Here is a 61617-nt window from a genome sequence, read left to right on the forward strand (position 1 = left end):
GGCACTACTGTATCAAAAGACCATTTTAATGCTACGAGTATTAAAACGATATGTTTTATATAAAGGTGCACGGACCACACTAAGAATGGTCTGAATAAAACACTCAGAGAATAGGGATTGCTGTTGGTGAAACAGTTGGAAAGTAAAAGCACCCGATGATAACGTGACAAAAGGATCTAGAAAAAGTAAAAAAAAACTTTAAAGTTCAACTTAACAACAATAAGGAAGAGTCTCAGATCACCGCCAGAATTAAACATTCCAAAAACAGTCAGAAAAAGTTGAAATGCTGAAAACGAGCTACAGTAAAATAAGATAATAAAAATATAAATCTACGAATGACTAACAAAGACATCTAGATGAATCAGTGGTGTACTGCAGAGGTAGCAAAGTCCCCCCGGTGATCTCTTGTCTCGCGAAAGGCCCCGAAATTCTCCTCACCTATTAAACACCTATTATCGGTTTGGCTCTCGAGGCCTCAGAGCTTCGGGAGTCGTCAAAGGTTGACTCCATAGATTCATCACGGCTCCCTCTGTTTTTTTTTTTATCGCCACCGACCCGCTGTATTCACGCATGAAAATGGAATAAAATATATTTTCTCTCCAAACGGACGGTAGCGGACACCTCCAAAGCACCTGGGTGAGGGTCAAGGCAAGCGCTGAGTTTCTTAGTACCGGCTGCAGTACTACTCTGTGTAAAGAGGGTTGGAGAAGAGACTTCAAACGCAGGCGTCTCTACCACGTCCAGCCGCTGGCTCTAATGATCAATTCCATGAGAGTTCCTTCAAAACACACGTCCTCCTCCTCCCGCTTTGCACACACAGAGCCAGCCAACGGCAAACGAGTAGAGATCTTGTCCACGCTCCACGTCAACACCTAAAGTCTGAGAAACTGAAGGAGGCCATTCCACCGCCACTGGATTCCAGTGAAGGTTGTTTTTTTTTTGTTTTTTTTTTTTATGTAGGTTCTCTCCGTTTTCATTCGATTTTCTCAGGGGGAACCACCTCCATCAGCAGCTGAAGATTGAGCGTTATGGGACCTGCAAGAAGGTAAAGTTATCTGTTGAGCAAGATCCCCATGAGGTGACGTACCGATCCATGCGTGCCGACATCGCTATTAGTTCAAATAAAGGGTGAGATGATTGCAAGTTCACTAAAAGATGAAAATGGAATCAAAGGTCAACCATTTTAATGTGTTGAAAAATTTATTTTAAAGTTGCTTCACAAGATATTAGAAGGTACTTTGGAAATAACATTAATAATAATATAATATGTAATTATTATTATTATGTAATATATGTAATATTATTTGTAATTGTATGTGTTATGTGTGTATGGGAATCCTGTGACAATTACTGTTATTACTTGTTATTACTGGTAAATATGGTATTTTTTAAATAATGTGTAATATAGCAGTAGTGTGCATTTTTGTCTTAACTTACTTGTTTACACCTATTAATTACATTAGTGGTTGCATCTGTTTCTGTAAAGTAATTGTACTACTTCTACATACCCTATAGATAGATAGATAGACAGACAGACAGACAGACAGACAGACAGACAGACAGACAGACAGACAGACAGACAGACAGACAGACAGACAGACAGACTGACTGACTGACTGATAGATAGATAGATAGATAGATAGATAGATAGGTAGATAGATAGGTAGGTAGACTGATTGTTGTCATGTGGTCAATATTAGCTGTTCCCTACTTCAAGTTGTGCGGAAATAACTCTTTATTATCTATAAATACAACCTAATGAATAATTATAATAAATCGATAATATCAGCACTTACTCATGAGTCTGTTTACCCAGCTGATCTTGCGATGGACAAAGGGATAGTACAGGACGAGGCCGCTGCAGATGAATGAGATGCAGTACAGGTATTCCCACTCGGGCTTATCGATGATGGGAGCGAGCACCAGGTAACAGGAAACCAGAACCATCAGACCGGCAGCCACTATGGGAATCTAATGTGCAGAAACACGTTCCATGAGAGAAACAATATAGCTCATGCTCACTGTGAAGGCCTTCACAGTGACGTCAAAACTTTAAATGACTGTAACCTCAGAAGAAAGCTGGGACTCAGTGTAGCATTGGTTTATCAGTGTGTCTCCTAAAGGGTCTAAAGCCGGCTTTACACTGAATCCCAAAACGCATTAGACAGTGGGATCAACTGTCGGCTTGATGCGTGTCTCTATCTGTTATTGTCTATTTTGTGTTTTTCCACTTGCTTATGACAGGCATAGAAAAAAATATTTTATAGTGTTTAAAATTAGCTTTAAACTTTTCATTTAGTTTTTGTTCAAACTTTTTAATATACTTTAAACTTTAATTTAGAAAAGAACAGATTCATTGATGGTGAATATGGCAACTTCCGATGTTAATTTTGTACATGTATATATGAAGCGTGTACGCAACTTGCAGTTTAAAGTAGGTTCCAACAGTGGAAACTTTTCCGAAACCGAAACTTTTCACCAGGGTTGAAAAATATGGAGGCATCCCGCAGCCTCGATGGGATGCGGAAATCTCGCATCGCAGACGAGGCAGGGCTTATCACAGGGGGAGGGGGGCTTAGCACATAGGGGTGGGCCTTATCCGTGTGGGGGCGGGACTTAACACAGATTGGGTGGGGCTCATCACAGCGCGTAATCGGACTCACCACAGGCATTAATGGGCTTCCGGTTTGTTTTGAGTGTTCGGTGTAAATCAAGCTTTACCTTCACGGGTCTCGGGAGGTCTTTCCTGGTGAAGCGCATGACGATGAGCGCCAACACCGTCAAACCGTAGAACGACCACTGGGCGAAGCTGAAGTAGTTGATGAGCGTCTCGATGTCCGCCGGGATGGTGTAGATAACCGCCAGCATTCCCTGAAACAATGCGTAGAGGACGATATTTTAACATTAATTCACAAAAATGCATTCAAGTCCAGTTTATTCACAGCCGGTAATGGCAGCACGGTCTCAAAGGGGCTTCACAAGCTTCCTATTTCACATAGAAATCAACCGTGTCCCCTTAGTTTTATTCCTCACCCCGGCAAGGAAACACTCCCAGAGGAAATGGAAGGAACATTGAGAAGGGGTCAAACAAAAAAAAGCCTTCCAGGAGTGGCTGACCTATTTCATGTTGCTCAAATAATGTTATCCTTAAAGCGGCTTGAACATCAGCAACAGCCCCACTGCCGATATGTTTGACGGCATAGCAGCGCCGCCGTGCGTAAAAGCTTTTTCATGCATGAAAAAGAAAGGAATGTCAATCTTTGAAATGGCTAAAAGGGGGATTTTAACAGCTTTCAAGGGGGATATTGGACTACCACGCATACAGTACTATATAGGATATTGAACTAATGTAATCTTGCAGGATATTGAACTTCCACACATATTGTAAAAAAAAAAAAAATGTGTACATTGTGATTAGATGAGTTTCTACTACATCAGTGATAATCCCATTGATATTTCTAACTAGCTCTTTATGGAATATGCAGCATTAAAATGTGAAATCAGGAACTTGAACGGCCCTGTTAAACGGCCGGTGGGTGCACGGCTCAAAACTACGCCCCTACGTAAAATATGCACAACTCACATTAAAAATGAGTGCGGGGGACGGGGTGTATCTCTTCAGGCTGATGTAGGACAAGATCTTCACCATGTGACCCTCCCTGCCGGCCACGTAGGTCAGTCTGCGGGAGGAGGAGAAGCACGGAGGTGGTTTATTCATCAAGCGTCGGCCGGCCGCAGCCATGTAAAGTACTCGGCTCTCTCTCCCTCTCTCTCTCTCCGTTTCCCCGGCTCGAACCCAACCAGGAAATTACCCCCTAAATATTTAATCTCTTCCCTTCCATTTTTTTTTTTTTTTTTTTGCTGGATCCAGAAAGAGCTTACCTGCCGGCGGTGAAGCAGCTCCCGTTGGCAGAGCCGAACGTGGAGAAGACGACGAAGAGAGGGACTATCCAGGACAGAGGGTAGAGCACCCGGTCTCCAAAAGTCTGCGGAGGAGGAACAGACAAACCTTCCAGACGGGACTAAGGCAAAGGGAAATTAGGGAATGGACACTAAGCTTTGAGCGAGCCTCGGCGGAAACAAACGGGACATGGAAAGCCAGCGTCAGACAGACAGTTATAAACTTATTGTCGGCCCACTGATGGATCTCTTTTTCCCAAAAAAAAGACCTCCTCCGTCAGTTCCCATGTCCTGCTTGCTTGCCTCTTCAAGTTCTCCCCAAACTGAAAATGCGAGCGTGGTTACTGATGACGATGTCGTGTTAACCAGCGGCAAACAAAATCCAACTCTCCCCGACGCCGGGCTGGGCGACAGTTTGGGTCCAGGCTCCGATGAGGGTTTGGAGGCGAAGGGTTTTTTTTGTGACCCGCTCAGTCCGCGTTGCTGTCAAAAGGGCTGTCGTAGCTCAATCACAAAGGTGGTAAAATTGGTCAAAAAAAGGTAGGGAGTGTCGTGGAAAACCATTAGAATCGTTAAAATGTGAAAAAGGAAATAGCGGCGGTGGCCCAGTCATCGGTTGTTTTTGCTGTCGAGGAGTTTTGATGTCAAAATTAAATGTGTGGAATTATTCAAACGTCCAACACAGGGACAAAAGACTTTCAAAATGAGTCAATTTATTATAATACAACGGAAAATGTTGAAACTGGTCATGACTGAGGTACGTCTATATTTCAACTTTTAAGCTATTTAGGTTTATAATGATTAGACCGCCCCCTTCTCTCAAAATTCCCAAATTTTCCAAAACCAGACGGTAACCTACAACTTCCCCAATTCTCGATTCCCCTCTGGGACCCTTCACCACGGAGGAGATGAATAGAATCTACGTTCTACTATCTACGTTACGGGAAGGTTATAAAGCGGGACGGCCACTCCCTCTGACAGTTCTCGGCATTCTGGGATGGTTTTTGGTCAAGTGCGTTACCACGGCGACAGCCGGAGACTGCAGCAGCTCGGTGGTGGACATCACAGTGAAGTAGGAGACGTTGACCAGCACGTAGCACACGGACACCAGAGGAATCCCGATGAGAATGGCCATCGGCAGGTTCCTGGCGCAAGCAGACACCAAATGATGCGTTTTCAACCAAGGCGATGAGAGGAATTACCGAAGGCGCCTTGCAAAGTTACACTATAGTACAGTATAGTATTTTGGAATCACACATTCCTTCAGTTAATACTACGCTTCCATGTCTACCCAGCTGTTGCTGCTCTCCATCTCTTAGACATTTTTGTTGGTAGCAAGTTATAGATGTAGATATGGGCACATATGCTGCATTTTATAAAGCAACTTTTCAAAAACACATGGAGTAGTTGTCTAAAGTGCTTGGCAGTTTAACAGTGAATAGCTAACTTATTCCATGAACCGTGGTCTCACCGATAGGGGTCTTTGAGCTCCTCTGTGATGAAATTCAGTTGATTCCTGTAAGAACAAAGGACACTTTTATAGGTCTATGTCATGTGTCCCTTTTAACAGTAAATCACGGGGTTTGATTATAACCTATAAAACCGCATTTGTACACGGATATGCTCTGGAAAAGGTGTTACCAGCCGTCGTAAGCCCAGAGCCCGTTGTAGAAGGCGAGTCCGATGGCGCCAACGGAGGTCACTCCACCCTCGAAGGTGTTCGACAGATTCTCTGTGCGCCCTGGATGCGAGGAGCACGAAACAACCCAACAGAGGATACTTGACATGACATCCACAGGTCGATGAGAGCGCAGAGATTAAAAAACACGACCGCCGCTCCCGACGAGCGCGGATCCAATACCGACCTTTTGCCAACATAGCGATGCCAGCTCCCACTATGATAAGGATGATAATGAGTTTGGCGGCGGTGAAGAAGTTTTGGACGTTGCTCGCCAGCTTGACGCTGTAGCAGTTGACCAGAACGATCAACACTGAAAACATAGATGTCAAAGACACCAACAAAAGAATTAGAAATGTAATTTTAATGCACAGCATACAGCATATACACCTAGGTGATCTGAGAGTACAAGGTATCTGCACTGAGATACTGCACCGCTACTTTGCTGTGTGTTTATTCAGATGGCCTTGTTATTAATGATAATAATAATAATAATAGTAATAATAATAATTATAATAATAATAAAAAATATGATTATTATTATAAAATAATAATAATAATAATAATAATAATAATAATAATAATAATAATAATAATAATAATAATAAATTATAATAATAATATTATTATAACTTTATTTGTATAGCACAATTCAGGAGATGCAACACAAAGTGCTTCACAAAGAGTATAAAAATGCAAATAAATGGTAAAATACAACATGCAAAAAGTTAAACATTAAAAGTTAATAAACAGTATACGTTAAAACACACGCGTGCATCAAGCAAAATTGAAAAAAGAAAAATAATGTTAATAAATAAATAAATGCATAGACATTCAGAAACGTTCACTCCTTTTTTTCTGACTAAAGGTAATTAAAGGATTTAAACGTTTGTTTGGTGATGGTTTGAGCCGGCACTTATAGTAATTCATTAAGATTGCTGGTTTGATGTCTGCTGGTGCTGGGAGCCAGTTCCATCATTTTGGGGCACAGTTGCAGAAAGCTGCGTCAGCATGTGAGGACCTTTGAGGACGTTTTTAAGGAAGGAGAAAACAGGAGTCCATTTCTACTATTAACTCACGTATTGCTGCCGCGGCCAGACACTTGGTGACGATGAGGGGCGGAGTGCAGCCGGGGTAGAAGGGGGTGGAGGCGTACTCTGCGAAGCTGAGGGAGATGATGGCGAAGGACGAGGGCTTCAGCACCATGATGGTGGTCCAGGAGTACAGATAGGCCAGGACGGGTCCAAAGGCCTCCTTCAGGTACGCGTACTCGCCACCCGATTTGGTGATCATGGTGCCAAGCTCGGCGTAGCACAGGGCCCCTTTGGAACCGCAACACACACGCACGCACACACACACACACACACACACACACACACACACACACACACACACACACACACACACACACACACATACACACAGAGTAAAGCTTCTCGTTCACTTAAAATGGTTAGTAGGATAGTAATCACAATTGGTGCAAATAATAAAAATGTATGTCTTTTTCACTGATCGAATGAAGTTATGCTGATCATCATTGTGATATATTTGGCTATTTCTGTTCATAAATGTTGGCGCTTTTTGTAAATTTGGCTCCTTTTGATTTTTTTTCAGACTGTTTCATTTTATTATGCCACCTGTCTGCACAGAAATGCACCAATCTGCACCACGACAAATTCCTTGCATATTAAAATGTACTTTCTGGTTGTGATCGTGATGATCAGAGGCAGAAAATTCAAAGTTCAGAAAGTAAAAGTCCTGCCATATTTTTGCTCCAGCCCTATAATGGCCCTTATGAGAGCCATTCCACCTGGTTGACTCAAAATCCAGGAATGGAATTTTACTTTCTTTCCACCTATGATTCTCAATTAAGATTCTTATTTTTGATACAATTTTTTTATACTGTTCTTATACTGTATGTGTATTTGTATGCACATATACTTTGGATATTTGTGTGTTGGTGTTCTTTCTCTCACCCAGAGTGGACAGCACGCCGCAAGCCGCCCAAACAACCAGGCAGGGACCCACAGCACCGGTGTGCAGCAGCACGGCCTTGGGAGAAATGAAGATCCCCGAGCCGATCATCGTCCCCACGATAAGACAGATGCCACTCACCAGGTTTACCTACACACACAGACACACACACACACACACACACACACACAATAAGAATAAAAAAAGGTCAAGAAGGAAAACAATTGTAGAAAGATGCTCTGTAATGAACCCCAATCTCTGCCAATGAACTTTAATTAAACACTTTATTTCAGCAAACAGATCAATCAGATTATCAGATAAACAGGCTGGCAGGTCGCATCTGATTCCTACAAACTAAAAATAAATGAACAACCTCACCAAGAATCACCAGCCATAAACAGCATTGAAAATCTCTTCTGTGCAATCGAAGAGGAGAGAATAATCTTTATTGGTCACACAACACACCACACTACAACACACGCATATATATACACACACACACGCACATGCTTTTTTGGGTGGTGGCCGGTGAAATGTGGCCTCTACATTTCACCCATCCCGTCTTGTCCTTCCTCCTGGGGGCCAGCCAGGAGCAGTGAGCAGCATTCGTCGACGCGCCAGGGGACCTGGTACCAAGTGTCCATCGCTGGTCGGAACAATGGTGATGTGTGCATGTTTTTGGTGCGGGTCCTAACTGACGTTGGGTGGAGGAAACCCCATCGTAGTATCGTAGTATTATATAATTTGGGGAGGCCTTTACAATGTGAATGGTTTAATTACGGCCATCTAAGGAGTCCAGTGCCCAATCTCTGGGTTTCATTGTGGTCGCTGAATTTGTAAAACCCAACGAACACAATGATGCTCCATCAATGTCCTTTGATTAGCAAATATCCTTAATCAATGACTCAAAAACAATACTTTTAATACTATTAAAACATGTAAAAACAATGGAATGAAAAATATTAGACTGCTGCTGTCAAAGCAAGGAATTGATGGTTTGGAAATGATGCCATATGTTGTTCCGATTTTCACTTGATCTCATTAAAAGGAATATGTAACTTTTTTTTTTATTTTTCAAATAAGTAAATGAAAACAATAAGGTACAATCTTATCATATTCTAAATGGAAAGATCTGGAACTATTGCAGTAGATGAGTCAATAATCTGCAATGAATGCAAAGAGACACTCCATGTGTGGATGGTGTCGTACGCGAGTTCCCCTGTCTGTTGGCAGAGTTTCCAGTGTATTGAGTTTAAAGGAAATCCGATTGGATGAATGTACGTCAGTGTATGACAAACATAATGTTTACTGCATGTGAGGGTGATGATAAGAAGATTGGGGCAAGTTTATAGCTGGAGCTTGTGACGTAGTTGCATGCTGTGTTGGCCAAAATTAACAACAATAAAAAGAGCAATAAATGGTAATAAAACAGTGATTTAGCATTGTCAGGAAGATGACGATCTTTGTTATCTGCCTCTGGGATCTAGTCCTTGTTTCGAAGTCACTGAGTAACTCAGGTGCCTCCAAACAGGGCTACATATTAACAGAGCACATTCAGCACATTCTTCTTTCTCCTCTAGCTTTCATACACAGCCACAACACTTGCACCTTCCCATGAAGGAATGTGGCTTGTTTCAGTGGGCGACGAGCGTCCTCTGGATCCCCCGAAAAGTCAAGCGTGTTAATCTGGACGGCAATGCTAAGTGGACCTGCCCTGAGTTAATGCTGCTGACGGCTGTCCTGGTACGGCCTGATACCGGGCCCCAGCGCCGGGGTCATGGCTGTGGATCCCACGGTGTGAATATCTTACCCGGTTCTTTCTCAAGAGCCAGAGTCACTTCAAAAGGCCGGCAGAGAGAGGTACACACACACACACACACACACACACACACACACACGCACACACGCACGCACACACACACACAGGCAGACACGCAGAAACAGACACACACACTTTTATGTACATAGAGCGTCCACAGTTTTGCACGCCACACATAGAGGACTACACAAAAGCACACAGACACACATGCGTGATCAAGTGCTCAACCACTTACTCACATCTTTTTGGAGCACGGTGGCCTTCCTCTGCAGCTCTTTGACCATCTGGGAGGTGTAACTTATGGAGCCGTTGTGGGATTCCGTCCTCTGCCTCGTGGTGCTATTCTCCATGTGACCCTGACGGCATCTGAAGTGGAGCGGGTGTGTACACATGGGAATAATGATACACAAATGAAAGCACAAATTGATAGAAAATAAAAGCCCTCAGTATCATGTACAGCAACATGCTCAGTACCATGTACAGCAACATTCTCAGTACCATGCCCGGCAACATGCTCAGTACCATGTCCAGCAACATGTTCAGTAACCATGTCCAGCCACATGTTCAGTACCATGCCCGGCAACATGCTCAGTACCATGTCCAGCAACATGTTCAGTACCATGTCCAGCCACATGTTCAGTACCATGTCCAGAAACATGTTCAGTACCATGTCCAGCAACCTGTTCAGTACCATGTCCAGCAATATGTTCAGTGCCGTGTACAGCTAAACATGTCCCAAAACCTGTCCCATTTTCCACTTGTCTAACGGTTATTAAAGCCTCTTGCCTCTAACTACAATGTAAACCACCATAACTACAGTGTGAACTACTATAACTACAGTTTGAAATACCTTAACTTTTATTGCGAACTACCATAACTACAGTGTGAACTACCACAACTATTATTGCAAACTATCATAATTACAGTGTGAACTACCACAACTTTTATTCCAAACTTATATTGCAAACTACCATAACTACAGTGTGAAGTACGACAACAACAGTGTGAAATATCATAACTACAGTGTGAACTACCACAACTTTTATTGCAAACTACCATAACTTCAGTGTGAACTACTATAACTACAGTGTGAACTACCATAACTTTTATTGTAAACTACCATAACTACAATGTGAACTACTATAACTACAGTATGAAGTACATTCCCTTTTATTGTAAACTACCATAATTACATTGTGAACAACTATGACTTCAATGTGAATTTCCATAACTCCATTGTGTACTACTATAATTTCAGTGTGAACTACCATAGTTTTGGTGTGAAATACCATGCAAATGGAATAGTGGCGTCATGTGTTATACATTTTGCGACACTACTTTACAGTAAATGTATTGTTTAATTATTATTTATACTTATACTAATTCACCATGAACCTACATTGCTTCCACATTTTGTTATACAGCCACTAGACTGTCCTCTCACACAAATCATCACAATTAAAAGTGCAGGACCACTTTAGAAACAATACTTTAAAACGAATTTCTCACTCACCAGAGCAAGACCAAGATGTGACCAGTCAGTTATGCAGCAAAGACTATAACATCATTCTCTTCTATTGATGACATGACAAGCCAAAAGGAGAAGCAGTATGCAGTGGATATCCAGTACATAAAACTAGTTCATGAATAAAATGTAAAACATATTGAATACTTAAAAACCCCAGTTCAAGAAATGAATGGAAGAGGCTCACTAACTACATGCAATATAAACACTACCTTATTTACATTGTTGTTTGTTTCATGCATTTATAACAACAAATATTGACACTACCAATCGTATATAGTTTGACATACTGTCACTATACTCACAGGGAAGCACAAGAATCATCAGAACCACTGCTCCGTTATCCCTCAGCTATTTCCAAATGCAATGAGTGCTGTCTGACCCAAAGTGGGAAACCCCAAATGATACCAACCAAAGTGCAGGAGCCTTTTGTGATTCTGAACTGAGCAAACCAAGCCTCCCCTCTCCTGCTGAGGAGTCTGTGATTGGACAGAGTCTTGGAATAGAGGGAGGTGGTCATATGAATAACACACGTTAATACATGTCAGCTATGGAGTGAAGACTCCACCCATACAGGGGGATGTTGCTGGTTCACCTGGTAACGAAAGAACCAATTGGAACCGTACAAGGTGGGTCTTAATTTCAACATTATAGTACTATTTAAAAAAAAAAAGAAGGGTATATTGAACCAGCCAGTGAAGTGTGTTGGTGTATATACGTGTAAGTGAGTAGGCTATCTACTGTATATACTTTTTTTTAAATCAATCATTTTTGTATTTTATTATGTACACCACAGGACTGCCTGTTTATTTCAGTGCCATTAGAACTTAGAGCCAAAGGAAGAAAGCATGTGCGACGGTGCCAAAAAGTCGACAAATACACTTGGGTGTTGGATTTGTCAAATACTATTTTGCTATTATCTGTTGTGACAGTAATATTCGGAGGCTTTCGTCCTGACTCCAGTGAGGAGACCACTGTGATCACCGCTCATTCGAGAAGGGAACTTCTTTGTTTGCCCACCTTGCTTCACAATACCTCTTTGATAGAGACATTTGAGATGCGTGTGTGTGGGGGAGGGGGAGGGGAGTGAGAGAGAGAGAGAGAGAGAGAGAGAGATGTGGAGAAAGTGAGCCATTCCTGAGACTGAGGCTCTTGAGTGGATCAACAACGTCAAAGTTCTCTGAAATAAACTGTGGATTAAACATTTCTTGAAGCAATTCATAGCTTTTCCACTGGAGTCTCCTCTGACTTACTCTTAAAAAAACAAAACGAAACAAAAAAAAGTTCTTTCTCCATTGGATTTCATGGATCATCGGTTTTATCAAACGATGTCCACAAGAGGTCCACAAAATGATGACCAATGTGCTGAGTTCCGGATGGAAACAGATGCCAAATGACATAACGTAATCACAATAACATTACAAAACAGCCTTCACTGCGCTCGTCCACTCAGCCATAACAATATTAAAATCAGAACGCCTGAAAGTCAAGCGTGTGTTGTGGTTTGGATTAACGGGCTGATCCAGGCCTCTGCGCGCCCGAGCGTTTGGATAATCTGTCAGTCAGCTCAAAGAGAAGCCTTTCACAACTTCCGTGCGTCCCGTTTGGGAAAATGACACACAGTGACGGGACCGCCACAATAACAATTACAGTTTTGTTTTGTTTTTTGTTTTTTTAAGAATATTGGAATTCTCCCCTGTTCCAGGTTTCCAGTTCTCTCGTTGTTATACCCGTGCAATAAGTAGGTGAACACGCTGATTTCATGGGCGTCTCAAGATGATCCTGTATGTTTAAAGGCCTTACTAACAATCTTTTATAAAAATAGTAATTAACAATAATTAACAATTAAAACAATTAATAAATTGACATGTGATGTATGACACTGCTGGGCGGTATAACAAGGATAGCTGCAAGGCCAAAAGGATATCCAGTAGAAAAACAGTTGAAATATATTAATATGACCTTAGTGTAGCTTTAAAAGGGATAAATTATACTAATACCGCTTAAGAAAGTTAGATCTGTGGGGAGCATCATTATCACATTATCTTTATTGAACAACCGGAAACAAAAGTCCTTTGTTTTCCTGAATTGCTCTTTGAATATCATTTAGAATTTATTTGATTCAGAGTGTTGGTGATTTGATTCAAGGCACTCCGCTACCTGTATCTTATCACTACTGTGTGGCTGCTATTGTCCAAGGTGATCAAAAGAGACATTGCTGTCGTTTGGCGTGTCGTCGGGGGCCATTACAGGGCTTTATTGGATCATTCACTGCAGAGGCTAAAATACAAGTCAGAGATTCTCCCATGATGAGCGCTCTCCACATGCATTCCGTAACAGCAAAATTGATTAATTCGAAATAAGTTTGCTTCTTTGTACATAGAATGATTTTATTCCGTGATGATGACCATATAAACGACAATGAATGATAATAAAATGAAAATGTATCAAAATTAGTATAAATAGACTGGAAGAGTAGCTATCTGGCTCTTTTTCCCTTTAAGACTATCCCTTGATACCTTTATATGTATGTATATTTGTGTATATATATATATATATATATATATATATATATATATATATATATATATATATATATATATATATATATATATATAGTTATTCTATGTCTGTATATTTCTATATATCTGACAATCTTTTATTCTCAATTTTGCACCAAACCTCACCATGATAGTAGTATATGTAAATGTACCTGGCGGAATAAACTGATTGTGATTCTGAAAATACAATAATTCTGCACAATCGTTTGAGATTGAATTATGGCCTTCTCAACAAAGATACATTTGAACATTTAAACGAAATAAATAAAGGTAAAGTAATTATCAACCTCTTGCTTTGTAACTTTACCGTTTGCAGCAGCACCGCGCTCCGTCGCAGGTCTCGTGGCAGTTTGCAGGGAACCATGAGACAGGTCATCTGAAAGGCGTCTCACACAATTTCTAAACAGCAGCGGCACTTAGACGGCCCCGCCTGGTCTCAAGGTAATCTACTAACACAATCATGAGAACGTACTCACATAATGAACTCAGTAACCTAGAATAACAATAGCAGACCGATCCAAAGCCACGACGAAGCCGTTTGACCGAAACCCCCGATTCCAGAGTTGAAGCAGCGGTCTCCCTCTCCTGGTGTTGCATTTGTTCATGTGTCACTATTCTGTTAAAAAAAATAGACGAGCAGCATAATGGAACATTCAGGTTTATTAACACACAACAGTAAATAAACCAATGGAAAGGGTCAGTTTGAGAATATGTGGAAAGAACTGATCACGATATCCAAAGCATAATGTTAGATGTAACATTGGAAACTGCACTTCCACACCAGCCTGTACCTTTTTCTTTGGAAACAACGCTTCTTTAAAATAAAACTACCTCCAACGATGCCCTTTTATTTATTTATTTGTTTATTATTATTATTATTATTATTATTATTATTATTATTAGTAGTAGTAGTAGTAGTAGTAGTAGTAGTAGTAGTAGTAGTAGTAGTAGCATTAGTAGTAGAAGTGAAGAGGAGTTTGGATGGATGATCCTCAGGCCTCCAAATAATGGACAATCCACAAATAACTAATGCATAACTTGAACATTTCCCGCGCCTAAACAGACATCCACAACAACCTTTTTGGAGCAACCTTCCAGAAGATCTCAGACTCAGCGCTATTTTTAAATCCAGGATCAAAACATTTATATTTGCCACTGCCTTTCAGTGAACAATCAGCCTGATTAAAAGTGCACTTTGACCTTTCCTTTCTATGAGTTTGTCGTGTCTTTTTATATGTTGTTTATAGCTTTTTGTTTCGGTGCTTTCATTACTCTTTTATGTAATGCCTTTTATGTCTTATGTAAAGTACTTTGAATTGCCCTTGTGTGTGAAATGTGCTGTACGAATAATCTTGTCCTGCCATAATTGAAAACTTCACGGCATTATTAAACATTCAGAGTCTGAGAGGAGATTTTCACTTTTATTTGGTTCCTGCACATGTTAGAGTGGAAAAATAAGACAAGACAGTATTTTATTAATACATTTTGAAATGAGACGGCTGCAAATAGAGCCCTAAAGATGAATGCTGCTGATACAGTATATTAGGTATTCCTCATGATAAGTCTGGAACTTGCTTAAATTCTTAGGGCTATGAGTGACGATGAGTGACAACCCACGCACCTTTATGTGTGCTGTTCTACATCTTTTTTTGTTAAGTTGTTCAAATTATTGTCTATTTCACCACATTGACTTTTGGGCAATAATGCTGCAGCAAATGACATTGTTGTTATCCACAATGTCATCCAGATAGATAGATAGATACATAGATAGATAGTGTAGTATAATTTTAAGCTTATTTTTAAGGTAATCAATGAATAAGTAAACATGTCTTTGTGTTTGGTATGCCACAGATTAGAAGCAGGTGTGGAAGACAGGAAGGAGGCTCCTTCCATCATTAACCTATAGACAAGAAATGCAGAGGTACGGGGTATCAAATTAACCTCATGAAATACAGTATATGTTTGCATGAAGACAAGATATAATATATTTAGATATAATATGAATGAGATATAACGTATTTAGACATAACAGGAATAAGATATAACTTATTTAGACATAATATGAACAATGTATTCAGACAATATTAGTAAGAGTGAAAGCATGTCTCGACAGAGAGGCCTCTAAAAAAGCAAAAAATTCACTTTGAGTGATCTGTGCCCTCTCTCGGAGTCAGACTAGGCTTCTAAGAAATTATCTCGATATGGTGGTAAGCTCAGAAGATAGGAGGAAAACAGGAGGGAAAAACATTAGGGAGACAAGGAGGAGTCAAGGCTTTGGAAATAATATATTACTTTGAAAGCCAAAGAGTTTTCAGTGTACTCTGCAGACCTCAAAAAGACTGTTTTTTGGGTTTTTTTAAGTCTTATCTGTGTATTCAACTTTCCTGAAGTGCTGCTTATGTGAATAAGAACCTAAGAGTGAGGTTTTCTCCATAACAATAGATAGATTGATAGATAAATAGACAGACAGACAGACAGATAGACAGACAGACAGACAGACAGACAGACAGACAGACAGACAGACAGACAGACAGACAGACAGACAGACAGACAGACAGACAGACAGACAGACAGACAGATAGATAGATAGATAGACAGACAGACAGACAGACAGACAGACAGACAGACAGACAGACAGACAGACAGACAGACAGACAGATAGATAGATAGATAGATAGATAGATAGATAGATAGATAGATAGATAGATAGATAGATAGATAGATAGATAGATAGATAGACAGACAGACAGACAGACAGACAGACAGACAGATAGATAGATAGATAGATAGATAGACAGACAGACAGACAGACAGACAGACAGACAGACAGACAGACAGACAGACAGACAGACAGATAGACAGACAGATAGATAGATAGATAGATAGATAGATAGATAGACAGACAGACAGATAGACAGATAGATAGATAGATAGATAGATAGATAGATAGGAAATAAGTGAATTCTAAAAGGATGCGTTATTATTTTCCACTCTGGTTATTTCCTCAACACCTACTGCTTGGATGTGGGCACAGCGAGAAGACACCACATGGGTGTGGGTGGATTGGAAGTGAGACCTGCCAGAGTGACTCCAGTCAAGTACATACGTAATGAGCATACAGCCATAGGTGTAGTTGACCAGATGTCATGAGTGAAATTATAAGGATTTCATTTGGCATCCAACAGAAAGGAAGAGTAACTTTTTAGGGTTTGGAAGCGGGGCATAATGGGCCATCAGACAGATGCACTTAAAGGGATAATAAGAGATAATAGAGATAATAAAATAATAATATTACTTCAATTATTTTACAGCATAATTTTCTTTTTATTAATAATAATAATGAATATAATTAATATTTCTATATATGTATATAAATAATATATAATATCGTATTTCTATCTCATCTCATTTTAATTTGTAGCTCTTTCTTGACTGGGCGGTTTTTGCTGCTCTGACGCCTGTATTTCCCTTTAGGTTTAATTCAATTAAGTGTTATCTTATCTTAATAATAACAACAACGAAAACGACTTAAAAATGTGTATTTTTGATTAATTTATTATCTATTACTCTATTTGTTCTGATGTAATCCCAAATGTCAATACGTGTATGTATGTATTTACTGTATGTATGTATATTCTCAGGGCCGGCTCGTAGCATAAGCACTCTAAGCGGTTGGTTAATAAAAACAGTGTGTTTTTAATTTAAGATCATGAATTGATGCTCCTCAGGTTCCTGATTGAAATGTATTCTGTCCATCTGTCATCCGTCTCTTCTGTCCGTCCTCCACTCCAGTAGGTGGCACCGACACCCGATGGCAACCGCAGTACAACTCCATAAAAGAAGAATAATAAGGAAACGTAGCGGAAGGCTCGAGGCCACTTCGTGGTTTTGTTTTAAATTAAAACACAGTTTCAAGATGAACACGGCTCTAAAACACTGGAAAGAGGCGGCCACCATCATCCTGGCGGCCGGCTCCAGGCACAAAAGAGCGGGCCCGGGCAGCGCGCCCTGCAGGAGCAGCCCGGGTGGAGGTGACCCGGGTCCGGGGCTGACCCGCCACCTCCCGCCGGGCTCCGGCTTCGACTACGACGTGCTCATGCTCAAGCGGAGCAGCAAGAGCGGCTTCATGCCGAACGCCTACGTGTTCCCCGGCGGCGTGGTGCACCCGGCGGACTTCTCCGGCGAGTGGTTGGAGGTGTTCGCCGCCTTCCGAAACGATCCGGACCTCGGCCTGGGGAAGGTGCGGCAGCCGGCGGGCACCCGGCCGCCGATCTTCGCCACGGATCGACTCATGCTGGGGTCGCCCTTGCCGGGGGAGGTGGCGTTCCGGATCTGCGCCCTGAGGGAGACCTTCGAGGAGTCCGGGGTGCTGCTGGCCGTGGCCAAACCGGAGGAGCGGAGCTTAGTGGAGGCCATGGAGAAGAACCGGGGCACGATAAGTTCACCCCCGGGCCTGGCTTGTCAGGTGGAAGACCGGGGGGCCCTCGTCAGATGGAGAGCCCTGGTCAACCAGAACCCCGCCAACTTCATCAGGATGTGCAAAGAGCTGGACTTGCTGCCCAACATCTGGGCTCTGCACGAGTGGGGGAACTGGCTGACCCCCGTTGGGGTCGACGCGAAGAAGCGGAGGTACGACACCGCCTTCTTCCTCTGCTGCCTGCGGGAGGCCCCCCACACCCTGCAGGACAACCAGGAGATAGTGCACGTTAAGGTGGGGCCCGTCAAGGCTCAAATGAAGTGTGTGGGTGGGTGGGTGGATCAGGATGTGTGTGTGTGTGTGTGTGTGTGTGTGTGTGTGTGTGTGTGTGTGTGTGTGTGTGTGTGTGTGTGTGTGTGTGTGTGTGTCAGGGTGTGTCAGGGTGTGTGTGTGTGTGTGTGTGTGTGTGGGGGTGGGTGGGTCAGGGTGTGTGGGTGTGTGTGTGTGTGGGGGTCAGGGTGGGTGTGTGTGTGTGTGTGTGTGTGTGTGGGAGGGTCAGGGTGTGTGTGTGTGTGTGTGTGGGAGGGTCAGGGTGTGTGTGTGTCTGTGTGTGTGGGAGGGTCAGGGTGTGTGTGTGTGTGTGTGTGTGTGTGTGTGTGTGTGTGTGTGTGTGTGTGTGTGTGTGTGTGTGTGTGTGTGTGTGGGAGGGTCAGGGTGTCTGCGGCTCCTTAATACTAAGATACTAAAACATCTTAAAATATCCTGAAGTTAAGCTATGCACATATTGGGTTTTGTTTAAAAGGGAACACCAACCCATTTCAGCATTGATATGGCGAAAACGATACCCCCGAGTTGATATCTCCACCCCTTCCCCCTTGAGTCTCATAGATAGGAATGAAGAATCTCAATTCCATTCAAAATCTGAATTCATCCACCTTCCTCGTTTTCCGATTCAAATGGAACTTATAATAACAATTCATAGAGTCATCTAGTAGTTCATAACCTTCCCCATTTCGAAGGAATCCTTAACCTCTTACCTGTACACTTTATTTAATAAGGGAGACATTGTTTGTCCAAAGATTAGTCTTAAATTTAATTGAAAATGTTCTTAAACAGCATAAAATGTAACTCCGACATTGTTGATTGTTTGATAATACAGATACATTTATAGTTACGTTCCAATGTTGGATACTCGCCAGTCCAACAAAATCACATTTTAAATGTCATAATATAACAAGCAGCACTTATTCATCAGGGAATCACTAATCATTTGCGATTGGTTCTCAAATCACTGAAGTTGACCAGTTCAACATTAAAGTTAACTAGTGCATGCCCGTTCCAAATTCAAGACTTTCTTAGACGTTTTGATGGAACAGTTTAACAAAATGGAAGGACAACTCTCCAAGAAACAAAGAAGCACCAAATGTGGAAATATTGGCAAGTTAGAACTTAAAGAGGATCAGTCGGGTCCAGGTTTCTTCTGTCAATGGTTCAGGCCTGTTTTCCACAATGCAAGATGAAACTGCCCGTTAAAGGCTTACACCGGGGAAAGACCCACTTTGTCTACGTTCACACTGCAAGTCTTTTAGTGCTCAATTCGGATTTATTGCTCCGATCCGATTTTTTGTTTTGTTTTTATTTTTATTTTCTTTGGCTGTTCACATTACTTTTAAAACGTGGCCATTTTCAGATTCCAGTGTGAACGGGTCACGGTCCTGAAGCGACCGGCACGCGCAGAAGTAACAAAGACGTCGCACGCAGCACGCTGTCGTACGGAAGTAAACATGGCAGACAACCGCACCGCGGCCCAGTGGTTGTCGGGCGGCGTGGAGCCGTGAACCTCGGCTCAAGCTCGCGGGGGATATCTAAAAATCTAGAGAAGAGCGCGGTGCTTTTTTGTTTCGTTCAATAAGGACATTTACTAAAATAATATACAATTCATCTAAGATAGAAACACAATGTGTGCAAATTGGCCCCCCATCGCTCCCTCAGAGGACACGCACGCACGCAGCATTTTAGATCCGGTGCTAGTCATGAAACGCGGCGAGCGTGGGTGCCCCCTCGCTGGGTCGGTCTATTTATCTATCTATTATTTATTTTCCCTCCCCGCGCAGTATACACTGGTGGCGGGTGGCCGTGGAGCGGGCGGCGGTGGGGGTGTCCGGTGCGCCGCGCTCTGCTCACCATTCTCAGTCTGGGCAGAATCACAAGTTTATCCTCCATACACACTAGACTAAGTACTTTTTTTGTACATTTCGTGCACTGCGGCCATGATAATAAGGAGGTTGGGAAGCCCTGCTCCAGAGTGTCGTAGAAGTGGCATGAATTCCGATTTGACTGTTCGGACTGAGGTCGCATTGGAGAAAATCAGACCTGCATCCCATCTATGCCACATATGAAAGTGGCCCGAAATGGAAAGATCAGATTCCATGTGATTTGTGCTTTTCACGCTGTTATGAAAAAAAAAAAAAAAAAAAAATGATCGGAGTCACATATGAGCAAAAAAAATCTGATTTTGGCCACTTTTCCCTGCGGTGTGAATGTAGCCTTTGTGACTAATGCCATAGACACGCTACACAACTTTCATAGTGGTCAGATTTCTGTTCTGTACACACAGAGTGTACTGCACACTACACAACTTTCTGTCTTGTGATTGGGGAATCTTGAAGTCGTTTTGGTTTCACACTACATGACTGATCAGTGACCAGGGCTCACACATTACAAGATCTTTCACCAGGAGGAATCCCAGACAAGTCTGTCGGGTCTCCAAACTACGCTTTGTAAGAACGAAAAGTGGCACCGGTAATTACGCAACACCATACTCAGAACAATTTTTTTTTTTTTTTTATAATTAAGGTTCTTGATCACTGTAAAATAAAAAATAAAAGCAGGATTTAAATACCTCGAGAAACAAAAATGTAAAATAGGTATGTTGTGTGTTTCTGGCTGCTGCTCCGTGCACTCCAGTTTCTCCTTCCTGGCTGCCTCTCTCCCACTTTTTGGTGTATGCACTGTGTAGTACTTCTCAGCACGTGCATATAAATTCATTACAGACACACTGCTATTCCATCCAACCTCTAGGGCTCCCGTTGAGAGGTTTTTCTCTGCTCACCAGATCTGATTAATCCGGAAACACTGTAATAGATACTGAAAGTCAGTTAATCAAAGACTCCTATAAGACCTTTAGATTTATAATTCAAATATAGTGCACTCTTATCCTGCTCCTCCAGAAATCTGATCTTATCTACTTGATTTCCCCCTTCATCCATCTGTCTTTCAAAATGCTTTATTGCCATTGAGAAAACATATGTTGTTATTGCCACGGAAAAGAAAAAGTAGAACGTAAAATTTAAAACTGGAAATATGTGAATGTTGCAAAAATATATATCAAAATGTATAGTTAAGTTTATTTCTATAGCCATTAATCCCAGTACACTCTCAAATGGGCTTCACACACCACATTTCACATAGAAATCAACAGCATCCCCTGGTCAAGGGAAAAACAGAAAACCCCAGGGCCTTGAGGGGGAAAAAGAGAGAAATCTTGAGATGGGACAGAGGAGGAATCCCCCTTCTGGGACAACCAGGCATTTTAGGCATCTAACAATATCCATCTATCTAATGCCTCTTTTCCACTGCACAAAAAGCCTGCTAACATCTGGCTTTTCCCTTGAGTGGGAAAGGTAACACCCCGCATTCAGTCACGGGACAGATCTGCTCCAGCTCCGATCAGCAGTGATGGAAACGTGCCACCCGGGTAGACAAGCAAATTCTAGGCCCTTTACCTGCACCATGCGACGTGCGTTGAAGTTCCAGGCATTGGCACGTAAATAGGCCGGGATAAAAGTGTATCATTCGATCATTTCATCGCCGATTCAGAATCCAAATCAGAAGTTTTTGACTTTTTTCCCTTTTGTGTGGGTGGGTGTAGGGCCAGCGTGCTTCCTAGGGGGGACTCCCCTGGGCATCCCCGTGCCTCTATGTTACTTATTGAATGAAACAAAAAAAAAAAAGCACCGCCGAAGGACCGGGCCGATGCACGTACGCCGCGTATCGGGCGCTGCCGGTGCTCGGATGCGGGCACCAATACCCCATGCGGCTTCTACTGTTTTTTTCCCCTAATCACACTGGATCCATGATATGCCCCTTTTTTCCGGTGTGTTGGTGACGGATTTGTCGATTTTGACGCAATTTGGACATGCGACACGTGTAGTAATAATAAACTTTAAATAAACGACATTTTGTCAAACTGCGCTATTAAAGTGTGTGTGTGTGTGTGTGTGTGTGTGTGTGTGTGTGTGTGTGTGTGCACGCATAAGTGAAGATAAAATATAAACTCTCTCTTTCTGTATTTCAGTGGGCGACCCCCCCAGAGTTCCTCCACAGCTTTGAGTCACGGGAGCTGTGGATCGCACCGCCACAGTTCTATGACCTGAGCCGCATGTGTCGCCACCCATCCATGAGCAGCCTCCACCGCTTCGCCGTGCAGCGCGCCACTGAGGGCTGTGAGCACTGGCTTCCTGTGGTCATAGACAGCGGCCGCATGTCACTGCTGCCAGGTGCTGTTCACATCTCTATATATATATATATATGCAACTTGATATGCCTCCGTGGAACTTGTTTTATGTTTTTACTCACTGCAAGACATAAAATTGATTTTTTTTTTTTTTTTGAACATGTAAAAGAAAATAAAAAAACAAGAATAACCATTTACATGAGCCATACACGTAAACTGCAAACTCTCAATAAACAAATTCTCATGAATAAATATTACAAGTCCAAAAAGGAGTAGGAAGAAGTATACACTTATATGATCCTACCCCTTCTCCATAACTCAAACAATTAACAATTAATCATATATACATCTCATAAACAACTACCCCAATCATCACTTTATTACTTTTATTACATTACACTGTACACACTATAATAAGTTGGTTAGCACAAAGTAATAATTAGTATTTGATAATTAATTGATACCCTATATACCCATAAGACTAATTTACTCTGTTTCTTGTGTGTGAACAGTTGTATAATTATATATCTGACTATTTCTGTTTTGTATTTTTTTTTTTTTTTTTTTACCATTGGTATATATTTGAGAATTGTATTAATATTTTATATTTACCTCACTTTTTTATTTTGTTATTATTTTTATTCTCAACATTTTTGGACTTGTGCTTTTTTATAATGCTAATGGACTGCAGTGTAACGCACCCAACCTCACCAGAACAAATTCCTAGTATATGTTAATGTACGTGGCTGAATGAACGGTTTCTGATTCCGATTTCTGATCACCGTAAAGACCATATCCCTGTCTTCTATTTCACTGGCCAGTAGTATTCAAGCAAATTAAAATAAATGTTTTTCATAGCAGCTTGTACCGCTATGCACCATTTCAATTCCTGGAATCTGCACTATTAATATGAGGAATCTCAGTAATCTCACCAATGTATTTCTTATTTTAGTCATTTTTATGCTGTAATTTGACCTCCGTCAGCCAAACTTCTATTAATTTCTAAACCGTTATTGTGTTGGAGAACTGTAATGGTTGTGCCCATTTACCACCTCTCTGCATGTATTTTCAGGTGACAGGCAGTACCCAGAGGACGGTTCAGAGGAGCTCAAGGAGGATACAGCATATCTGCAGGATTCTTCGGGGAAAGAATCCGGACTCCATCGCTTCGTCATCCATGACCCGTACACCATGTCCGTGCAGGCCACCATCACTCCAAAGTACAAGCACCTGCTTCCTGTAGAAGGGCCCGTGATAAGAAACAGTCGTCTATGATTTACCCGACTTAAGACTATAAACTTATTGGAACTTTCAGCCGTCTGGAATCGAAAGCAATATTTGGGGCAAATGACTACTGCAATTTTAAACCGTACTGTCTTGGAAGCCATCCACCGTGAACTCCAGATGGTGCGTGGTATCCACCCTGCCAGCCATGCTGCCGCTGGATGGATTCACCGTCGTAAGGCAAAAGGGAATTCTATGTGACAGTAAAGCAACGTTTTCTTGCATGTGCCTTTTTTAACTGACGTGTAAACATGGGATATCGACAGTTATGTCTGTCTATATATATTTTTCCGATTTTGTCTGCAAATCAAAATTATTTATTTAAAAACGTGTGTGGCCAAAAATAAATATTATATAAGTGACACATAAAAAAGTTTTTTGCCTTAACCAGCCTGCCGAAGTATAAGTTATATAGTATAATACTAATAAGAGCCTTTTATACAGTTACAAAGCACTTTGCAATTAATTAAAGTATTGGACGGGAAAAAAAACTGGATCCCAGTGACTTGAAGGAGTTTTAATGAAAGTTTAACAGCTCTGAGTGGACAAACTTTCGAAATATCCTGAGTGACCTGCGTCTGTGAGAAAGTAAGTTGAACTCTCTTTGCTCCAGTGAATGACCTTTTTAACCCTGAAGAAGTCAAGCCCCCGACTGAGTTGAGCATGAACATTTGCAATCATCTGTGAGCGTACGTATATGAGAAATAAACCCCTAGACGAGTGGAGAGATGAAACATGTGGCGTCTAATTCCATCACGTCACCCAGGAATACTGTTTATCCCTTAGTGATATGATTAATTCCAACTATTCTTCAGTCCAGAGAAGCAAATTGGCACTTTTTTTTTTTTTTTTTTTTTTACCAAAGTTTTAGTGTTAAAAAAACCAAATCGAAATTTCTAAGATATTCCCTTGACTCCAAAAACCGGTTAATTTATGAATATATAATTTCAAGTTCAATTATTTGGCATTAAGGCAGTGTTTCCAGAAACAGCTTGAAAGACTCATTGTATGTAAGACTGTAAGGGGGGGGAACCACAGTGTCCATTTAATATTCACCAAATCTCAGAATGATCACTTTAGAAAATGATGTTTCCATTTTATTTGCCAAAAAAAAAGGAAACCAAAGCAACGGCCAAATTAACAAACACATACAATCAACTTAAAATAGCACCTTGCTGCCGGTGGATTTGTGTGTTGTGGATTATCATCATCCTTCGCAACGGGAGTGCAAATGTCAGCGGTGGGAGCTCGGTGGGGGAATCCAGCGCTTCGGGCGTCTTCCGCGCTCACAGCAGCGCGCCTGATGGCAAATTAATGACTCCGACGAAATCATCTCCGTCGGAGAGGTTGTATCCTGTGTCTGGCATTAGTGAGCATTAGTTCTTAACTAGATTCTTCCTTCATGCAGTTGCCGCCCTCCTCCTTTTCCACCGGGCGGCGTGTCCTGCAGAGTGCCCGGTTCAGTGTGTTTAGTGCCCGCGCCACTTCGTTCCACAAGATAAGAGTATTTCAGTTACGTAAGTGCATCACTCTGGATTAAAAAAATACACTGGATAAAAAAATAATGATCTCATGTGGAAAGCTTTTAAACAAATTGTTCCTCCTACTTGATGTTATCTTGGTATCTACTCATATGGTCAGGTATTACTATTTAAATTACGGTGGGAGAACCCACCACTGTAGTCTTGTTTCTTTGGGGTTTTTTTTAATAATACTAATCCTTCCCTATGGACTTTCTCTCCACCCTTCCAAACGTTGCTCCTCATAGAGCTGCACAATTAAGAAATGGTATTGTATACACTTTATTTTTTTCCAATAAACTCCTTAAACCTTATATCAAATGTACTATAGCAGTTTTATTGGCAATTTTTTTTTTTTGTAGTTTGAGATCTAGTAGGGAACTTTTATTTATTTTTTGTATGTTTGGCACGGCTTTCACAGGATAGCTTTTGGCTTGCCGTGCTTGTCTATTGTGCCGCCGGAAAGTCATTTTAGAGCTTTGTATTTATGTGTGGAATTGCGCGCTGCTATCCAGAGCCCTCGAAATGAATGTCATCAGTGGGGAACAAGGGCAAACAAAGCCGCGGAGATTGTTCACATTTTTTTTGGTAAAATAGCGCTCCGCCTCTTGAAATGGACTTGCTCCGCGCAACACCAAATTCCGAGGATGTGAGACCGCATTTTGGGACGGAGAATGAGGTGGCTTGAAAGCAATTATAAACGGCTTCTACGATGGATATGTTTATTTTTTAATACATCCGTCCATCGATCAAGACAATTGAAACAGGAGCTTTATCTGTTTGAAAGTCATTACCCTTTGTGTATGTGACATACACATGTAACAAAATTAAAATTTTGTGTATAAGATATTTTATATATATATATATATATATATATATATATATATATATATATATATATATATCATTAAAAGGTGACTTAAAAAAATGAAGAGGTCAAGTGTCCCAGTCTGGACGCTGCAGATCAGCCCGGTGGTCCACGTGGTAAAGTGTGCAGATGTTTCGTTTGCCGCTGCCGAGCTAAAACGCTTCAAAGCCGAAACCCGGGTGATCGGTGTGGGCCGTGATCCTCCACACACTCCACCACGCCGCATCTCCATCCGTCAGCGACTGGAGTGTTGGATCTTGAGGGGTGAGGGGTGCTTGGAATGACGCCGGCGCACCCTCCGCGCTGTTTGCGCCGGAGACCCTGTGGGGGGTTTCCATGGCGACCCACAGCCCTCGGATAACTATCTGAGTCGAGGGGAGATAACGATGTGGCGGCCTGTCTCAACACGTGCGTGTCCGCCCACGAGTTGCTTCGTTGCCAGTGGAATGACATCACAAGGAAAGCATTTGACCTCACTAGGCCGGAGCGCAAATGAGGTAGTCATTTCTACCTTCCCGTGCCCAGGTTTATTAGTTTGTTGCTAAGTGTTGCTAAGAAAGCAATGCCTTTGGGGGAAAATAATAATTTAAAAAAATCGTATCCTGTGGGGAAATTATTCTCAAAGTTGGAAAAGTAAACGCACGACTCTCTCTCTCTCTCTCTCTCTGTCCTTCCACAAGATTTAAAGTGCAGTGTTTCAGACGGCTCATTCTTTATTTAAATCATGTCTCTTTCTACCATTCATGTTTTATTAATTGCCTTTATATTTTTGGATATCTGGGATGCAGGTGGCCCTGAATCATGATGTAAATCTGTCATGGATTTGCATGACTCACGGGGCTTAACGTTTCTCCCGAAGCGACAACAGAAACAATGAAAAATAAATCAATGTCGGCGGAGCAGGGCGAGCTGAGACGGGAACATGTGGACGCTGCAGTGATTTCCTTCCGTCCGGTCCCCTTCCGCCGAACATTGCACGTGGGTTTGTGTTCTTCTGCTTTTTGGAGTCCCGCTTTTATTTCTTGAGACGAGTTTCCTACCTTAGGAGTTGAAAGAGGAAAATGTAGAGATGCATATGACGCCCGCGTGATCCTGATCTGATTCTGTGGATCAGGATCAAATAAAAAAAATTAAAAATGAAATCAATGAAGTGGAAAAAAGTGGAAACACATGACCATCAGAGGAAAGGTTTGTGGTATTTTCAACATGTGGCACCGATATTGCTGTCATAACGTGTGTAAACTTATGTAAAATATAATAATGCATAGGGTTTTTTTGTTTTGTTTTGTTAAAACTTTACATTTTTTACATACAATGTCTGTCAGCTGTAGAATGAATGACTCAAATTAAGAATAAACACAGAACATCATTGTATATGCGTATTAGTGTATAATCACCCCAAGTAATACCACTAAAGGCTCTTGCAAGTCTTAATAACATTAAGGAACTAAAGCAGCATTAGCTCTTGGCCACTGTCATCACCTACATTTGAAATACCGTCGCTCTTTTGGTCTCTAGTGGTGACTTCTAAGGCAATTAGGCAAATTATCCACAATCCCAAAGTAGTGCCAAGTGAGCTCCAGCGGATCAGGATAGTCAGTCTGTTTGATACCACCGCGTACTATTAGTATTAAAATAGCAGGTCTAAAAATAAAAGTCACATTTGTCTCCAAAGTAGGCTCAATGCACCATCAAGGCCCGCGCCATGGCCTTCATAACTTATGACATTAGGGTTAGGGTTTGCGTTATCTAACACAGCGTTTACTGCCCGTTCTACAGATGGCGCGTAGGTGTCTTCGTTTCATCATTTTATTAGAATAAATAGAATTAATTGTATGTACATTATCTGACACGGAATACAATATTTACAGACCTTCTATTCTCATTTTGCAGCGTAACACATTCGAGACCGTCCAGAACGAACCCCGGCAAATAAAGTAGGCTCGGCGTGAGGAAGATGGCGTGCGAACCTTCCGAAAAACAGTCTTTAGGGATCGCTCTCTCTCTCGCTCTCTCTCTCTCTCTCTCTACCAAGAGTTCGTCATAACGTGCATTCCTACCAAGACGTCGGCTGGGAACTGAACCGGTCGCTATCCGAAGGCTACGATCGCATTCAATCCGCACGAAGCTACGGCACGGCGCGGGTTTCGATGAAACCTCGCGTGACGCGTGAAATCTTCACGGGCTTTGGCTCCTTCCCGTGGACCCTCCCGACGGGAGACGCGGACTCGCCGCGCTGCGCCGCCGTCTCGGATGGAGGGGCAGCGGCTCTACCTAACGACAGCAGGCTACATTTACTCATGAGCTTTTTCATTAATCCATTTGGATTACAACACGGCTGCCTCTCAAAATACTTCGTTTAAATCCCCCCAGTCCCCCCCCCCTCCACATCAGGGGCAGTGCCCACACTGTTCTACGCTCAATCTAGTGCAACTCAATACATTCACAACAACTTCTCCCTTCTACCTCCCACAACGAGCACCTCTTAAAAAGCTCCCCCTCTCTCTCTCTCTCTCTCTCTCGCTGTCTTTCTCTCTTCCCGGGATGTTGGCCGGCTCCCATGTTCCCTTCTCCACGGGCGGCCTGGCTGGTGTCCTTATGACCGGGTTGTCCGGTCTGCGGATCAGGACATGTTGATAACCAGATACCCCAGGACCCCAGCAGCGACCACAATCACGCAGAACACAATGATGGCGCAGAAAGAAGCGAAGCTGGCGTCTCTTTCTCCCCCTTCGTCCTCTTTGGGCTCCTCCTCACAGATGGAGATGATGCCCACGGAGGAGTTCCCGACGCTCATGTTGGACTTGAGCTCGGCGCCCGCCTCCTGCTTGGCCTCCACCGCCCAGGGCGCCACCTGCACCTTCATCTCCATCTCCTCCATCATCTGGCCCACCTGGGTGATCTCGGTCTGCAGGTCCCTCAGGTCCACGGTGTCGATGTTGCCGTCCGCCTCATACTTCATGTTCTGGACGCTCATCGCCCGGGCGGCCACCGTGGTGGTGCTGCCGGTCATCCCCGTCTGGATGAGGTGCCTGGTCGGCACCTTGAGGGGAAAGTCCTGCCCTATCTCCAGGGACCTCTTCATGTCCACCTCCAGGATCTCCATGCTGCTGGAGAACAGCACCCATAGCCTCTCGTACTCGGCCCGGTCGTCCTTGCTGATGCTCTTGTCTTTGAGCAGGGCGGTCAGCTTGGTCCTGTTGGCCACGGCCAGCTCCTGGGCCTTCCTGCGGGTCTTCTTCAGCTCCTCGCGGAGGTTCTGGGAGTCCGAGGTGCTGCCCAGGGCGATGACCAGGTGTCTGTAGCAGGCGGTCACTTTGTTCAGGGCGTCCAGCATGGTTTTACACTCGTCCTTCCCCATCGCAGCGGTGATCTTGGCTCACTCCAGATACAGGGGGAACAATTAAAATATGAAGGAAAAGACGCACCAGGAAAAGGGTGGGGGGGGGGCGGCGGGGAAGGGGCGCAGCGTGGGTCCGCACAGTGTCGGAGCTGTCCTCCGCGGGGTTTTATTGTAGTTTCCACAGAGCCGCTCTGCAAATCCACTCAGCGAACCTCGTCACAAATTCCCTCTCTATCCATGTTCCGTGGCCGCGGGCGAGCGGCGATCGGCTTAGAAATTAATGCGTCCGTAAATGGCTTTGGGCTCCTCCGCCTCCACGCTCCACATCACATCACGCAGCCTCCACCACCGTCTGCCGGGGGACGGAGGGGCGGCGGGGCGGCGGGTGGGTGGGAGATCCGAGCATCAGAAAGGTCCAGCTACAGGTGTCCCGGCAGCGTCCGAGGAGAAGAGGAGACGATCATAATAAGAAATAGAAATGGACGTTAAATTAATATTAATATGATATATTGAGGATTGGTGGTGTTTTTTGTTTGTTTTTGTTTTTTTTTGTTTATTTTTTAAGTCGCCCGGGCGCACGCGGTTGTGACGGGCCTACCTGTGGGAACTCCGAGCTGCCGTTTAACGAACCCAAAATAACACAGGGACCTCCCGTCTCGCGTCGCTCGCCGAACGGAGCATTACGTCACGACGACGGAGCTCCTCGGCGTGCGAGAGCGCGAGCCGCCGTTTAAATAGCCATCAAAGCGCCGTCGGCGGGTCACGTGCGCGAAGCGGGGCCCAGCCATTGGGCGACGCGGAGCGGCGTCACGTGCGGGGCGGGGGGGGGGGGGCGTCTCCCTCCTGCGGGGGGTCTCCTCAGCCCCGACGGAGCCTTGACAGTACATAGAGAAATGGGAACAAAAAAGGGGAAGGAAATGTGCCGAGGCAGCCGAGGGGCGAGGAGACGCTCCATGACAAAGTCTAGGAGCTAGGAAACACTGGGAGAGACATTCTAGGAGGTCGGGGACATTTTATGAGAAGGTCTAGGAGCTAGGAAACACTGGGAGAGACGTTCTAGGAGGTCGGGGACATTTTATGAGTAGGTCTAGGAGCTAGGAAACACTGGGAGAGACGTTCTAGGAGGTCGGGGACATTTTATGAGAAGGTCTAGGAGCTAGGAAACACTGGGAGAGACGTTCTAGGAGGTCGGGGACATTTTATGAGAAGGTCTAGGAGCTAGGAAACACTGGGAGAGACATTCTAGGAGGTCGGGGACCTTTTATGAGAAGGTCTAGGAGCTAGGAAACACTGGGAGAGACGTTCTAGGAGGTCGGGGACTCTGTAGGAGACATTCTAGGAGCTAGGGGACATTTGATGAGAAGGTCTAGGAGCTAGGAAACACTGGGAGAGACATTCTAGGAGGTCGGGGACTCTGTAGGAGACATTCTAGGAGCTAGGGGACATTTGATGAGAAGGTCTAGGAGCTAGGAAACACTGGGAGAGACATTCTAGGAGGTCGGGGACTCTGTAGGAGACATTCTAGGAGCTAGGGGACATTTGATGAGAAGGTCTAGGAGCCAGGAAACACTGGGAGAGACATTCTAGGAGGTCGGGGACTCTGTAGGAGACATTCTAGGAGCTAGGGGACATTTGATGAGAAGGTCTAGGAGCTAGGAAACACTGGGAGAGACGTTCTAGGAGGTAGGGGACTCTGTAGGAGACATTCTAGGAGCTAGGGGACATTTGATGAGAAGGTCTAGGAGCTAGGAAACACTGGGAGAGACGTTCTAGGAGGTAGGGGACTCTGTAGGAGACATTCTAGGAGCTAGGAATAATTATATGAGAAAGTCGAGGCGCTAGGAGACACTGTAGGATACTTTCTAGGAGCTAGGGGACATCCTAGGAGAAAGTCTAGGAGCTAGGAGACTCTGTAGGAGACATTCAGGGGGAAGGAGACATTCTAGGAGACACTCAAGGAGTTAGGACACATTTAAGGAGTCAGTCTAAGAGTTAGCAGACAATCTAGGAGCTAGGACGATGTCTAGGAGTTAGGAGACAATGTAGGAATTCAAAGAGGCTGTAAGAGACCATCTAGGAGCTAGGAGACAGTCTTGGAGTGAGGAGACATTTTAGGGGCGAGGAGACATTCTATGAGAAAGTCTAGGAGCTAGGAGACAGTGTAGGACACATTCTGGGAGCTAGGAGACATCCTATGACAAAGTCTAGGAGCTAGGAGAGGCTGTAGGAGACATTCAGGGGGAAGGATACATTCTAGGAGACATTCAAGGAGTTAGGACACATTTAAGGAGTCAGTCTAAGAGTTAGGAGACAATCTAGGAGCTAGGAGGATGTCTAGGAGATAGGAGGCAATGTAGGAATTCAAAGATGCTGTAAGAGACCATCTAGGAGCTAGGAGACAGTCTAGCAACTTGGAGATGCTGTAGGAGACATTCTTGGAGCTAGGAGACATTCTATGAGAAAGTCTAGGAACTCAATGATACTGTAGGAGACATTCTAGAAGTTAGGAGACATTCTATGAGGAAAGTCTAGGAACTAGGAGACACTATAGGAGACATTCTAGGAGCTAGGAGACATTCTAGGAGACAATCTAGGAGCTAGGAGACATTCTTGGAGACACTCAAGGAGTCAGTCTAGGAGTTGGAAGACAATCTAGGACTTGCGAGACGCTGTAAGAGACCATCTAGGAGCTAGGAGTCTAGCAACTTGGAGACACTGTAGGAGACATTCTAGGAGAACATCTAGTAACTAGGAAACAGTCTAAGAGCTAGGAGAGACTCTAGGAGACAGTTTTGAGATGCTGTAGGAGACAACGTAGACGCTAGGAGAAACTAAGAGACAATAGGAGCTAGGAGACACTTCAGGAGTCAGACAGAGTAAGACAGTCTAGGAGCTAGGAGACACTAAGAGAAGATGTAATGATGTAGATGCTAGGTAACAGTCTAGCACTTGGAGACAGTGTAGGAGCTAGGAGACACTCCAGGAGTCAGTCTAGGAGTTTGGAGATACTGTAGGAGACAATCTAGGAGACACTAAGACAGTCTAGGAGCTAGGATACCCCAAAGAGACTATGTAGGAGCTGGGACACACTCTAGGAGGCACTCTAGGAGTTTGGAGATGCTGTAGGAGACAATCTAGGAGACACTAAGACAGTCTAGGAGCTAGGAGACACTTAAGAGACAATATAGGCGCTAGGAAACAGTCTAGGAGCTTGGAGACGGTGTAGGAGCTAGGAGACACTCCGGGAGTCGGTCTCTGAGTTTGGAGATGCTGTAGGAGACAATCCAGGAGACACTAAGAAAGTCTAGGCACTAGGAGACACTAGGAGGCTATGCAGGAGCTAGGAGACACTCTAGGAGACAAAAATAACTGGCGTGGGGGGAGGAGAGCGCGAACCCCAGCAGGAGATCTTTGCGTTAGCGTCAGTGCCGGCGTCTGCATTTACGTGCATGTTTGTGTTGACCCTGGGAGGTTTGGTGGGTTTCGATGTTATTTTTTTTTGTTGGTTATCTGTACGGAACACTTCATGCGCCAGGATGGTTCGGAGTTGACAGCGCGTGAGGCGTAAAATGCGTCGTATTGAAGAAGGGGGGAATAAAAGCGTGTGAAGTGAGAAGCTAGGAGGGGCGAGGCCATGCAGTTATTCCGCTGGCTGCACGGTGCCATGTTTACCTGTTGCCGCTGATCTTTTTGCATTATTGAAGCGGATGGAGCCTAATGATGCGGCGGCTGTGCCGTTGGACTAATGGTGCGAAGCACAGAGGACTCTACCGGCGTAGACCTACGACCAGGGAGCCTCTTTCCCTGCCCTGCACCGAATTTTTACTTACATACCGCGCTCTTAAATGAGTTCAACACCGATGTGTTTATGCCGAGTTTATGGCGCTGTGTCCCTGAAATGACCTTGGTAGTAGATGAGTCATTAAACGATGATAAATCATAGACCAACATATCTACGTGGAGAAAGGTGGTGTACATCTATAACTCTCTATGCTCTATGATTACTCTCCGTCATGGCAGCTGGGTCTGTCTCAGCAAACATTCATCGTAATGAACTTTTAGAAGGGAATCTATTGTGTTATTTTCAGCCGTAGGTTTCCACCGGATGGACCATCATGTAAATAAAGTCCCCTGTGTCGTATAACTAAACGAATGGACCTAATGGGAATTTAATACACATAGAAGCAACATTTTCCAAATTATGTTCAGGGAGCAATTTGATCAATGAAATTACTTTTTCTTTTTTTCAATGTTTTCCTTTCTTCTCGTCGACAGGTCCTGCACGTATCTTATGAAGCGCGTCCGCCCGACGGACTCCTTCACCTGATTGCCGAGGGCCACTTCTCCTCGCGCCGTTCATCGCTCGGCGCCCGGGCTGTGGCGACGCGTGATTCCTCCTCGCGGTATCGTCACCTTTTTCCATCCCCCGTCGTTCCGCCGCCGTGGCAGAGACGGCCGGATCGCTTTGCCTTTACGTTTTTCTCGGAGCGCTCCGTGGAAATGCCCAACAACCACCGACATATCCACGTAGACGCCGCACTGACCGCTGCGGCGCTTCGGCACGTCAACGTGGTCTCCGCATCGGAGACGGGCGAGACCGGACTGCAAACAAACGGGGGAGCTGCTTTTTTTCTGGATAAAGTAACGTTTACATCTCTCAACCGATTTCAATGAGTTATTTTTATATTTAAAGGTTAATGATCTGCGTGGAGCAGATTGGTAACGCCGGCACATTGGTGGACGCACTTCCTGGGACGCAAGAATCGATCATTTTCCCAAGGGTTCGTACCCGGTGGCAGTCTGAATGCACAGTGCCACCCAGGCTTATAAGGAACCAATCTAAACGTCGATGGCGTCATTATTCCATCGCCATTACACTGCGCGATCAACAGTGACATCATAATGATGAGTGAAAGCAAAAACGCTGTCTATTTTTTCCTCGAATTTAACCCTTTGTGCCTCTGGTCCACACATTCGCGTGTGCGTCCGCCCGCGGAACGAGTCGCCAGTTGGAGCCGAAACCGCGACAAAACATCTGCTCAGATGTCAGATGTGTTGTCAGCACCTTTGCAGACGGCCTTCCTTCCCTTCCCTTGCTTTGCTTTGCTCAAATGGTTTCCATGGATACCTCTCACCCTTGGCAACCGCTCTCGTGTGCGCGAGGGGAGGTTTTCAAGAATAACGGCTGCTGTACTCCTCCTCATGTCAAACAACAGACTCATTTGGGAAGGTCAAGTTGGCGGATGGCTTTTGTTCGCGCTTTTAGACCTACCATTCAGCCGCAGTAGCGCTCAAAATCATTTATTTTGAGCCAATCGTGGTTCAGAGCCTCGTCTGGATGTGGCCAAACTGCGGCTGTTTGCCCGTACCTGTGACCATATTATCTTTCCTTTGATCGACATTTTGAATCCAAATTTTGGTCGCCTGCGTTATGGGTTTGAATCCACTCCGATCCTTTTTTTGGAGCGTAGGAGAGCACCGAACACGTGCCTTTCAAGTTAACTAAAATACGTTTGTCGCCGGAGGGATTTTGTCGACTGAACTTAAATTATTGAGCGCCAAGGCGAGGTCCGGGAGGTGCAAGGCCAAGAGCAAACATGTCATGTAACGTCGTTCTCCGCAGCCGCGTTATTTAAACTTGTCTGACTAGTGCGGTTCAGACTTCGTGTTTGTGGTTTTTTTTGTTTGGTTTTTTTTTTTTACATTAATGGCGCATTTGCAGGATTTGTGTGAAGCATCTGAACCTTCCGTTGGCTGCTCCCCAATCCCAGTCTGAGCCATTACGGTAACACAGATTGTCTGACTTGGGTTTCCACCGCCAGTTTACGCCGCTCCTCTGAGCTCTTGGAAGGATTATTTTGGGACTGGCTGCACTTTAAATGTGGATGCCTACATGCGTGAACTCCTGGAACTGGGTTTATTATATCCACAGAAGCTGACTGGTCGCCCTCTGGGCTCCTGTTATTACATATACAGTTATAGAAGAACAACACAGGCGCTTAAAACAGTAATGGTGTCCGTTAGACCCATCCATAACAAGCTCTTCAAGAATATTGCATATTGTGTATTTTGTGAGGTAATAATATTTAATTGACAATTAGAGCCATTTATCATTTATTTTTATGTTATTTATTATTGTTGGAGAGTATTTGTCAGGTTAAATACTTTATCTGTACTGATCAGGGAGAGATTTCTGTAAAATCTAAGAATTTGGACTCTCTTATAATAAGTATATGAGGGAAGCTCATCTTAGGTAGTCTATATGTATACATATATATGTATATAATCAAATCATGTACATATATTTATTAATTAATTCATGCATATGTATGTAGGAATTTGATTTTTAATATTTCCAAAAAGCCACCTTTTGCCATTTGTTATTTACAAAGAAATTCTACTCTTTATTGTGTTCCATTTATATTTTTGTACTGTCATACATTACAAATGGTATACATGGTCCAATAAGGGCACGCAAACTTAAAAAATAAAAAATATTCACAAAATTTTCCTCATTTAGGTCCGCTATACACATCCTCCTCCTCTGCCGGAGCATTCACACAGTTGGCGTAACAATTGACAATTAAACAATTACAGCTCTGTACGGGAGGTCTGCACAGGAAGTGAGGCATTGCCTTTTTGTTTACACAATTTATAGAGTTAAATGTCTGGAGCTCTTCATCTTTTTCTCTATATGGAGAATTTCAGGGCGGCTCAGTAGAAGCAGTTGTTGCCGCCAATGCATTTGAGGCATACTCTGAACAATATTAATAAAGCAAGTCATTCAATTAAAAAAAATAAATAAAAATAAAATCACAGGAAAATAGAGAAACAGGTTAGTCGTAGAGCGGAATGGGAGAGGAACAGGAGGAGCAGGAGCTGGGGCGGCATTCAAAATAACTCAGTATAGGCGATGATGGCATCATAGCAGGCTATAAAATGACATACAAACTCTGTAATCCAGATTACCAGGCTCCTAAATGTTGTGGTATTTGCACTATACGGATTAACAGAAATGTTCATGCAGCATTTAATGGCAGCCGCCTTATCTTACTCTTGACATTTTATCGTATGGAGTGGAGGGTTTACGGAGGAAGTGGAGGTTTACGGAGGTCATTACAGAATGACTGTCTGCACACGCGAAAACATCCACCGCAGAGGAACTGCGTGTCCGCATCGTAACATTAAATGAATAAAATGAATGAGAGGAATAGAACACAGATAGAAAGACACGGGTATTCCCTAATGATATCCCAGATAAAAAATATAAAAAATAACCTGTCCACACATCCCTTTCTTGGACGTTTGCGAAAAGTTTCTGCACCAAGGTGTAGTTTATGCAGATTCGGTGAAATAGTCAAGAAAAATATATAATATAATAATATAATTTGTGATCCAATACCAAAAGGTTTTCGCTTAATTTGAAAAATCAGTCTCAATGACCATTATAGCAAGAACAGATACATGCTGAATGGTTGTGATAGAAAATGTCAGGATTTTTGGGGTGAAATACTTAAAACAAAACAGCTCCAATACCCCACACTTCTCAGAAAGATACTGAATGACGATCATAGAGGGAGAGTCTCTGTTACGGTAAAAAGGGTGCAACGTATCACCATCTCTCAAAATACTCTTAAAAGCTCGAGCAGTTGTTGATACCGCATAAATCGGGAAAAAAAAGAAAAAAATCCGCCACCAAAAAATTAAAATCCATAATTTCTTAATCTGGTGTTTACATTTGGAAGTGTGTTGCATCTTGTTTTAAGTTGTTTGGGATGTTTGGGCTGGTGCAGCAGCAGGTGGATCAGGGAGTCCAGAGATTTAGTCGCCGAGGAATAGGGTACCAAAGAAGGGGGGTGAGAGAAAGTGAAAGAAAGAGAGAGAGAGAGAGAGAGGGGAGGGGGGAGGGGGGGGGTAGTCTTTGTTGAATAATTGATGTACATCATCTGCTGTGTGGCCTCTTACAAAGTGTGGCGCAGAGCAGCAGGACATATTCCATGAGTCATGCCTCTACTCCAAAAACGTCCTGGTAGAGGAAACTCTCCGGTCAACCCTGAAACAAATACACACACTTGGACATGCGCACGCACGCAGACACACACACACACACACACATGTACACACACACCCACGCACACACAGGCGCGCACAAAGTGATGACCAACAGTCCCTGAAAGCCCGTCAATGAACTTTGCATTGATCGTGGGCAGAGTGGACCGCGGCCCTCCAGCACCGAGGGGGAGAGTGCAGTCCCAGCGCCTTAAAAGCCCCAAACAGCATTTAGTGCAACTTTGAGGTCAACGCTATTTCCGACACTGACGTTTCAGACACGGCTTACTGCAGTGATCTCAGCGGGTGGGGAGGGGGGGTCCCACCGCGGGTCACTGGAGAGGTTCCCCCGGCAAAATGAGTTAAGACGAAGGTTGGAATAAATTATATCTAATAAGGAAACTCTTCTCAGATTGAAATCTTGGGACTCAAACCGTGGACGGGTGAATATCTAGTTGAGGGTCCTTGATGTGAAAAATGTTTAGGATCAGCGGCATGCGCTGGACACATTGCGTGCGACAGGAGGTAACATAGGCGCATTGCATGTATGGAAACGTGAACTCTATTTGGTAATAGATTAAGTTCCGATTTTGCGAACGTATTATGGCGGAAGAAACGGGGCACTAATGGAGTTTATGCACGTTGGCTCTTTGCAAAGATGCTGCCGGAGTAAAGCTTCTCTGGTGCATTATAAGCTTTCCACGCTAAACTGAGATCTGCTATAACAAGGCAGGGCATCTGCTAGTTGGAGACTTAGCCCTAATCCCATCACCTCTTGATCGCGGCACACTCAGAGGATTTGCGCCGAGGTTGCCAAGGGTCACGATCTTTACATTTGAGAACTGCTTTTTTTTTTTTCCCCAAATTGTTCACACTTCTATTTGCCGTTGTCCCCCCATTTTCAATTAAAAGGTACAACAAAACGCGTTTATAAGACATTCCACCATACCAAACCGTGCTGACGACCCCGTGTCTTTGTCTTCCTTCTCTTCTCCCCGCGCCTCATGCTGGGCTCGTATCGACTGTTAAAACATGGTTCATTTGCTCTGCGAGTGGGTACTCGAGGTCAGGTACTCAGCAGAAGCCTCTGTGTAAACCCATTATAGATTTTACCCTTTTCTGGAATACAGAAGCCCGCACCAAACAGGAGGCAGCGCAAGGGGCTGAGCTGACGTCCCCCTTAATGGGCTCTCTGAAGACGTCCTATTTACGCAGCCTTTGAAAGAGGACGAAAATAGCAAGAATACGCTGATTGTTGTTTAAAAATAGAAGAGTGCAGTGACGCTTTTTTTTCTTTTTTTAGATCTCGGTTGCTGTTGGGTTTTTTTTTTGGCGTCCGTAATGTTTATTATGCTTGGATGAAGCATATTGTGATATGGCAGAGAGGGGAAGTGGAGGCCTTGTGGGCTAAAGGTCGAGGCCCTACCTTGAAAAAGCCACCAGATTGCCCTTCTCAGAAAATCCCCTCTGAAAAGCTTCTCGGGTGGATTTGTGATTGCGAGAGTGTGGGAGGGACCAAGGTGGAGTGTGGGAGTTGACTGGCTGCTGGCGTGAGCACGAGGCTTGATAAACCGCTGCCTTCGCTTGGGAGCATTGTAGGAGGAGACCTGATTGTAATGGGATACGCTGGGCAGAAACTGCCGTATGTGCACATGTGTGAGCGCCGACGTGTCCAATCCTTCACTGCAGTAACCGCCAACAGATTTACAAAAAAGAAAATTGCTTAATTGACCGTTTATGTTGCGTCACTGGAACGGCGCCACTGCGAATCCTTACAATATACCTCACAAAAAATGACGCAGTCATTTAGGCATCAAAATGAAGTAATGCACTGCCAAACTGATCTTTTATTTCTATACAGGTACTCCTCACTTAACGACCTACCTGTTTAGCGACCGTTCAGACTTTACAACCAGCTCTCTGACCAGTCTGTATCGTACGCTGTGTACAATACCACTGCGTCTCAGCGGCAAGCATGTCATCCCGCATCACCCTTATACACTATATACACTATATATACTAAATATACTATTATTATTATATACACTACATACACTGTATATATACTGTATATACTATATATACTATATACACTAAAGGCATCTCATCTCATCTTCGTTCTCAGTCTCGTTTCCACTGGCATGTCAGTATTCACTACACTAGCGTTCACAATCGCCACACCCCCTTACCGTGAAATAACAAAATATACACTATGTATACCAGCCACGCCCCCTTACCGTGAAATAACACAATATACACTATGTATACCAGCCACGCCCCCATTGCCATGAAATAACACTATATACACTATGTATACCAGCCACGCCCCCATTGCCACGAAATAACACTATATACACTATATATACCAGCCACACACCCTTACCGTGAAATAACACATACATTATATATACCAGCCACGCCCCCTTACCGTGAAATAACACTATATACACTATATATACCAGCCACGCCCCCTTACCGTGAAATAACACTATATACACTATATATACCAGCCACGCCCCCTTACCGTGAAATAACACTATATACATTATAAATACCAGCCACGCCCCCTTACCGTGAAATAACACTATATACACTATATATACCAGCCACGCCCCCTTACCGTGAAAAAACACTATATACACTATATATACCAGCCACGCCCCCTTACCGTGAAAAAACAATATATACACTATATATACCAGCCACGCCCCCTTACCGTGAAATAACACAATATACACTATATACTGTATACCAGCCACACCCCCTTACCGTGAAATAACACAATATACACTATATATACCAGCCACGCCCCCTTACCGTGAAATAACACTATATACACTATATATACCAGCCACGCCCCCTTACCGTGAAATAACACAATATACACTATATATACCAGCCACGCCCCCTTACCGTGAAATAACACTATATACACTATATATACCAGCCGCGCCCCCTTACCGTGAAATAACACTATATACACTATATATACCAGCCGCGCCCCCTTACCGTGAAATAACACTATATAAACTATATATACCAGCCGCGCCCCCTTACCGTGAAATAACACGGGTCCTCACTTATCGACCAATACCCTTATCGACCTGGTCCTAGGAATGGGACTCGGTCGTTAAGTGAGCAGTACCTGTATACGATTTTCATGTCAAATATTTAACCCCAACAGCTACAATCATAAATTTACTTTGGTGATAAACTGTTTCATTTTAAGTGTCAAACTCCTTACAAATATTATTTTTTTTTTTTATGAATGCCACTTTCATCTAGGATTTTTTTTTTTACATTTAGGTGAAAATTGTTCACCAAAGTACAATAAATCTGGATTGTGGAAATTTCCTTATATCATGATTATTATTTAACCGAATTTAAATTAAAACATCCCCTCAGGGTAATGTTGAAATGAAAACAGTGTCTATCTTTGATGTTGATAATTCCATCAATGTGTGAATTTGGAGTGCAATAAAAATATTGTGGCTTTTCACATTTATACTAACAGTAATTTAAAAAAAAGCCTTCTTGTACTTTAGTATTTAGTTATTTTCATCTCCAATTCCATGAAACAACTTTTTTCATTTACATTTATTTATTTATTTTTCTCTTTATTACCCGCCTCCCGCTTTCCTTTCTTGTCTTCTGTACACTTACAGTACATAAATGCATCACTTTAATTAACAATAATAAAAATGTTGAATCCATAAAATCTCAACTTTATATTCACATTCCTCCTTTTTAACCTCCTGAGTGCTACAGTGAGAAGTCCACGGACACATCACACACCGCTCCACGCCGCTCCAGGTCACACTCTTCTTCATTCAATTTCACTGCAAATGCATCTCAGTCAATAAAAATAGATGAAACAAACAGAAATGGACCACAGCAGTCCTTGGCATTCATTATTTAACTAAAAACACAACAATGTCCATTACATCATAAGTCAATTAAATTAAATACGACGGATTCTGTTTGCGTTAACGGCCTCGATTTGGGGAAAGTCCCTGGTTGGGTGCAGCAGACACTTTGCATGGACCACTGTATATGCCGTTATTTTACTGTCACGCCATAACTGTACTGTTAAGAGACAGAGCGTGGGAGAGGGAGATTGTGAGGGAGAGAGAGAGAGAGAGAGAGAGAGAGAGAGAGAGAGAGAGAGAGTGTGTGTGTGTGTGTGTGTGTGTGTGTGTGTGTGTGTGTGTGTGTGTGTGTGTGTGTGAGAGAAAGAAAATTGTGAGAGAGAGAGAGTGTGTGTGCGAGAGAGAGTGTATGTTTGTGTGTTTGAGAGAGCGATAGAGAGAGACAGAGAAAGAGAGAGGGGGAGTGTGTGTGTGTGTGTGTGTGTGTGTGTGTGTGTGTGTGTGTGTGTGTGTGTGTGTGTGTGTGTGTGTGTGTGTGTGTGTGTGTGTGTGTGATTGGGGGGGTGGGGGCAAGGGCTGCAGTCCTGGAAACGGAAGGGGCTTGTGTCTCCTGGTTCAGCCATTAAGCTGCTTTAGGGGATTGCTGGGTATTTTCTCCCTCCGTTGTTGAAAGCAGACAGTTGATATTTGAACTGAACCAGCGGACCGGGACTCACTGAGCGCAGGCGCAGTGGCGGGGCAGTAAAGGGCCAAGCAGCTTTATCTGGAGGCTCTAATCCCCAGGGGGGCCACGTGACCCCGGGGACCAGACACCGGGAAGGATCTGCCGCTCCCTACTGGGGCAGCGTAGGACAGAATGGGATATTGATAAGATGAGAATCCTTCACTCATCTGCTGGGGGAGATCAGTGGGGAGCACGAAGTGAGTGCCGAATTAAGAGTATACACACCATATGAAAATGCACAGATATACACATATATATATATATATATATATATATATATATATATATATATATATACGGACGGGTGACAAATTATAGGAAAAACCAACGTAAAGTGTCTTGGGCCATCAGGAGCCGCCAGAACAGCCTGGTGTCTGGAACTGGAGGAATGGAACACCATGCTTCCAAAAGACATCTCCTCAATTGGTGTTTTGATGTTGGCGGCGGAGAGCCCACAGGTGTTCAATTGGGTCGATGACTGCGAAGGCCATAGCATATGATGTATATCATATATATTCAGTGACCCCTCGTGCACTGCGTTGGGGGCAGAGACCCGCCCCTAGTATAGTTTCACGGCTCAGAATGACTTGGTTTTGATTTTGTTAAGGAAATTCTTCCGCAATGATCGGTGAGGTTAATCTGCCCGCTACAAGAAGACAAAACTGAGAATATCCAAGATTATTTATTCTGCAGAATAAAGAGAAAGATTCAGTACTGCTCCAAAGCAGCGCTAGGATCAATCTGATATCACAGAGAAAAACAGGAGGCTTTATACAGTAGAAACAAGGTGTGGTTTGGGTCAGAGGTCTCAGACGGGTCTGCCTCCCCCTAACTGTCTTCCTGGCTTCCTGGCTTCCTAGAATGTAAATAACAGGTACTTGCAACCTTGACCTGGCTGAATGGGGGTTGCATGACAATGCACTTCTAGGTGTCCCCCATCTCTATAGAAGGTAAACAGGCCACGTGTGATCTGATTCTTTCATATTAGAATTGACATTGTAGGAGCAAGACATTTCTCTTTACATGAACTCTGGGGGGTTCCTGGGAAGACAGACAAATGTTTTCAAACCCCCTTTTGGAGGTAGAGGCCTTTGTCCTCATTCAAAATAGTTGATCGTAATCATTTTTCCCTCACAATTTGCAATCACTCTTTCCTCTAAGGGGGACATGTGGACCCAAACCATGCCGAGAAAATGCCCCGACAAGGCATTACAGAGCCACCGGACCCCTTCACTGTAGGGGTCCAGCATCCAGGCCTGTAGTATTCTCTTGGTGTACGCCACACATGCGCTCACCCACTCGTGGAGAACCTGGTGCAGCATGACCATATCGATGGCAAGCCATTTTAACATTTAATCCATAGGACGAACTTTTGAAAAGTGACAGTGCTTATTTTTAGTATATTTAATTTAGTTGCTATTGCAACACTTACTAGGAACTATTTTAGTTTTTCTAGTTAAAACGTATTAGGTACTAGTACTTATTTATTAGATACTAGTTACTATTCCATTCTGGCCATATTTATACCAAATGTTTTCTTATGCCAGAGTGAAAGATGCGTCTTACCGAATAAATTGCCTCGGGTGAAATTTATGGAAAATGTAAAAAGTTCATGCTACAGTGATGTTATATCATGAAAGTAGGGCATTTAAGCAGAAGCATGCAATGGTGATTTCCTCATCTCAAACAATTTATTGAAACAAAAGCCAACAACAGTGGTGGGTTTACCACAACAAAAAATGCAATGTCTTAATAACTTGTCATGTGCCCTTGAGCATCAATTACAGCTTGACAGCGACGTCTTATGCTGTTCACAAGTCGACTTACTGTCTGCTGAGGCCTGGCACCCCACTCTTCTTGAAGGGTGGTCCTCAGGTCATTGAGGTTCTGGGGCACAGAGTTACGAGCCTCTACAGGCGACTCAGCTGATCCCATAGGTTTTATATGGGATTCAGGTCTGGAGAAAGTGCAGGCCACTCCATTTGAGGTGCCCCAGTCTCCAGCAGCCGTTCCCTAATGATGAGACCTCCATGAGCTGGAGCATCGTCGTCCATGAAGATGAAATGAGGCCTGTGTTGTTCATGCAGGGGCACAATGACTGGATTAATGATGTTATTCAGGTAGTATGGGCTTGTCACTGTACCATTCACAAAGTGTAGGGCAGTTCTGTATTGACTAGACACACCTGCCCACACTGTAACACCACCACCACCACCACCACCAAAGGCTCGTCTGGTGACAACACTGGCTGATGCATAGCGCCCTCCTTGACGTCTTCAACATCGTTGGTGGCCATCATTTCTGCTCAACGTGAATTGACTTTCATCAGAGAACAGCACTGAGGCCACTGGTCCCTCGTCCAGCGTAAATGCTCCCTGGCCCGTGCAAGACGATGATGCCTCTGCCTGGTGGGAGTGGTCAGGTACCCTTGCAGGTCGTCTAGCACGCAGACCACGCTGATGTCAACGGTTTCGAATGGTCTGACGTGACACTTGGGTGCCTCTCACCTCCCTTAAATGTGCCTGGAGTTGAGTGGCATCATCATCCGCTTCCGCAGGGCACTGTTCACATTGAAGCGCTCATCAGTGTGGGATGTGGCCAAAGGACGTCCACTTCTATGCCTTTCTGTGACTCTTCCAGTCTCTGTATCTCTGTTGCAACCTGCTGATGACACTCTGTGACACTCTAAGCTCAGTGGCCACTTCCCTCTGAGAACATCCTGTTTGAAGCCTCGCAATGGCGAGGTACTGTTGATCAGTTGTTAGGTGTCGTCTTGGTCTCATGATGTCAAAATGTGAACAGCATGATGAAGAGGACCGTTTAAATACCAATTCTAACTGAACCAGGAAATGTATTGGTCCATTCATGGATCAAACACCTGTTGTGAATTTTGCTGTTCAGCTCCTTGTTAGAGAACAGCAGGTTGTGCAAAAAGTACTGAAACATTGAACAGTTGGACATGTGCATTCAAAAGTTTAGAGAAGGTCAAATTAAGTTCACCTGTAAAGGTTATAGTGCATCTTAGGTTCATCCTTAAATTTCACCCGAAAGCCGAATATCCCTAACTTTTTGTGAGTAGTATATATATATATATATATATATATATATATATATATATATATATATATATATATACATACATATATACACATACACACATATATACATATATACAGATACACATATACATATGTGTATAACAATAAACATATACAGTAAAAGTACTAAATAAATAAAACAATTTGAAATAATAATAATATAAATAAATAGAATAAAATAATTACATTTAGTGAAAGTAGAGCTTAGTTAAATGTGAAGTAAAAATGTGTCTTGTGCATTGCCTTCAGAGGAGGAGTTTCCTCTCCTGGCACAGAGGTTCGTTGTAGGTGGCTATTGCGGTGGTTTAATACCATATAATTACTTTTGATACTTAAATACATTTAATACCATATAATTGCTTTCGATACTTAAATACATTTAATGCCATATAATTACTTTTGATACTTCAATACATTTTATACCATATAATTACTGTGGATACTTTAGTAACTTTAATATCAGCTACTTTAAGACTTTTACTAAAGTAGTATTCTAATGAGTGAATTTAACTTTTACCAGGGTAGTTTTTTAGTAAGATATCTCTACTGTTACTCAAGTGTGCCTTTCCAATACTTTTTCCACCACTGGCAGTAAGTACAAACAAAATAGAATAAAAATTTAGAAATATAAAAATGAAAAAGTGAAATGTACAATGTAAGGACCTTTGATACTTAAATACATTTAAGATAAGAAACGATAAGTTAAAGGTACTCTATTGATCCCCAAAGGTAAATTCCAGATTTGCAGCAGCAATGACATACATGACAATACACATGTAATTTACAAAAACACTTTTTTTAATCAATCACTATATATATATATATATACAGTGTGTGTGTGTGTGTGTGTGTGTGTGTGTATGTATGTATATATATATATATATATATATATATATATTCACACACACATACAGACATATATACAGATACACGCATATACACCGTTAACTGTACACGATAAAACATGGCAGGGTCATGGAAAATAAAGATTACATTTTGAAAAATTAGGCAATATCACAATGAAAAATAATGAACCGTTAATACAAATGTGGCGTAATAAATTTAAAAAAAGTTCGTTAATAGGACTTTACGGACGCACACCACGGGGAGGCGCTGTCTTATGTGTGTGTGTGAGTGTGTGTGTGTGTGTGTGTGTGTGTGTGTGTGTGTGTGCGTGTGTGAGTGTGTGTGAGAGTGTCTGTGTGTGAGTGTGTGTGTGTGTGTGTGTGTGAGTGTGTGTGAGTGTGTGTGTGAATGTGTGTGAATGTGTGTGAGTGTTTGAGTGAGTGTGTTTGAGTGAGAGTGTGTGTGTGTGTGTGTGTGAGTGTGTGTGTGTGTGTGTGTGAGTGTGTGTGAGAGTGTCTGTGTGAGTGTCTGTGTGTGAGTGTGTGTGTGAGTGGGTGTGAGTGTGTGTGAATGTGTGTGAATGTGTGTGAATGTGTGTGTGTGTGTGTGTGTGTGAGTGTGTGTGTGTGTGAGTGTGTGAATGTGTGTGTGTGTTTGAGTGAGTGTGTTTGAGTGAGTGTGTGTGTGTGAGTGTGTGTGTGTGAATGTGTGTGAATGTGTGTGTGTGTGAGTGTGTGAATGTGTGTGTGTGTGTTTGAGTGAGTGTGTTTGAGTGAGTGTGTGTGTGTGTGAGTGTGTGTGTGTGTGTGTGTGTGTGTGTGTGTGTGTGTGTGTGTGTGTGTGTGTGTGAATCTGTGTGTGTGTGTGTGAGTGTGTGCGTGAGTCTCAAGGTGGCGCTATACAGCGGATATATCCCCAATATCCGATATACAATCAGCGGAGATTCACGAAACGAGACGGAAATGAACGAAGACGCGAATCCGGAAGCTGTTCTCTCGGCTGTGTGAGGGAGCGATGTGCCGCTGTGGACATGGTGGCCGTTGGAAACGTAAGAGCTGGGATTAGCAGATATAAAACATAATATGATAACATGTGGATGAAGGACTCTTAACGAAACGGGACAGGGCATAGCAAGGTGAGTAACTAATAGATGATGAGGTTCGTAAGCGGCTCCTCTGCTGCCTGCTAGCATGCCTAGCTAGCGATGCTAGCAGGCGAACCAGCGGGGTGGACCAGTTCGGTTCAGCTGCATGGGGAGCGTCCCAGGGCTTCTCCGGGTCAGACTGCCGAGCTGTCAGCTATATTGGTCGTTACACGCGGACTTTGACAATAAGCATGAACAGAAACGCTTGAAAAAAGAAGAAAACACACAAAATTATGCAGAATGTGTTATTGAAGATTTGTATATGATACATGGAATTGAAGTTGATCCAGGGACGTTAGCAGAGACATTCACAATATGACATTGACTTATTGCGTAATATGTAGGATCGGGTAATATAACGGTACAATACCGATATTGTGGTCTGAGACGACACTAAATATAGTCTCGGAATTTAGGCTGCGTTATAGTAAAGCAATGTGGTTTTCTGAACTTCGTAGCCTGCTCCATCTGTTCCTATCAACGCCCATGAAGTTGTTTTTGTTTTGGAAAAAGGCTGTCTGAGATGCATGAAACTAACAACACATTTCAGGTCGTCAGAGAACATGCCCGAAACCAAATATCCAACAACTGGAGTCAAATGAACAAACATGTCACGTTAGAGACACATGACCTTGTTTCCTGCTTGTTTGACACATCTAAATATTTTGAAAATTTAAAGTTTTATGTCAGTCATTTTGGCCAGGTGATCCCAACCTAACAGTGCGCTGGGTTGGTCGATACTTGTAGTTTAACGTCCAGAATCTGTAGAGACAGTGTCAGTCGATCCAGAGCTGGTGCTTGTTAGTGTTGTGGCTCAATAATCACAATTGACCATCTTGATTCACATTTTTTTCCTCTATTCTCTAGACTCATTCGGCTGGCAGTGTACTTCTTCAGAAATCCAAAACCAAATGTTGTGTCAACATTGAGCAAGGAATGCACGCCTCAACACATAGATTACTGTAAATACCCAGTACGATGGGCTGTTCATGTGCACCATTATGCCTTTGTGAAGAAAGGTCAGTGAGACCGGAGCACAAAAGAACCAAACAAACTGAAAGTCATCATCGTTCTTTAATATCTGACATATTTTATATGATTTTGGTATCATTTTATATTTGGGATGTTATTATTTTTGAAGATGAAAGATTCTGTCAACATTTTTGTCCTTTGACTCATGATCGTGGTTGAAATTGTTATGACAGGTTTGCCCTTCAGGCTTTTTAATTTATTGTTATTTTCTTGGTGATTAATTCAGGCCTGAACAATCATGGCTGAGAAGTTTTTTATTTTTATTTTTTTCATTTTCCCTATTTTAAGGAAGTGTAATATCAGAAGTCTATTGATGAAACCGCGGTCCAAAATGTTACACGAAGATCGATATTGAATTGACTCGGTCTTGTGAAACCCATTTTAGTCTTGTCTTTCCACCATTTTAATGCAGGCAGCAATAGCGGCTCTTGTTAGGCGGTGTAATTTGATGACTCTGCAACAGTTGCATAGTGGGTGACAATGAGGAGGGAGTGGGTTCTGTGTGGGTTTCTGGGTGTAGCAGTAAGGCCCTGTTACTGTGCCAGAGATGAAGGATGCTGAGGGTATAATGGGCTCTCATTTTCTAGCCACAAAGGGGGGAAAAATAAGACTGCTGGTCAAACAGCTGGCTTGGATTTTATAGGTCTCTCCATCACCGACTGCAGGAAAATCATTAAGTCTCAAACTGGCCGAGATCAAGATCGTCCAAGAATGCTTTTTAAGTATCTACATTAAAAAAAAAAAAAAGCGTTTACAATCACATTGCCAAAATTAAGTTTATTTTAAGTATTTTCAATATAATATGTACTTGTCCTTAAGGCAGGACAGTAATTGAGTTTTAGGGTAAGATAATGTTTTTAATGTTCAATATTTGGAAAATTCTTCGGATAGGTTTTTTACAAAATAATGTAAGTATTTCAACAAACAGATCTGTCAGCACATTACCACATGCCTTCCACTTCCACCCCAGCCTGGCCTCTTGAAAAGATGCTGTGCAGGAGCAACCAGACAGAGGGTTGCCATCCTTTATCTTTTCACATTTCTCGATAAATTGTGAGGTGCAGGGTGTGTCTTTTTGGGGCTAATTTGGAATGTTAATGTGCGGCTGACAGTGTAGAAAAGGTGTGTTCCAGAATAGGTTTCTTGGAATGGACCTTGTTTGTTTTATACAATGGCCCTGAGCCAGTTCTTCAGAAATTTATGGTGAGGTATTAGGTTAGACTAGTGCATGCCCGCTCAAAATAGAGACTTTCCGAGACATTTTCATTAGAGATGCATCGGTCGATTGGCCGGTGACGGGAATCGGCCGGTTTTCATTTTAAACGGCCATGACCGGTGACCGGCCAGTCAGTGTCAGATGTATCTGATCCTGTGTAAGTCATATTTAAGCCCTGGTTATACCTTTTGTGAGCACGGGCGGGGCGTGGTGTCACGCAAAGAGAGCACAGGGTGTTTATAGCTGGCAGATCTCCATTGCAGTATTCTCAGAAGGAGGAGCCGGTCTGTCCGCCTGTTCCATGCAGAGACAGGAGAGGGGCGTTGAAATGATGTCCTGCTCAGCATCTTATTACAGAGGAACCTACCGAACTGTTCCGTTCCGTTCAAGAACGAAATCACATTGTGTAATTATTCTCTTTTCTTGCAAGACTCTCTAAAAGGGAACTGCACATAAATTACAATAAAAAACATTACCTTTTATTCGTAAACTTAACTTAACGACCCTGGTAATTTCCGAAAAAATCCACAAACCTGAGTGAACTGTTTGCGTATACTATTTTGTCTCTGCGTCAGAGTAATTGGTCGACTTTGAATTTCAAATCTGAATTGTGCTGCGGATCAATGTCGTCCAACGTATTAGGAATAAAACAGCAAAACGCTGATCTCCCATCGCTTCCAATGCATTTCCAGAGAACGCACCTCGCGGCAAGTTCAGAAAATCTGGTTCAGTTTTGGAGAAAATACAAAAGTTTTTTTTATAGTCAATGTTTTATTATGAACATACAAAGAAAAGTTAATTCTGAGAAAGAATTGGAATCAGCCAAGAAAATTGCAATCAGTGCTCTCTAATTTTAATTTTAATGACTCAGTCCTGTGTTCCACAATGGAAGATTAAACTTTCGGTTAAAGTCATACACCAGGGTAAGACACTTTTAAGTTTATTAATATTACATGTGACACATGTCCAAATTTCACCAAATTCGACACTGCACGTCCTTGGGTCCCCAGGCACTACACCTGCCAAGTGTGAAGTAAATCAGATGAATGGTGGTGGAGGTTATTCAGACAGACAGACGGATTCCTTCCTTTATAGTTGGATTAGATAGAAGATTATAGTTAGATATCGTTAAGGTTAGGTATAGATGTTGAGAGGATGGTTATCCTTTCAGCTTGTATGTGAACCGCGCTGCATTTCCGTTATCTTTCAATTGCCGGTTTTTGACTGGGGAAATCTGTTAGAAGTCCAACATATTTAAATCCCTCCGGTCATAATGTCCTGTGAAAATAATTCCCTCCAGGCACAATTAGTGCTGGGAGGATCATTTCGATAAAGTCTGCAGATCTGTTCATTTCCGCGCTCGGAAAGTTGCAACGGGAAGCCAGTCAGATTGGACGATCTAAAGCTGATCTGAAAGCTTCACCTCTGACCAATCACGTTTGTCGATATAGAGATAACTTCTATGCTAAGATATAGAACTGTCCCTTGTGGACAGGTTGTGCTTGTAAACATTGTCAACAAGGTACACACACGGAGCGAAGACAGAGCCGCAGCGTCAAGAACTTTGAGGAGAAACAGAAAGATGATGTATTGTTCGGACACATACATATATAGTTTGGCATTTTTTTGGGACATTGAAGTTCCGACCCAAAGCAGAGGGTTAATATTTATTGTGTAAAATATGTCGACGGGACGTCCCAACGAAGACGGACAACACCACAAACCCTTGTTATTTATTTAGTTCACCTGCCATATTTATTTTGTTTTGATTTGATCAACAACTTATTTTACTGAAATGTTAATTGAAGTGGCTGCACTTGGAAATGATTTGATTTCATGTGTTCGTAATATTTATTGATTTACTTTAAAAAAGCGTTAACTGGCGGGGCTTGTTTTCTTTAAATATTCAATACAATATTATACATCTACATGCCTTGATGTCATTCTCTATAAAGTCTGCTTATCAATTGTGTTTAAGCTGAATAAACATAGGAAAAATCTGACCGGAATCTCTCCTATTTGTCTGGCAAATTGAAATCTTCCAGGATACCTTGACGGCACCAATTTTTTTTTCTAACGGAAACTCTGGGACCGCGGTTTAATTTCAAAATTTTACCATTAGGGTGAAAGACAGTTTAACTGCTGCTGTTACTTTTTAAAGTAATAATTCCATAAATCTCGATGCAGAGTTGCAGGGAAGAGTAGATAAAGACAGATGAGTGCTGTGTTTTACTCTGAAGCGCAGTGTGTTGCTGCTACTTTACCACAAATCGTGAAGCTAATGCCACTGCTGTGCGTCTTCTCCTCAGCCATGTTGGAGCGGTCAAGAGCCGCTAGTAAACAAATTCAATGTGTATTGAGAGATGCAGACTTCCCTACAGAATAGACTGTAACTCGCTTAATTCTGAACCGATTCTCATGAAACTGAGTTTGTTATAAATGTGAGAAATCTAACATGATACTGGATTTAAATTCAGTTACTGGGGGCGGATCTATCGTACTTTTTCATTCACTACCATGTTGAAAGGAAGAAGGTATCATGCGTGCCTCATATTGCACTTTAATTTAGCAATTGAGTATTGAATATTTTGTTATATTTTAAGATTTTATTTAAACATTTGACATCTTGAATGTTGTTTTCATTTAAGGCCATGGGAAATGTTCCTTGCTTTATGTGTTTTACAGAACAAATTGCAAGCAAGGTTATATTTGCCTCCCTTTTTTATTTTAAATGTTTCATTTATTTATTTATTTATTTATTTATTTATTTATTTATTTATTTATTTATTTAGCTAGCTCATCAAAAAAATGATGCGATCCGTGACTCAAAACCATTATACGATCAGAACCATGACAGAGCGGTGGCTTTGGTTGGGTACCGACCAGTCCGGTATGATCCCGGGACTAAATTATTAAAGACCACAGTATTGATAAGCTCCGATGTTTCCTCTCCTGTTAACGGTATTGGAGAAATTAATACATATATATTTTCTATTTATTTAGGCTATATAAACAGTTTCTAACCTGCTATAGGATTAAGATATTCGTCTGAGAAGCATTTTCGCTATTGTCAGAAGAGACGCTCTCTTCTCTCCATGGCCGGAGTTATGCGCAAGGTGGGTGGGGCAGGCTCACTCTGCCTGGCTCTCTCACAGGCACAAGGAGACGAGGGCACAGATTGCACCCTGCTCGCCTCCTCTCCATGCATAAGGCACAGAAAGTAAAAGTGTTAATTTCTCTTTAAAAAAATAAAAATTTGATAAGAGTACCATTAAAGTACCGGATCGGAAGCAGTTTCGCAAAGAGAAGTGGTACCGTTAAAATCTTAACGATACCTATCCCTACTCGTGCCCCGTTCCTCTTCCTCCAAATAAAACAACTAAAAACACTGTTTTTGGTTGTTTTATTGGAGGAACATGGCGCACACAGACGTGAACGATTCACACATATGAAAAATATAATTATGATTCCCCTTATTTATATTTCCTTATTGAAATGTCATCCCTGTGAATTTTTGTACGCTATCTGTTTTATCCCGTTATTGTAATGCACACTAACTAAAAAAAAAATAAAAAATAAAAAAGCGACTCGACTTGATGAATCTCAGTCGACTGACAGGTTTCCGGCTGATGGTTCGAATCATCTACTTTCAGGGGTCACCCCTAGTTGACTCACCCTTGAGTTTTAAAGCTTCCTATACATGTGTTGGATGGAGCAGGTGTTGTGTTTAAGTAGGTTTGTGTGTTCAAGCAGCTCCTTTTAGATTCTCAGATCATGTAACTTACAAGACATTAAAAGACATTACCAATTGTAACAATTGACATTTGCAGATTTTATTTTCAGACTTTTCTGGTCAACGCTTAACAAACGCTGTTTTTGAGTAGCACAAATATGTAGATGGAGAACATATGGACACAGATTTGTGGCACAGCTGTTCTTGTGAGAATTTATTTCCTTTTCAATATTTCGACCAAAAGGAACAGAACCTGTGTAGCTTCAATTTGTGACTCCCAAGTAAAATTATTATTATTATTTTAATTTTTTTTTACAGCATCTTGTGAATACGTCACAGGCCCACAAGTTGTGAGCCTGTGACATTCACAAGACCCTCCTCCACTGCAGCTTGCTTCTCTTTTATGCAACTTTCAGCACTTCAAATGTACTTCCCAGATCCATAGTTTCACCTAACCATAATAGATCTACAGTATACCTACCTAGACCGTAACCATCTCTAACCTAATACCGCAACGTAAAGTACATTTCTGAGGAATTGGCTCAGGGGCACTGCTCAGTCTTTGACCACAATCCACAGGATTATAGAAAGTCTAGCCCTGATTAAATTAAAACATTTTTGTTTAATCAGTCCATGACACAGACACACACACACACACACACACACACACAAATTATGATTCCATCATCATTATGAACTTTAACTCATGGTGAGAGCAAATATGCAAGAAAATGATTTACTGGCGAGACTCCCTGACACATATCGATAATTTTGACCTAAAAACAAAATACACTTTAACTTCTCTTTTTCTAGCAGTTAATGGAAGCTTTCCTTCTTTTTAGGACAAAATGCAGTCCTCAGGCCACCGACTGCGAGATATGGAACAGCACCACCCACTGCTGTCACCCGACGGGGAAGCCGAGGCAGGGAGTCTGGCTTCAGGAGTGATGATGGGTGGGCACCACACGGCCAGCACGGCACGTAACCGTGCGTTATGGTTTATCCAGGACAGCTGCGGCATGGTGTGTGCCGGCATGACCTGGTTTCTGGTCCTCTACGCTGAGTTTGTGGTGAACTTTGTCATGCTTCTGCCTTCCAAGAACTTTTGGTACTCACTGCTAAATGGAGCGGCCTTCAACTCTCTGGCGGTGCTCGCTCTGGCCTCACACCTCCGCGCCATGCTGACTGATCCGGTAAGAAACAGTGAAGGCAAAAAACAGGGAGAAGAGGTGGTGCCCTATTGTTGTCGTTTTGTATTTTTATTATTTTCCCCTGAATTCTTCGGGCTAAAAGTGTCTGGAACAGCACGACTGCTGGAGCTACGGACACAGTCGAGGTGTCGTAAGAGCTGGGAGGTTGCAGACATCTCGCAGTTCAGTGTTGCACCGCCATGTTTCTACACAAGCCCGGAACTGACAAACTAAACACTGGCTACACAAATCAAATGTGTTTTTTGCATTACTTCGCTAATGTTAGCTTGTAATCACCATAGCTTCTCCTACGTCATTGAAAATGGAGGGGAGGTGGAGCTGGGGGGGTTATTGAGTTATTTGCAATCTGCAACATCACAGCTAGATGCCACAGAATTCCACACACTCCTACTTTAAAATGAGTTGTAGTCCAACTGTTGTTATCGTAGCAAGTAGTAGAACTAGATATCAGGTGAGAGCTCTATCAGCCCATGACCCTTTTTGGTTGCTCCAGTTATCAGCCCAAAAATATTCTGGAGGGTATAGAGTGCTGCGGATCTGGCAAAGTTCTTTCTTATCTAATGTTTACTGATGACATTAGAAACTATATTTGTTGTATATTGATTTCCTTTCATGAATATGAAATTGCTTTTAATTGTAACTCTACAAGCTTCATACAGCCTATGGCTATAAATTGTATGTTTATTCAATTTTTCTGATATGTACTATACTTACTATACAACATCCAATTCACCCTAAGGTTGGAGAAGTCTCATGTAAGTCGCTTTGGACAAAAGCGCCTCCTAAATGAATACATGTAAAAGTGTCAGCCACTGTATGGTTGCTGAATGGGTGCATGTCTTAAGCGGAGCGCAGTGAAACCCCTTCAAGCCAAGACAGGCAAACAAATGATAAAAAAAACTCCCAGGTATAGGGCTCGTTTTGAATAAGAACTTGCCCATAATTTTAAAACTCTTTGTTTGATCATTTCGTGTCCCCCTCGACACCTGAGCTCTCCACATGCCCCTAACTACATTCAATCTGTCTTTGTGAACTTCGCAACTGATGCAGGTTGTTTTTTCTGTGCCCGCTCTACTAGGGTGCTGTTCCAAAGGGAAATGCCACCAAGGAGTACATGGATAGCCTGCAGCTGAAGCCTGGCGAGGTCATCTACAAATGCCCCAAATGCTGCAGCATCAAGCCTGAAAGGGCGCACCACTGCAGGTCATAAATTACTTGGAGGATTTGACAAGGAAATATCAATCGCACCCACCTGCACAGTTTTTGGCTCTATTAAATCAAAAATTCATGAAATAATTATTTTTTTTAACGATCAGGTCTTAGCAGAGGATTTATTTTAGTTTTATGTTGATGATTTTTGAAGAATAACTTATAATAAATCATAATAAGCAGTAAGTAAGTTGTTAGAAGTGTCATATAAAAGGATAGATCATTTTATCTATTAAGAGCTTTTTGTGGAAATCAATACGTGGTTGTGTTTACTGTATGAGTGCTGACGGCAGTCCTTGATATTGTAAATATTTAATTGTGTCCACTGACGAGCTGTATAATATACAGTACAAGGCCTCATTGATAGGTTGTGGCCATGGGAATTTCCATGCAATATGGACATTTTATATTGCATCGTTTTTTAGAATTCTGGACTTTATGTAAAGTGCATTGTATGTCAACGTGCAAAATGTGTGTATATATATATATATATATATATATATCTCATCCGTCCACTTTATTCTGAAAACACTTGAAGCTGATGCCATCATTGAGCTTGCAAGAGCCGGTTGTGATTGTCAAAGTGATAATAACTCAAACATGGTCCCTCTCCTCACTGCAGTATTTGTAAAAGATGCATCCGGAAGATGGATCACCACTGTCCTTGGGTGAATAATTGCGTGGGAGAGAGAAATCAAAGATTCTTTGTTCTTTTCACTGTAAGTAGACAAATGCATTGCAAATCAAATGAGAAATACATGTTTTTGTTTGTCGGTCCAGATGGAGATTAGATACTTGCATGTAACTAAACATGAGCGTGTACCATGCTATTTGAAGACGCTTTAATGCAAGGTCTTCCCAAGAAGTTTCAGCACCGTACTATCAGGCTGTTTTGGATACGTCTCTCTTTCTACACTTTTGAAGTCTGCTCCTATCTTAGACACTCGCCCTCTTGATTGTCTTGGATTAACAATGATGTTTATAAAAGGAGGAAAAGCGACTTGAAGCGTCCGTGGGGCAGAGTGAAGCTCGCAATTTGTCTGGTTCCCCGTCTTGACCATGTGACTTGACCAATCCTTCTGTTAAAAAGTTGTCTGTCTCCGTCCTGGCCAGTATTGTAGAGCCACTAAGTTTGCCACTTTCTGGAAAAAGAAAAGGAATAAATGAGGATGGATGAATCAACAGTGTACCAATTCTCCATCGTACCAACGATCCGTCCAGTTTCCTCATAATTTAGGTTTGTAGCCATGAGTAATCTGGAGCGAATCAGTATTATAATAGGCCCAGAGTTTTTTTCCTGGCAACCTATGACCTAAAGGCATAATTCATTTAAACCATTAGCACTCGACACCTCTTAAGTTGCACTATGTGCGATTAATTTCTTTCACTTATAAATCTGCTAAATCTCAGAGCGTTGAAAAGGTGCTGAGATGTCCTTTCTCTGAGTGTGACCTTCAAGTACAACTGTACAGATATTTCAAGATCAATAAATTAAAAGCAGCCTTGTAAAAAAAAAAAAATAATAATAATAATAATAATAATAATAATAATAATAATAAAAAAGACCTGCCAGGAAGAACTACCATGATCATTAAAACTAGACAAACCGCTCAGCTCATCATAATCAGCACACAAATTATATTTCTTTTAATAGCCTGAAGCTTTTGAATCCCTTGAACAAATAGAAGTTATATACTAGTTCACTATTGTTTTCTTTTTAGAGGGTGTTTTGAAGAGAATGGAGCCAGGTTAGGGTTGCCGTGGTTATCGTTGTGACCGGTATTACACAGTGTTATGGCGTACACCGATTACATCTCTTGCCCAACGTCATGCCGACATTCATCAAATGAAAAAAATTCTAATTTGTATAATACTAAGCGTGTCATCAATACTGAGTTGGTCGCTGTGAAAATTAAAGTGTCTGCTTGTGCGCACACCGCAGAGTCGCAGCACAGTCTGCTTATCACGAGAGGAGAGGAGGTGACAGGAGACCTAAGATCAGGTATAGATCGGGACCTGTCTTCCTCCATCCGTAATTAGCGCCCGTGCATAACAGGGACACTCTGCTCACACAGAGTGTTGTTCTCTCTAAGCCAGGTGGTCTTTTTTTTATTTTTATGTATTTAATAAATAAATCTGCTTGGTTGCTCAGAGATGCTTGCACTTGCTCTGACTTTTAAACTAATTCTCGTATTTTCTTCCTGCAGATGTACATAGCCTTGATTTCTGCTCATGCCCTGGGTCTCAGTGGTATGCACTTTTTCACCTGTGTTAAAGTCCAATGGAACGGTAAGACTCCGTCTCTTCTGTGTGATACCCATGCAGGCACGTGCGTGAGGCGGGGTGGAGGCGTGCGGAGAATAAAAATAAATAAATTCTCCTCCTCTGAATTTTTCGGGCTAAAGGTGTCCGAAACAGGACAACTGCTGGAGCTAGGGACAAATTGAGGTGTTGTTAGAACCAGGAAATCTCGTGGTATCATCCAAATCAATACACATACGGAGCACAAAACAGTGAAAACCAAACGAAACTGGCCCGGAAGTAGCCAAACTTTGGCGCTTCACCAACACACCAATGATCGAAAACTTTCGAATGGGTAATGGAATGAGGTGTGTGTGTGTGTGTGTGTGTATGTGTGTGTGTGTGTGTGTGTGTGTGTGTGTGTGTGTGTGTGTGTGTGTGTGTGTGTGTGTGTGTGTGTGTGTGTGTGTGTGTGTGTGTGTGTGTGTGTGTGTGTGTGTGTGTGTCTGCCTTCTGACCTGTTCGATTCATATTTTACAGTGTATCTCTTTGTTCTTTTTGTAAATGAAGACATTCATTTCCGCTATAACCCCGTGTTAGATGCGGCGCCTTGCAGGATTCGAGGAAGTCGTAAGATACAAAATCGTGAGTCCATGATGAGTTCATTTTCCGGAAAAATAGTACCCTGAAAATTGTAAATTATCACGTAAAGACACCTATCGTTTTCCGGTTTCATGGAATCATAACCCTTTGAAAAACTTGGACACGAAAAAAACATGAATCCACAGAAAGATGTCAATAAGTCACTTCCCCACGCGCTGCGTTCCGGCATCTTTGTTTACGTGCAGAGCTTCTTCGCTCCAATATTTAACAACGCGGTGCTTTACGTTACTTGCGAGCGAATGGGAGCCAGTGTAAACAGACATAGCGGAGCGGGGCCTGGGGAAATTACTCATTGAATTAATTATTACAACAATTGCTCGTCCGTTACCGCGCATGAGGTGAGGTGAATTACAGTTTGGATCGGATTTTGATGTCGCTTATTTTGCCTCTCCTATGAATTTGAAAGCCCACGACGAGCGAATGATGACATAATGTATTCCTACTATTTACTATAAAAGTGCAGGTTCTGATTCAAAATGTCCATAGCACTGTGTCCAGTGTGCGGTGTAGTGGTTAGAGATTACAAACTAGGCATGTATGTATGTTTTTATGTACCTTCTTACCTGGTAGATGTCTGTGGATCTGTTCGTTTGATATTTTATCTCTTTGGTCCCAATTACTTTGCTGGATTCATGGAAAAAATACAAAAAAATAATTTGTCCACAAATACTCGTGACCACGTCGAGTCCACTCAACCGTACGAGTGACTGATGTGTTCAAGATCCAGCAAGGCATCGGAAAAATGGAAGCCGTGATATGGTAAATACTCACCGAAATACCACAACATTTACCCAAGACCACTAAAATGACCATGAAGTTAGTACAGAACAGAGAAACAACCATCTGACACAAACAGCCAATTGTACAGCAGAAGCACCGGTGCTTCCTCCACGCTCTCCCCAATTTGAATAAGAACTCGCACTCCTCCCAACCCGAGCCTGGTGCGGCCCCCACCCCCGCCAAAGGAGAGCGATTAAAGAAAGAATCCGCGGTAGGAGAGAGTCCCTCGCTGCGCTCCAAACGTCCCTGCATATAATCACAGTGCGCCGATTCAGGAACCTCAGAAACCTGTAATACGTACCTGACATGACTAAACTGGACCCTGTGTAATGCTGCCTGCAGCTATATATATATATATATATATATATATATATATATATATATATATATATATATATATATATATATATATATATATATATATACATACATTTGTTTGTTTGTTTGTTTGTTTGTTTATTTATTTGGGAAGGTAACAGTTTACCAAGTAGTCTCTTATAGCCTGATATACTTCAGAGGGGTTGAAAGGGTGCTGCGGCAGTGTTTCTTTGGTTTGCCTTGTGTTATGATGTGCTCTCATTCCTTTGGGTCTTTTCTCCTTCAGAGTGCAGTGACTTCTCCCCCGGTGTGTCCGTGCTGCTGCTCATCTTCCTCTGTCTGGAAGCTGTCCTCTTCCTCACCTTCACTGCCGTCATGTTCGGCACACAGCTCCACTCCATTTGCAACGATGAAACAGTGAGTTTACGATGCGCAAACCTTTTTGTTGTGTCTTTGTAAAACTACAAAGTAAACAAGGGTGAGAGGCAGGATGTAGTTATTGTTTTTAACTGAAAGCCTTTTGAACCGTTTGGGCAATTTATGCAATGTCACTTTTGTTCACTCTCAATTAAACCCTAAAACACTAAAGAATCATCCTGAGGCCATTTTTCTGGACCTCCTTGACACAGACTGCGTGCGTGCGTGTGCGTGCACGCTGATACTTCTAAGCTTGTATCTCAATATACTATGCCGCCATTGTCGTTAGTGTTGAGAAAAGGATTTAGATTTAATAATTTAATTTATTAATATCACTTAATTATTTCAGAGTTATGCCCTGGTCACAATAGCATTGGTGACAGACGTTTTGCACCAAATTCTATTAATTTCCACGTTATAGTTGCGATTGTTGCGTTTACACAATTCTGCGCCACCAGAAAATGAATTGTTACACAAATTAAACACTGTGGAGTTTACGTTGAGTCGTGGGTAAATGGTGTCATTTTGTTAACTTATGTTTATTTTATAGTTTGTAGCTGGTGAAGGAATTCAGCTCAGTCCTCCTGTTTTGTTGTTCCGTCATGTTTCATCTCTTTAGTCACCCATGTATCTGAATCTGTCTCACCGTGATGAACAGTGTAACAACGAAGAGAGAGAAATGTACACGTCCTTCGTCTTGCAGGAAATCGAACGCCTTAAAAACGAGAAACCCACGTGGGAGCGCCGCGTGCGCTGGGACGGGATGAAGTCCGTGTTTGGTGGCCCGCCGTCGCTGCTGTGGTGCAACCCCTTCACGGGCCTGCGTGTGCGGCACCTCCTGCTGTGGCGCCACGGCCGGCGCGGCGGGGTCGAGTTCTCCGTCTGAGTCTCTTCACGGGAGCCCGATGTGGGACGCCGACACCGGACTCTTGTTGAAAGTCGGGGCCCGAGCGCGCCGCCCTCAACTCCGCAAACAATGAGGCCGTGGGGCTTCCATTTAAAAAAGAAAAAAAGAAAACATTAAAAAAAAAAAAACACCACCAACACTGGAGCTTCTGTGCTATCACTTCCACACTCCGGTGTGTGAGCGAGAGGGCAGTGTGTAATTAACATTTCCACAGTCAAACTCCACAGCTTCCGTCTGGGAACTTAAAACTCACTAACGTCCTGCTTCCAACAGGTGACTGCTTTTTCTGTCCAATTCCAACACGGGAAGGTTGGGCCGCAGTTCCCCCCCCCCTGTGTTGTTCGGTGTGACAGTGAGTACAAACTGAGAGACAAAATGACCCGAGCTCTGAGACCTTTCCACATTTCTGGCTCCAGTCAAACCACCCGAAACCAGTTAAAAAAAAAAAAAAAAAAAAAAAAAAGCAAACTGAACACCCGGATTTGTCTCCCGCCTCCCGGTCCTCCAGCATCCTGGTCCGCTACAGAGGCTCCCGCTGGCATTTAATGGATTAACAGATCACCGCTAACACGCTCCTCATTCTCATTTAAGGGACAAATCCCTTCTCCTATAGTTTACCGTTGATTTATTTCTCTGTTGAATCAAGAGGATCAAAGATTTCATCGTAAGATTTTTGGGTCAGTGGTAGTTAAATATTTGGTTTTAAAAAAAAAAAAAAGAAAAGGAAAAACCCTGCTGGATATTTTTGTTTGTTG

General features: G+C 42.7%; 4 protein-coding genes across 4 annotated transcripts in view; 2 read left to right on the top strand and 2 right to left on the bottom strand.

Annotated features, from left to right (window-relative positions):
• Positions 1-973: 973 nt before the first annotated feature.
• On the bottom strand, positions 974-9908 carry slc7a9 (solute carrier family 7 member 9; the record flags this gene model as incomplete). The annotated part of the gene is made up of 13 exons (XM_079998003.1): positions 974-1035; positions 1797-1971; positions 2722-2871; positions 3584-3680; positions 3883-3986; positions 4922-5045; positions 5372-5416; positions 5542-5641; positions 5766-5891; positions 6658-6900; positions 7555-7702; positions 9611-9737; positions 9829-9908. 13 exons carry the CDS (start codon positions 9906-9908, stop codon positions 974-976), a joined length of 1581 nt encoding a protein of 526 aa, XP_079854129.1.
• A 7404-nt stretch (positions 9909-17312) lies between these two features.
• Positions 17313-24036, top strand: nudt19 (nudix (nucleoside diphosphate linked moiety X)-type motif 19). Its single transcript, XM_079998076.1, has 3 exons — positions 17313-18168; positions 22232-22433; positions 23463-24036. The coding sequence occupies exons 1-3, from the start codon at positions 17374-17376 to the stop codon at positions 23663-23665; spliced, it is 1200 nt and encodes a 399-aa protein (XP_079854202.1). The 5' UTR covers positions 17313-17373; the 3' UTR covers positions 23666-24036.
• A 4649-nt stretch (positions 24037-28685) lies between these two features.
• LOC307228384 (regulator of G-protein signaling 9-binding protein) lies at positions 28686-29423 on the bottom strand (the record flags this gene model as incomplete). The annotated part of the gene is made up of 1 exon (XM_079998022.1): positions 28686-29423. One exon carries the CDS (start codon positions 29421-29423, stop codon positions 28686-28688), a length of 738 nt encoding a protein of 245 aa, XP_079854148.1.
• A 17564-nt stretch (positions 29424-46987) lies between these two features.
• Positions 46988-61617, top strand: part of zdhhc7 (zDHHC palmitoyltransferase 7) — a 16312-nt gene continuing 1682 nt past the window's right edge. Inside the window, exons 1-7 of the mRNA XM_079996997.1 lie at positions 46988-47126; positions 53959-54309; positions 55406-55530; positions 56159-56255; positions 57744-57825; positions 59825-59955; positions 60659-61617. The exon at positions 60659-61617 is cut by the window's right edge and continues 1682 nt beyond it. Coding sequence (XP_079853123.1) covers positions 53965-54309; positions 55406-55530; positions 56159-56255; positions 57744-57825; positions 59825-59955; positions 60659-60841 — 963 coding nt within the window. The 5' untranslated portion in view covers positions 46988-47126; positions 53959-53964 and the 3' untranslated portion in view covers positions 60842-61617. The remainder of the gene's footprint in view (positions 47127-53958; positions 54310-55405; positions 55531-56158; positions 56256-57743; positions 57826-59824; positions 59956-60658) is intronic.

This window comes from Zeus faber (genome assembly GCF_960531495.2).
Source record: "Zeus faber genome assembly, chromosome: 3".
NCBI classification, from domain to species: Eukaryota; Metazoa; Chordata; class Actinopteri; order Zeiformes; family Zeidae; genus Zeus; species Zeus faber.

Bases quoted from the DNA above. Each gene is read 5' to 3' on its own strand.
- nudt19 (XM_079998076.1), top strand. From the start codon at position 17,374: ATGAACACGGCTCTAAAACACTGGAAAGAGGCGGCCACCATCATCCTG. The intron at 18,169-22,231 runs GTGGGGCCCGTC...TCTGTATTTCAG, and splicing joins AGGAGATAGTGCACGTTAAG to TGGGCGACCCCCCCAGAGTT. The intron at 22,434-23,462 runs GTGCTGTTCACA...ATGTATTTTCAG, and splicing joins CCGCATGTCACTGCTGCCAG to GTGACAGGCAGTACCCAGAG.